The sequence below is a fragment of the Diadema setosum genome, chromosome 15 (genome assembly GCF_964275005.1).
Source record: "Diadema setosum chromosome 15, eeDiaSeto1, whole genome shotgun sequence".
Taxonomy (NCBI): domain Eukaryota; kingdom Metazoa; phylum Echinodermata; class Echinoidea; order Diadematoida; family Diadematidae; genus Diadema; species Diadema setosum.
The window spans coordinates 2,125,748-2,191,674 of NC_092699.1; the positions used below are offsets into that span (position 1 = coordinate 2,125,748).

The window sequence follows — 65,927 nt, forward strand, 5'->3', positions numbered from 1 at the left end:
TGATATATAGAAAATGCTTTTTTTTTTAGCTGGAAGAGAGATGGAAATCAAGAGGGCAAAGACATGTATTGGACAGATGGAACCAAAGTGACGCTGATATTCATGGGATTCACACTTTAAAGAGGAAATCCAGTCAAAATATGAGTTAGTCTGATAAAAAAGAGTAAAATCTTACGAGTTCAACAGTAAGAAATTGACTGAAATCAGATGAAAAATAAGAAAGTTATGAACATTTTTATGTTTTGCTACTTCTGCAAGTTATAACAGTTCTTGTCATGTCATACCCTCACAATTTTCCATTGATCGTGTAAAAAAAAATGACGAAAACTCAATGTTTGTGTCATTGAAGTATGAAACATGATGTTATTCCCAGTTATCCGTCATTCATACACAGAGATTGAATTCGGTATGATGACATTGTTCAAGTTACAGAGTTATAAACACACATCTTTTTATTAGAAGGTTGAAGCATTTGAGTATTGATTCGAGTTTTGAATATTAAATGGCTGATATCTTCGTGTGTATATATAATATTAATAGTAATTAATTAATTCAAAATCAGCAATTTGTTCTGACTGGAAGCCTTTTCGAGTTTGAGAAAATGCCAGAGGTGTTCCACTTGTGTATTGCAAGGTTCTGATTCTGTATTATAAATTACACTGGCCTACCTGATCCCTCATCGATCGCTATTTTAGCTTTTAGTAATCATTGTCAATTTAGTTTGTCCGGAATTAATCGATTCAGTTTATAAGTATTTGACATACGATGTTTACGTTTGAAACTCTGAGAAATTATATCACGAAGTATTCTGGAACATTTGTTTATTTATACTTTTGTGCAATGCTACCCTACCAGAGTTCAATTGTTAATTTTTGTTTCCTTGAAGTACTATGGAATATTGTATTCGCAAAGAATGTGATTCCATACCATCAAACCGTTGAAAGACACATGTATACCAGTTGTACATACCTTTTATGTTCCGTCAATAGGCCTATGTGATATGATGCGAACTATGGTTGATTTACAAGGAAGGTATGGCTGGTACGTCGCTGGTCTATAATATACAGTTTCACCGCTGCTGTCTCGCTGGCGCCAAACACATCTATACATGAAACTAACAGAAACAAAATGAAAATGTACCAAATTTCAGGTACATATATTGAAGTTAAAGACGACAATTTACTATTTCCGGGTGTATTGAATTGTGCTGTCACGATCAGGTTGCGGGAAAAATACAACGCGCATACCAGTACGTTATTATGTACATCGAACCACTGCTCTCAGATGATGAAACCCGGAACACCACGCGTTAGAGTTATGATTCATAGGTTTTGACGCGGTAAATTCAATATTTTGACTTCATTAAAACTCATTGATGGCGTGCTTTGGGGTTAGTCACACCGATCACACGGATCAAGTAAAACAAAAGTGTTTTTTTTTTTTTTCATTTTGTTGTCCAGCAGTAATAACCATTTTTTTTTTTCATGCCTCCGTCACGAAGACCAGTCTTCGGATGCATTCTGTTTTCGGGTTGTCCGTCCTTCCGTCCGTCCGGAATCAATTTTGTCGGCAGGGTAACTAAAAAACTGTTAGAGGTATCCTCATGAAACTTGGCATGTACATGTATGAGTACATGTACATGTATAAGTTATGCCTATCAACTTTTAGGAACACATGCTCAAGGTCAAAGGTCAAAAGGTCAAAGTCAAGGTCAAATGCTCAAAATGTCATAATTTCCCCCATATCCATGCAATGCCTGAAGGTTTTCTTAAAACTGTCTTGAAACTTATTGTATATATGAACTACCAAATAAAGATTCTCCAGAGAGAGTTTTGGTTCATTACGTCAAAGGTCAAGTCAAAAGGTTGACATTTTACGTTTATCTCCATATCTCGCAAATGGTTCAAGTTATCTTCCTGGAACTTAGTATATACGCATGTACTGACGAGCAGTGATTATCTAGGGAAGTTGAGGGTGATGGGTCAAAGGTCATGGGTCAAAGGTCAAGGACAACTCCTCAAAATGTCACTTCTTCTCTCATATTTATGGAATGCCTGCAGGATTTTTCTTGAAACTTGATATATGCATGTATTATCCAATAGATATTCTGTGGAAAGTTTCTTGCCAAAAGGTCAAAGGTCAAGTGAAAGTGCTAAATTTCACTTCTTCCTCCATATCTCAAAAGTAACTCAAGGTATCATCATGAAACCTATTACATATTTATGCCTGTTCTACCTTATAGTGATTCTCTTCAGAAACTTGAGGTCAAAGGTCAAGGGTCAAAGGCCAGGTTCAATTAATGCTAATATTTTACTATTTAATACTGACATTACACTTTTTCTCCATATCTTGAAAATTACTCAATGCATAAACTTATAAAAGGGTCAAAAGTCAAGTAAAAAACCTCAAATCCCAAAATACCTGCACTCTGACAATTTAGTCATTCATCCAATTGAACCTAGTTCAAGGAACGTGAACATTCAACACATTTGTGACAATCTGTCATTTTAATATTTTGCCAATTATGTGAAACTGTCATCACACATTGTCAAGACATTGTACTTATATAGACCTATTAGAAGAACAATGCATCATGGCGGAGGCATACCAGTCAACGTAATGACATTTCTAGTTTTAACACTGAAGTCGAACTGGAGGAAACAAAACAAAGGATTATTGATAAAACAAGCGAGAAAACAAGCGACTGAACAGTGGCGTATCTAGGGGGGGGGGGGGGGGCAAGGGGGGCACGTGCCCCGGGCGCCACTCCTTTGGGGGCGCAAAAAAACGGGGAAAAATGAAGAAAAAGAAGAAAAGAAAGGAAGAAGAAGAAAAAAAAAAGAAAAGAAGAAGAAGAAGGAAAAAAGAAAAAAAAAAAACTCGCCCGGAAGGGGGGGGGGGGGGGAGGGAGAATGGTGGGGGGGGGGGGCAGAAAACCAAATCAAACAAGATAAAAACTAAACATGATGATGACGCGGACAAAATGACAATGTTTATTGTGTTCACACAAAAATTCCATGTTCTGTGAGCTGAAATACAAAAATTTTCGGCTCGCTCGCTGAGCTCGCTCGCCAAAATTTATATAAAAAGGAAGGTAAGAACAAAACGTGATGATGACAAAATGACAGTGTCTATTGTTTTCACACATGTAATTTTATATTTAGCAGGCAAAATGTTTCACGGAGCAGCTGCTGCAATTTCTTTCGTTCTGAAGCGATCGCCAATTGGATCAAAAGAAGGCGCCAACGGTTTCGAACATACGGGGGAGGGGGGGGGGGGGGCGCAAAAAAACCCGAATCAAACAAGATAATAACAAAACGTAATGATGACGCGGAAATATACAAATTTCGGCTCACTCGCTCGTACTAATTTAGATTATTTTTTCAAGTCCTCGGTTTGTTGGTATAAATCGTTATCTATAAGGCCGTCACTATTATCTTGATTAGAATTGTAAGATTTAATAAGCAAAAAATGACACGGAGCAGCGTCTGCAATTTCATTCGTTCTGAAGCGATCGCCAATTTTATCAAAAGAGGACGCCAACGTTTTCGAACATAAGGGGGAGGGGGGCGCAAAAAAAGAAATCAAAAAAGATAAGAAAAAAAAAACCGTGATGATGACGCAGGAATATACAAATTTCGGCTCACTCGCTCGTACTAATTTAGAGTATTTTTTCAAGTCCTCACGTTGTTGGTATAAATCGTTATCTATAAGGTCGTCACTATAATTGTGAGATTAAGAGCAAAAAATGACAAGAATTCCATGTTTTATAAGCTGAAATACAAAAATTTTCGGCTCGCTCGCTGCGCTCGCTCGCCAAAATTTATATTAAAAAAGATAAGAACAATACGTGATGATGACGAGGACATATACAAATTTCAGCTCACTCGCGCGTACTAATGTAGAGTATTTTTTAGAGTCCTCAGTTTTTTGGTATAAATCGTTATCTATAAGGCCTTCACTATATCTTGTTTAGAATTGTAAGATTTGGTAAGCAAAAAAGGACAAGAATTCCATGTTTTGTAAGCTGAAATACAAAAATTTTCGGCTCGCTCGCTGCGCTCGCTCGCCAAAATCTATCAAAATTCATTACATTTAAATCACCCTCAAAAGATCCCTTTTAAGTGCTTGAAAAAGCATCATGTGGACCTTGTTTAAAGTCCCTACCGGGATGGGGTTGGGGTTTAACACTTTTCCAGAAATTAGGGGCGCAATTTTCTTGCTTGCCCCGGGCGCCGTTTTCCCTAGATACGCCACTGCGACTGAAGCAGCATTTTCAGTCACCGGTGGCTATTAGCAATCATACGGAGATGAAGTATGCATGAGCACCACAATTAAAAATGGGTTCGCCAAGTCGTGGGACCAGAAGTCGCCTTTTCATTTTTTTGCGTCATGGCATTATGAATAATTAAAGTATCATTGTGCTGCAGGATGGAGCTGTAAACATCTGCCAATGACTACAAGAATATTGTTTATTTGTTTAGTTTGTCATCGTCAATCGTTTGGTATCTCTAGCCAACGGAAAGTATGTATTTCCGTGTAGTGAAAATAGTATTAAAAAATATAACCACTCTGTCGACAACCAATCGGCGACCAAACCCCCAAATTTTTGAACAAAAATGATGATGAATTGGCGACTCCTCTCAGAAAGGTTTGCAAGTGTTCTTCAACTGGTCAACAAATGGTCGGTGACGTAGTGAAGACCACCAGAAACTGGCTGCTGATTGGTTGCTGATTTTCAAATGTGTAGGCACGTGGACGCAGACGCTCTAGAAAAAAGGTGGTCCGTAGTAATGTATGTTATACATGAAATCTGGTTGGCATCCACTTGGCAAATGGCCCGCGGTCAATCATTTTTTTTTTTTTTTAACCAACTAAAGATGAAAAAAAAAATACAGATCAGTTTTGTCGGTAAATTGGTTTTCAGTGCAATATCGATAACTCCTAGCTTACTAAAACCGGTCGCCGACAACAAATAACGAAAAACAACAACAACAACAACAACAACAACAACAACAACAAAACAAAAAAAAAAAAACAGACACACACCCACATACACACAAAATCAAACAAACAAAACAACAACAAAGCTTCTTGACGACCTGTGACATCCAAACAACGACCTGTGATTTCAGAGTTCGTAGAATGGTCGGCGAGTGGTTTAACCCATTACACTGTAAGGGGGGGGGGGTCAAATTGACCCCCCCCCGACATTTCGCGCCACAATTCCGCAACGCGCAAAGATTTTGCCGCGCCGTTTCATGACTTTTTCCATTGAAGTCTTCCGCATATTTTGAGACCAAATTTGCGACGTCTGGGTACACCGTTCTGAAGTTATAAGTATTTAACATACGATGTTTCCGTTTGAAACCCGAAAACAGCTCAAATTCATGATATCGTGTGCAAATTCAATGTAAATTGTTTTTTTTTTGGGTTAAATTGATATAAATTAGATTATTTCAACTTGTAATCATAGAAATTAATCACCTCTAATGGAGATAAGCTTGAAAAAGTCCCTGCAACAAATTTTGGCCAAAAGACAATAGAAAACAAAAGGTCGAAAAAAACTAAATTACCAAAACAATAACAAACAAAAGAAATTTATTTTGATTGTGCCATTTTTTTTTTTTTACAATCGGAAAATTGTTTGATGTGTCTTGAGGAATTCTGACACAAAACTTTAGCAATCCTTCGGCCTTTTTAATGGAGTTACAGGTGAAACTTCTCAAATGTTTTGCGTAAATAACAGCATCCATCATTATGATACTCGTAACAGTAATGTACTTCATGTGTTTAAGGTTACATTTTTGTTCAAAAATCTGTCCGTTTTAATCTCCCCGTTGTTTGGAATTCTTTGTCAAGTGATACACGCTGTCAAAAATATTTAAAGGTGTTTAAAAAATCTCTAAGAGAGTACTTTCTTGACAAATACTGAACCATATCTTGTGTCTGCGCATTTTCATATGATTGTTACACCTATGTTTTTTGTTTTTGTTGTTTTATTCATGTATCGAATTTGCAAAAAATCAGTGTGCCTCCATATTCTAGTACTCATACATACCTGAGAGAACTTATTTCATACAAGGCCTCAAGGCTTTTCTCTAGTTCTCTTTTTCATTTCCATGAACCGTTTGATATGGCAAATATGTAAATCTAATTTTGTCTGTGTGCATTATGTCACTTCAATTGTTTTTGTGAGTTTTGTAACCACTTATTTTTTATTGGAATGAATAAACGAAACGAAACGAAACGGAAACGAAACGGAAACTGTGATTTCATGCATAAATTTGCATAATTAATTTACAAAAAAACTAGAAAGTCAGTATTTTTCTATTGTATAACCATGTAATCTTGTAGATGACATCCGGCTCTATGTTCAGGCAAAATTTTGTGGCGATTGCACGGTCGGCGGCCGAGTAATTGACCCCCCCCCCCGTAAAAACTTGGTCTCAAATAGCCCAGTTAAAATAGGGTTAACCCTATTCCCACGGGGGGGGGGGGGGGGCATTTTGGCCCCCCCCCTCCCCCCTCGACCTTTCGCGTGATTATTCCTCAACGCGTGATGCTCTCGCCACGAGACCAAATTTTCGCTCCCGGGCATACCGTTTTGAAGCCACGCCCCTTTGAAAAAAATTCGTCGACCCCCAAATTCCTCAAAAACATGATTTTGTGTACAAATCCAATGTAAACTGTGTTTTTGCATTTAATTCATATAAAAATAAATATTTTTACTCTCGATGGCTTATGATTTATTTTAGCCTGATTATGCTTTAAAAAGTTTCTGCGACAAATTTTGAAGAAAAACAACAAAGAAATACATAGGAAATTCAGTAAACAATAAAATACATAAGAAATAATTATGAAGCTGAATTTTTGCTTCAATATTATTGTTGAGGATACTGAAAAGAATATGTTCACCAAAAATTAGAAGTCTTGGAGCTTTATTTTTTTTTTATTTATAGGCAAAAAATTATCTTGCATAAATTAATATTAAAAACATAAATTAAAATGTGAAAAATCTAACTATAGTCTTGGCCTCTACCTTAGTGCAAATTTTTGTGAGGATCACGCAATCCACGACCGAGATCTGAAGGCCCCCCCCCCCCCCCCCCCCCGTGGTTTCAAGTCCCTCAAAAAACCCGGTGGGATTAGGGTTAAAGAAGTACACGTACAGTCTATAAATGTGTGTATTGAGGAACAGACACACACACACACACACACACAAAAAAAAAAAATCACACACAACACACAAACAAAGGGATCCATGAAATAAGGTTAAGTAAACACACCCACCCACACACACACACTCCCTAACTCAACGACACAGACTTGCCTCCAGCTCTTAAACACGTTGCAGAAATCAACAAGTCTTAACCTTTTTTGATGTTCATATAAGAACGAGGTACAGTTTATTACACTGTATCTGACATTAGGTTTTCAGATGCATATCATAATTCACAATGCAATGATCACACATGGGCCACAAACACTGTGCACATCTTCAATACTCTATAGCTACTGGATTTCTATATACAATGCAATTTCAATGCAATCACGGTATCAGAACAGTACCTCCAATATAAAGTTGACTTTTGAGGTCATACAAGAACAAAGGGGGTTCTGCATGTTAATTTATTATAAATTCCCACCAAAAAAAACAAAACAAAAAAAAACCCAAAAAACAACTAAACACTCTTCTTAAATCCGACTATACACAGCCTCCACTAATATAGTGAATTGATATCACACATGAATTTGTGTTCATAAGCAATTGAAATTGTAATTTCAATCAACTTGGCTAATGATGGCTGATTAGTTTGGGAAGAAATTTCCCAATTTTAAAAAGGTACATGTATATCCCCTCAAAATCACCTGCATTTAAAAAATACTGCTTTTACACCTTGGTGGGCTCTGAGTGCTGATTGACACAAGAAATCTTATAGCATTGTACACACTGTCCAAAGTTTCCGGTGCAGAAAAGGTTGAGCAGATGCATTTGAATACTGACCTTTAGAGCTGCACACATGGTGAACATACAAGGTTTGGCACATATCTAATAAATATGCTGCTGGCATTGTGCTGTGTTACATCCAATTTGAGACATTCTATTTATTACTCACTTTTACTTCAAGTCATTACTGTAACTAGAGAACGCTACACAGAAAATGTAATCAACACAAGTTTTGTCAGTACTACCCTATTCAGAAATGCTCGTGATGCTGGTAATATGTTGAGAAGATGGCACCGAATAATACTGTTTTGACAATTCAAACTTCACAGAATGTTGCTGCTTTTTCTAGACTGAATGAGAGTTTCTTGTATTGGAGCACAGTATTGTGCCCCATAACTTGAAGTTTGCTGATCAGCCGGTTCTGGTCCTCAATAATACTATTACCTCTACATATGTCACTCTGGCATTCCCATGAGCACTTCTACATGAAAAAAAGCAAGGCTAAAGCTACATAGATTTCTCTTGTTTCCTTTGGTCATGAGTACTGGATATTCTCTTGCAGAAGACTAGGAGACTACTACATCTTGTATGATTAATAAAGGAAGGCGACGGTGATTCTGAAAATCACGAAAGAACAGAAATTTTAATCACCAGCAATTTCACCCACATGGCCATGATTTGAGACTGCAAGTTATAAAAAGAAGTAATAACAGTCAAAAGCTGGTGTCCTCTATAATGCTACTGAAATGTTTGAGTGAAAAGGAACATCTTCAATACTCAATCTTTGCTCCTTCTTCACAGTAGCAGCCATTGAGCACTGGATTTTTTTTTTCCGTCTTCTTCTTCAGTGCATTGATCAAGTTTTCAGTAGTGCAACTCAAGTCACTCGATGTGAACTGTGCACAGAACTATATTCACAACTAATTGATTCATTAAAAATGATGAATAACGCCTAATCTTACGTGTACAGAGCACATCAATTTCAGAGTCAAGTATCTCATCTCCTTCATATTCTAAGTATGTTAAAACATAAGCATATACATCTAATTTTTAACAGATTGAAATCATATTCATAGATTATTTAGGAGGCAGTATATAATTACCCCAAAATCATTCAATAAAAAAAGTAAAGGAAGTGAGTAGCATGGGGGTAATTCACATGTCCAATAACATGATCACAAAGACACATTCTACAAGGTCTCACAGCTATCATGTTTTATGAGTATGCATCAAAATGTCTCTTTCTTCAGCAGATATGGACACATAAGATCCTTCCTGGCATGCATAAAAAAAAAAAGAAATAAAGAAAAAGAAAAATACAGACAAACACCACTAAATAAATTCCTTTAAAATCCAAACTCATGATAGTGATGTTACAGCTATAATAGTATTGAGCAATAACTCTTTGAAATAGGAGAAAAACTCCCCTCTTCTGTGTGGCAATCTCATGAATGGCTTTCAAAGTAGAAAGAGAGAATACTTGGAGGGCTCCCTCTACTGGTCCTTCATGAAGTGATTCCTGTAATGCTTGTTGAACTGCTCTAGGAAGATGAATGTTAGGACGGTGTGTGGACCAAGACGAGTGTAGTATGGTGTAAAGCCTTTCCACAGACTGAAGAATCCTTCAGAGCGAATGGTCCTACCAAGAACATCCTGCAAGACAAACAAAGAGCAGCATGGTTTTAATATAACCATTTATTTCTGGATTTGTTTTGCTTATGCTTTTTTTTTGTTTTTTTTGTTCTTGCTTTTCTCAAATACTGAGTAACCTTCATTTTTCTTGAAACTAAATCCTTGTTTTGGCACATGATTATTATAATCTTATTCAAACTCACAGGGAAGAGTATTTTTAGATATGCAAAACACAAAACAATAGTCAAAGCTTAAATTTTTACAATAGCATATGGAATAACGTGACATGTCAATGCATTTTATTAGTTTTACCAACTTCTTTTGAGAATGCATGGACTTCCCTCACATCATATACTACATGTATAGACTAAGTCATCGATGTCATATGTCTAGACTAGATTTTGCAAAATTATATTCGATATAAGAATATCACACCTTCATTTTTGGCCTGAATTTTAAGGACACTTTCACTGCCTATTTATTTGACTGCTCTGTCCTCATTGGAGTGAATTAAAGAACATTAACCCTATTCTAACTGGGGGGGGGTCAAATTGACCCCCCCTCGACGTTTCGCGCCATGATTCCGCAACGCGCAAAGATTTTGCCGCGTCGTTTCGTGACTTTTTTCATTCGAGTCTCCCGCATATTTTGAGACCAAATTTGCGACGTCCGGGTACACCGTTCTGAAGTTATGCAATGTTTTGCATATGCATGTCAACCCGAAAAACGCTCGAATTCATGATTTCGTGTGCAAATCCAATGCAAACTGTGTTTTTTTGTTTAATTGATATAAATTAGATTATTTCAACTTTTAACCATTGAAATAAATCAATTCTAATGTAGATAAGCTTGAAAAAGTGCCTCCAACAAATTTTGGCAAAAAAACAATGGAAAACAAAAGATCGAAAAAACAATAAAATACATAAGAAATTAACAAAACAATAAAAAACAAAAGAAAATGATTTTGATTGCGCTATTTTTTTACTAGAAAATTGTTTGATGTGTCTTGAGGAACTCTGACACAAAAATTTAATAATCCTTCAGTCTTTTTGATGGAGTTATAGGTGAAAATATGATTTCATGCGTTAATTTGCATAATTAATTTATTAAAAAATATGAAATCAAAATTTTTCTATTGTATGACCATGTAATCTTGTAGTTGACATCCGGCTCTATGTTCAGGCAAAATTTTGCGGCGATTGCGCGATCGGCGGCCGAGATCTGAAGGGGGGGTCAAATTGACCCCCCCCCAGTAAAAACTTGGTCTCAAATAGCCCAGTTAGAATAGGGTTAAAGGGATGGTACAGTATTGGTGGAGACGAGAATTTGACTTAAAACTTTTTGCAAGATACCAAGAAAACACTTATGAAACAATACAGAGCATACAAGATAGCGAATTTTATATTTTTGCACGCTTTCATGGCACAATCAGTCAATCGCAGGTGAAATAAGCTTCTAATGTTCTTGCCTTCAGGTCTCCCCTATACAAGAATACAAATCTGTACCGTGTTAATTCTTCTGTTTTGACATGGATTTGAATAAGAGAAAATGTAGCCTTGAAATAGATTCTGCATCATTGGTGAACAGCAATGCTCGATGAAAACGAAGAAAGCTACAATATACTGATAGAGTTATATTTTATACCGAAATCTATAGATACTTTTCAATTTAAGTTAAAGGGATGGTGCAGTATTGGTGGAGATGAGAATTCGGTTTTTAACTTTTTGCGAGATACCATGAAAACACTTATATAGTACAGAGCATACCATTTCAAGAGGAATTCAAAGTTTATTTGATGAAAATTGGGTTTGGAATGACTGAAACATCCAAAAACAAAGTAAAACAAAGCAATCGTAATAAAGTGTCGGTCCCACACTTATTAGAATTGCTCTGTTTTGGATATCTCAGCCATTTCAAAACCAATTTTCATCAAACAATGTTGAATTCCTCATGGAATTACATGCTCTTTCATATTTCATAAGAGGTTTCTCATTATCTCACCAAAAATGTTAGAAACCTGAAATTAGGTCTCAACCAAAACTATACGATCCCTTTAAAGTGGAGTTCTCTTTGCATTGGATTTGCAAGGGGTATCTCAAAGGCACTGCTTCATACTACTACTACTACTACTACTACTACTACTACTACTACTACTACTACTACTACTACAAGGGTAGCCTCTTCAGTGTTGCCACTGCTCTTACCAGAGAGCCCTATCATTACTATTACCGTAGCGTTGCCAGGTACCCATTTTATACACCTGGGTCAAGAGGGACATGGTGGGTAAAAACATCTTGTCCAAGGACGTAAGCACCTTGCGGGATTTCAACTCGGGTTCTCTGTTTGGGAGTTGGGAGTCTTATCTGTCTTTATCTATCTTCATCTAATAGAATAATCAAATCAAATCAAATCAACAGTCAACTTACAAGAGCTCCCTTGTACTCAGGCTTGCCATCAATTATCCTCATGTTTTGAATTCTGTGAGAAATTAAAGAATAGGAAACAAACATTGAAAGATCATACATTTACATGTCAAGATTGATCAAATCACTGAACATGATGTATGAATACATGATTATTATCTCTGTGTTTTTGATTAACACAAAACATAATCTTATACATAATTGTCGGGTGAGAATGATAAGGGCGTTAAGTACCCATTAAACCAATAGGGTTGGAAACAACTTAACCCTAACTTACCTGGGGGGGGGGGAGAGCCATAATGGCCCCCCCCCTCGACACTTCGCGCGACATCTCTGCAACGCGAGAACGCATCCACATGGTGATTCATGACAATTTACCTTGAAGCCTTGCGCAACTTTTAAGACCAAATTTGCAACGTTCGGGTACGCGGTTTCAAAGTTACACAACATTATGTCAGTGCATGTCAGACTGAAAATTGCTCAAAAACATGATTTTGTGTACAAAACCAATGCAAATCAGGTTTCTATCTGAAATTTGTAATTGTATCATTATTTTTACTTTAGTGATTAAAAACAATTAATTTTATGTTTCTTATGATTGAAATAGTGTTGCCAATGATTCCCATTGAAAAAAAAAAATAAAAATCAAAAAGTAAAAAAAAACAACGAAGAAATACATGAGAAATTATAAAAACAATAATATACATATAGAAATTATAAAAACAATAAAATACATAAGAAACTATAAAAACAATAAAATACATAAGAAATAAAAATTGATACCAATTTTTTTTTTGACCTAGATTAAATCAGAATTCACCAAAGAGTCCTCAAGCAAAAAATTTTGAAGTTTGGGGGCTTTATCTAATGATTTCCAGCCAAATTCTAATTTTATGCATGAATTAACATAATTCATATAAAATAAAATAAAGCGATTTATTGAAATTTAACAAAGCAGCCCTATAGATTGCGTCATGAGTGACGTGTGTGCCAATTTTTGTAACGAACACGTGAATCACGGCTGAGATCATAAGGGGGGGGGGGCATCATGGCCATCACCAAGATTATGCATAGATGTACAACCTCCAAGTACTGATAATCTTTGTAAATGCCTATTTTTGATTTACCTATTTCACTTATGTTACAACTGTAATAAAATTGGCTTCGAATAAAATGACCCCTAAAATCCCTCAGTGAAAGTGTTGTTTCAATATACTTCTGAACACATAATGTCTTTTAAGTGCACACTAATAATGTAAGTATACAAGTCACTAACATCAGGCCAACTAATCCAAAGCCAAGGTATACTGTAACTGTAAAATGACTGCACAAATAAAGTTCTTACACATGGGACACTGAAATATATTGGACAATATGTTCACTCCCCCCCTTCAAAGTATCAGAAGATTATATTGGCACAACAATCTTTTTTTTTTTTCTTAATTATCAGTTTTGAGATTGATAGTACAAATTACAGTACACAATTTAATTTTGCTCATTTAACCCATTGAGAATGGTTTGATTTTGCTACGACACGCGTTTCCCATCTTGCCCCAGTATACTCGGGACTAGTTCTCAAGGGGTTAATGTGAGAAATTCATGAAATGGCAGTCCCATTATTCTTGCTTCATGAGGACAGCTCTCAGACCAAACAATATGAATGCTAGTAGTATGCCTAATTAATAGTTTGTTCTGGTCCTACAAAAGAATTGAAAAATATAACAAACAGGGTATATCTATTGATTGATTTATGTAAAGCATGTAACATGCATGTTTTAATCGGGTGCTGTTCGATATTCCGAAGGTTCGCTATTCCGAAGGTTCGTTATTCCGAAGGGTCGTTAATCCGAAACACACAAATTCCCTATACCTAGAGGTTCGTTAATCCGAAAATGAAAAAGGGTTCGTTAATCCGAACATTTGTGGCGTCATTCCAAAGGTTCGTTATTCCAAAGATTCGTCAATCTGAAAATGAAATTTGAAAAAACGATCCTTCGGAATAACAAATCTTCGGACTAAAGAGCCTTCGGAATAACGAACCTTCGTAAAAACAAGCTGTAACCGTTTTAATCACATACTGTAAAAGTGGAAATTTTCACACATCTCACACTACTAGAAGCTGGCACAAAAATAGCAAGCAAATATTTTTGCATGCCATATGTTCCAGAAGGTAATATATCAATTTTATGGAATTAAAGGGTGTGTACAATTCTGGTCGAGGTGAGGATTCAGCTTTTAACGTTTTGCGAGATATTCAGAAACCACTCTATGAGATGTCAAAGAGCATGCAGTTCTAAGGGGTATCAAAAGTTTATTCGATGAAAATCGGTTTTGAAATGGCTGAGATATCCAAAAACAAGGTGAAAAAAAGAGATCCTAATAAAGTTGTGGCATGTCGCCTTTTATTATTAGCACTTTTTTGGATATCTCAGCCATTTGAAAACAAATTTTCATCGAATAAACATTGAATCCTTCTTAAAATTACATGCTTTTTCATATTTCATAAGAGGCTTTTCATTATCTCACTCAGGAATGTTCAAAACATGAATCCCTACCTCAACCAGTACTGTACAGTCCCTTTAAGGATCAAAACTAATATCACTGTCAACAGAAGAAGGTATCTCAATATGAAAGCCAGGTTTCATAATTCCACAGTTATGTATTAAAGGTAAAAACACCAAATCAACCCCATTATACTGGCTAAATGAGATAGTTGCAAGGAAAACAACACCCCATATTAGCTTATAGTGAATACGGTATTCAACTATATAATTATGATAATAACAAGGATAAATTCTGCTAATACGGCTGACATGAACAATGGTCCAATCAAATGAAAAAGGAAGATTATTAAATGTTACAGAAATGGAAGCAGTGTTTGGTTCAAAGCTTGGCTGGAGTAATTATGTAAATGGTTGTCACTCTCAATGAAAAAGGGAAAATAGATGATCGGGGTGGGCGGGGGCACACAGCACGTGACATGGTAATTACATGGATCTTTCGGAGTGGTGAGTATTGGCAATGCATGTTAAGGACTGAAAGTTCTTGTGTGCATAGGACAAAAATTTGTTTGATTTTTTTTTTTTTTTAACTTTTACTACATTTCCCATTAACTTAAACCCTAACTAGGCCGGGCTATTCAGGTAGATGATAGAGCCGGGGGGGGGGGGGGGGGGGGGGGGGGGGGGGGGGGGGGCCTCCCAGGCCCCCCCTCCAGATCTCGGTTGTCGACCGTGCAATCGCGACGAAAATTGGCACACGCATTGCCTATGATGTAATCTAAAGTGCAATGAAGTTAATTTTTTCAAAAATTATCATTCACACTAAATTATGCTAATTTATGCATAATGATGCATGAAATCAGACAATTTGGTATAAATCACTAAATAAAGCTCAAAACAGGCACATTTTTTGTGTAAATATTCTTTTTAGTGTCCTTAGCAAATGTAAGAGAAAAAAATTGTGCAATCAGAAAAAATTTCCTAAGTATTTTATTGTTTTTTGAATTTCTTATGTATTTCTTTGTTTTTTCGACTTTATGTTTTTCATTGTTTTTTCGATGAAATTTGTCCGTGACATTGTTCCAAACAAGAAAATGCGTTATTAATTTATTTTAATCAATAAAACCCCAAAAATAATCATGCTTTTATGAAATTTGCCTGGAAACAGAGTTTGCATTGAAATTGTACACAAATTCACGTTTTTGAGCAATTTTTGGTCTGACATGCAAGTGCATATTTATGCGCAACTTCGGAACCGCACACCCGGGCATCGCAAATTTGGTGTCAAAAGATGCGGGAGACTCGAAAGAAAAAAGTCATGAAACGTCGCGGCGATAGCTTCTCACGATAGCGAAACGTCGAGGGGGGGGGGGGGCCTCGGAGGCCCCCCCCCCCCCCCCCCCCGGCCTAGTTAGGGTTAACACGGAGGGATGCTAACAATGGATGAGCCTACCCTCACACGGTTATTGTAAAACAAGGAATGTTTGCGTGTATTTTAATTTTGTGAATTTTGCGAGAGCCAAGATTCGTAAAATTAAAATGCACACGGAAGATCTTGCCTACACTATAATTATGTATTGAATGCCAGTGGCAATACTCTGAAATTTCATGATGCAGAAAAGGCCATCGACTCCAGTTTGCAAAACTTTCATGCGGCGAAGATGCATGTATCATGTTTTACATCACACATTTTGCCCTGTGTGTAATGTTTTTATTTGGGCTCTTAATTCTTTCTTTTTATATATATGTATAACAGTGCCCCTTTTATCTCTATCTTGTTGGATTTTGGTGGATCTGTCCTACACAGACAGATGTTATTCTCCTTTAATAGGGAACAATCTCATCTCTGAGCTTTCACAAACAATGGCCGACAAAGAGTACATGTACGTGCAAGGAGGGTGGTGGTATTAAAGTTGTAAGTCCAGGGCCCCATTTTATCAAAAGATGTAATCAATTTTAAATTTCCTTACCGCACAGGCTGCTAGAGACTTATGACAGAAATCAACTAAAAAATCAATTATAACTCTTCATAAAATAGAGCCCTGCTCCCTGCACTTCCACTCACTATGGTGATTGTGCCCTCTCTCCCTCATGCCTTCCAAACTTCACAACGGTCTACTAATACTCTCCATAATTCCACATTACTTGAATCGTTCAAATCCTGTCTGTAGGATTTTGATTATCATCACATTTTCTAAGTTATTTGCACTGATTAATTCTTAATTTCTTAAATCTTCAATTTATCTAATTTGACTAATACTGTAAATGGGAATTTTTTTAATGTGAAAATTTGTGCACATTTTGTGCAACCAAAACTAGTACAAAATAAAAGCAAGCATACGTTTGCTTGTGATATGTCTCATGCATCTTCTTTGATTATGCAAAATTGATCATACCTGGGGCATGAAAACTTAAGAGTGTGTAAAAAATCCACTTTTACCTACAGTATATTAAATACCTTTAATTGCAGTATTGCATAATTAAATTTATTGTAGTTCAGTACAAGCATACACTGAAAATATGCATCTACAACAGTTTGGACAGTCAAAAACATTTTGTTTTCAACACTATATGAATGTACACGTACTACTATTCTTTAAAGTGTATTCACATGACACTGTTCAACAAATGCCATGAGCATGTCACACCAACGATACGTTGCATGTGAAAGGGATCGGCAACAGACCATGGGACTTTCAATACTGTTTCCTGTTAACACAATCATAGTTTACCTAATAGTTTTGTAATATTTAGGACAATAATAGGCATTTAATACTGTCACTGGAATTCAGAACACATCTGAAGAAGCCAGAGCAGAGTTAGAATTACATCACACAATAACATTGCTGCATGGTCCTTCCCAGTACAGATTACTTTCCTAATTTTGCTTTATTTGGGTAAAAATTATGCACATGTAAAGCCACAGACCTGGGTCTCAAATTGTTGGCTTCACTTCAAAATGTATCAGTATGAAGAACCCAGTGTTGAGTTTTCCATGGTGTAGGCAGTCACATGTTTTTTCCTCACCTAGGCTCTCTCCATGAAGAGCACATTGTAATTACTATTAAGCACCTGACCTCAAATCATCACTCAACTGAGTTGAGGTCACCTTGTCTGCAGCTCTGTAATTATGTCCCAGTTTGGACAGTCTATATCCACCAAGGATTACCGCTGAACATGGACAAAATCAGAGCTACAATCTTTTGTGTAAGCCTTTAGAGTTTGATGGCTGAAAATCAGTAATTTGCACCTTTTTTGAGTGATAATCAATAATCCATCATTTTTATAGAATATATCACAGATGATGATTTCTAAAATCAGTAATTTGCTTGTAGCCTTCAGCATTCTTCTCCGATTTCAGTAGAAATTCTTGAAAATCTGTAATAGTCCGCTGCGCTGGAAGATGTTCCAATAGTTAATGGTACATTCTTGATGGTAAAAACTCATTCATCATTTCAGGGCAGTGAGGTGGCTCAGTGCCTCTGCCTTGCAATCGAAAAGCTTGGCTTCAAGTTTGAGTCCCTTTACTTTTACTGAGTGATGTCGCATGTATTCATGCCTTGCACTCTAGAAAAAGTGACAAAACACTCTGTCCCTCAGATATGACAGAAAATGGAGGATCCATGCATGAGAGAGTCACAATAAATGTATGTTTTATAGCCCGTTGAGGACAGACCAACATTGCTATAACATGTATTTCCCATAGACAACTGCCCGAGTATACTCGGGACTCATCCACGATGGGATAAAAATGCCCCTTCATTCATTCATTACAAATAAAAGGGTGCATAACCAATTGAAGTGGTCTGCCCAAAGTGAATAAAATTGGATCCCATGGAAAACCAGGTACTGCGGGTGAACATTGGCTATCCAGCAATATTGCACACGTGGAAAATGAAATAAATTCTTGATATTGACACAAGAACACTCCCAATAGAGAATGCCAGTGCATCTAAGCTGTGATGAGATGAACCTTACCTTGTTTTGGCAATATCAACAGGCATTGAGGCAATGGTGGTGACCAGACCGCTGATCATACTAGCCCCAAAGTGACACAACAGGTTATCCTGGAAATATCCTGGAGGTGACAGATCAAAACAGGAGAAAATACCAAAACAGAGGAAGGTAATATCACCTAATGTACCAATAAACAATATTACGCTGTGTATGATGGCCTTTGTACTGCAAAATACATTTTTCATCAAATTATATGTATGTACTGGTAAATCACACATTCCAACACTCTTGAGCATTCTTTTTTTTTCTTTTCTTTTTTTTTTGTCTCACAGGCAAATGTCAACTCAAATTTTAACTGAAAAATAGCTCATGATTTCACAAATTGGATCTCTTTACAGTTATATGGCAAAGAATGACAGCTATGCCACAGTCATGACTGTATCTACATACATGTATAGATATCAAGCAAATGCAACATACAGTTAACCTCAATTACATAACATTGCACAAGTCTACAAATTTTATGTTGATGGAAAAATTCTTCTTGAATGGATGTAGACATGAGATAATTCTATTGCATGATAAGTCAAGGCTCATGTCAGACCCCGTTTACAGTGCGAGGCTCGGCCGCGGCTCGGCCGCGGCCGAGTCCAGCCCCGCTTCAGTGTAAACGCGCAAAAGGCCAAATGCGAGGCCAAAATTGGCCTCGCATTTGGCCTCGCTCTGGAGGTGGTCTCGGCCACGGCCGAGCCGCGGCCTCTTCTTGGTGTAAACGCAAACTGGGCCAAATGCGCGGCCAATTGCGCGGCCAATTTTAGTCTGGCTTCCAAACCCTCTGCCTGTATCTTTCGCTATTCAGGATATTAACCCCCTCAACGTCGAAAACTAGTATAGTTTAAGGTGGTTTTGTCCTGCAAAGGATTTTTTCCTTCGGCAAAGGCCTTTGCCCGAACGGCGACACGGAATTCATTTGGCAAAGGGTCTGAAAACCAGACAATACCAAATTGCGTTTGTTTACAAGCAGAGCGCCACTACGACAAAATATTGAAAGGTTTGAATCAAAAGCGCGGCCGAGCCCAGCAGTGTAAACGGACAAAATTGCGAGGCTCGGCCGCGCAATTGAGGCCGGGCTCGGCCGCGGCCGAGCCGCGGCCGAGCCCGGCCCCGCACTGTAAACGGGGTCTCAGTTTAAGGAGTCCCACTGGTACCTTTGAAGTGGATTCTAATAGGCAAGATTGGCTGTATTCTGTGTTAATCAGCATGTTCTTGACAGTTTGATATAAATGCTCCTTACATTGTATTCTCATGTGAAACAGATCCAAACTCACCCTGCTCATTCCAATCTCTGACACAGATCTATATCTAAGAAAAAATGTCATCTTTTGAACAACAAAATCAATGGCAGCATCACACTTCCACTTTGAGGATGCAGTGGCCATCCATAATTGCGTAGCATAAATACACTAATCAGTGTAGCGCTATTGAAGGACAGTGAGGGTACGTGATAAACATGTATGATAAAGTAGTTCATTCTGACCTGTTCCAAGTAAGAACTGTTTGGCCTGCGAGTATGACGCAAGTTGAGCTGCATTGACTACCATCGCCCTGGCTACCGTTGGACCGCAGCCCTGTGGGAAGAAGAAAACAAATTCATAGGCTTTTGACTTCTAAATGTAGGAGAAAGAAAATTTCATTCCGTGCAATGATATAATTTAAAATACACCCTTCTTTCTATTTTTTTTTTCAATCTAGCTGAACATTCTTGATGTAATTTCATTGGTTAAAATTTATACAAGAGTTCATATTCCGCAGTTATCAAGTGAGAAATGCAAAAAAAAAGGGCAAAATAAAATCATCACATGCACTTGATGTATGGCATTTCATAGTAAGAAATATAAAATTTATAGGGGACCACAGATAATGAAAAAGAACATGACCAAGCTATGTCCTTTTATAAGAGCCTTTTATAGGCCTGTGTCAAAAAACACAAAAATCAATATGTGACCCTGCACCACAAAACACACAAAAAGTCGCCAGACATGGATTTTTAGTTAAGGACAGGTTCTGAAAGAGCAGACTCTAAGCCTTAAAATGATGTACAGTATAACTCAACTCAAATGGACTCTCCTAACCTATCTAAATACTGGAAAGAAAGCGCACACTCTGGAAAAGTGTGAACCAAGAAAAGAGGGTCTGAAGTACATGGTCTATCTCTCTATTGAAGCGCTTAATTTTGACCAAACCGTGCTGGCTGTGTGATGAATGGGACAAAAAAACAGTGTGTAAACCACTGGAGCAACAACAATGAAGGGATTATCAGCTTGAATCGAAATTGAGCATGCTCTATTAACACATTCTGTCCATGATTAATACCAACTTTCAAGCAGTAGTGCTATACCTTCAAAAGTTATCAGACTTGAAAGTGAAGAGTGTGCAAAGGGTCATCAAGAAATGAAAATGGGCCTCTAAGACATACCTGATCTCATCTACTCTACAAAAAAGGGTTGAAGAAAAACTACTGAAAATGTACTTTCCCATTCATTTTATGATCCCAAACTTAAGAACAAGGAAAAGTAGAAATTACGCGGTGCGTAATATATGTCCCCGCCGGAAGTAGCATTTTGTAAAAAATGTGCAATAGAGTAACTGCGTCAGTAAGCGGCCTTGCAGCCGTTCGCGGCAGGTACAACATACACGGTAATATACAGTTAAACACAGCATTGCACTGTTACGTATGCACACTACACATGTACTAACACACTAACAATCAACAAAAACCAACCGATAAAATGGTGCACAATCTCTAACGAAAGTGAAATTTTCTCACCTAAATGACAACATATCGCATCCAAAATAAAATTTTCGGTACTTCTTAACATAACAATTAAGAAATAATGGTCCAAAAAACTTGATTTTTTGTCGTTTTCCCGATGCTCATGGATTTTGAAAACATATCCTCACATAAAATAGAACTTTCGCGAGCCGATGGGGCCGCCATTTTTGTTCGGAAAGTGGATGTTACCATCGAAAAAATTCAGAAAAACACGAGAAAGACATCAACGACACCGCCAGAATTGCGATCTTGTTTGCGGCCAATGCATGTGCGCCCGCTATTTTCACGTGCTTTCGCAATGGGAACTGGCGCTTACGCAATGCTCGCGAGACATGTGAAGGCGTTCAGCTAAAGATCGCGGAGCACGCACGTATTGCATAGGGATTGTACATCGTGCCGCAAGCAGAAATACTACGTCGCATATCGCCCTTATCGGCGAAAATTGTGGCGGGTTTTGCCCTGGTAAATCATGAAAACTGCGTTAGTCAATGATAAATTTCTTTCATGAAAACGATTTCGTTAATGAATAATCTTGTCTATGATATATGAAATGGTTGAAAATAATTTGCCTGATTTGTTTACAAGTTGGAAAAACCCTTAACAATGCTTAAACTGCCGCAAACGGGATATTTTACTCTATAGGTCAAAAATCAAGGTCAAAGGGCAAAGAAGTCAAAGGTCAAAATTCTGTGTAGAAGTTTTGAAGCCCTCACCTAGTGCCATCACATAAAGCAAATGGAATCGAAATTGGGTTAGAAATGGCGAAGGAGTAGCATTTTGTAGCCAATGTACAATATAGGTCAAAAATCAAGGTCAAAGGTCAAAGAAGACAAAGGTCAAAATTCTGTGTAGAAGTTTTGAAGCCCTCACCTAGTGCTATCACATAAAGCAAACGGAATCGAAATCGGGTTAGAAATGGCGAAGGAGTAGCATTTTGTAGCAAAATGCAAAATATAGGTCAAAAATCAAGGTCAAAGGTCAAAGAAGTCAAAGGTCAAAATTCTGTGTAGAAGTTTTGAAGCCCTCAACTAGTGCCATCATATAAAGCAAATGGAATCAAAATCGGGTTAGAAATGGCGAAGGAGTAGCATTTTGTAGCAAAATGTACAATATAGGTCAAAAATCAAGGTCAAAGGTCAAAGAAGTCAAAGGTCAAAATTCTGTGTAAAAGTTTTGAAGCCCTCACCTAGTGCCATCACATAAAGCAAACGGAATCGAAATCGGGTTAGAAATGGCGAAGGAGTAGCATTTTGTAGCAAATTGTACAATATAGGTCAAAGGTCAAGGTCAAAGGTCACAACTGAAATTTTGTGTAGAAGTTTTAAAGCTCCCATGTAGTGCTATCATATAAAGCAAACAGAATCAAAATTGGCTCATAAATGACGGAGAAGTAGCAAATTGAACATTTTGATCACACACGGACGCACACACGGACGGACGCACAGACACACACACGTACGGAGCCCGTTTCATAGTCCCCTGCTCGAACTCGTTCGGCGGGGACAATTATGTAGAAGAAGGGTAGCTCTTTAAGAAGGCATGAAAAACTGAATATTGACTTGGTTGACCCATTTCACCTTTTTTGAGTCCTCACGTGAAATCAAGGGGTGCGACTTTTTGTTCTTTTTGTGATGCACGGTCACATATTGTTTCAAATGATTATTACAAATGATTTCTAAAATCAAGGATACTTCCAGTGCACTGGGACTCAAACACTGTGTTGATGTCATTCTCACCAAGCTTATGAGTATTACTACATGAAATACTAGATGACTCAAACATTATTATATCACATATACTTTTCCTGCATCACCCTGCATCACCCACTCATATATGTGACCCGCTACAACAAAAGGATCCTAAAGTCGGGGAGGACAAATTTCTGAAAATGGCATACTCTTGTACTTTAATTTCATATATAGAACAACCCATAAAAGTACTCTGTTGCGGAGATATCAATGATTTTATTAGCGCATGTCAAGTGGTTGTGGAAATCAGAGTTTCGAGAAAAACCCCTTCAAAGTTTTCCTTCCGACGCTATCATGATCAAAGGGAGGCGAGACGGTTTTCACCGCTTGACAATAGAAGGTATGCCCCTAGCGACCTCCGCGATGTTCATTCAAGCTTAGCACCAGCGGTCTACACACGACCAATCAGTAATCAGGATGCCACGCACTGACCAATAAGATCACTCCCTCATTGTTAGGGGCGGAGTCTAGCTACGGCGCTAAATCCAAATCTTCGGACATGTGTCTGTTACGTTGAAAGTCGGAAAATCATGGCCCAGAAAAACGCTGATTTCTTGCCTTTCCTTTGATCACTTACCTTTGAAATTTCGGCAGAAGATAGACAAAACATTAGACTACAACCTCATGCCAAAAACAGAAATCCGCTTGTTTGGACCGATTTTGATGATCTGACTTCAAACACGATATTCCCGACACAGCCGTCAGCGACTTTAGGATCCTTTTGTTGTAGCGGGTCACATATAAACCCTTATTGTCTTTCATATTCATGGGGGAGGGGGAGAGACTAGGGGTCTAGTCAAAACGTTGTACCACTTACCCTCCACAGTGTAAAGAGTCCCTCCTCCTGTGTGATTCTAGCCAGGGCATTGAAGACACTGGTGTAACCTCTCCTCTCAGCTGGTGGTAGCCTAGAATGAAAAATCACAAAGAGAATCCTCAGGCAAAGGAAGAGGTTGTTTTCCTGTTTCTGCTTTGAAAAAAAAGAGAAAAAAGAAAAAAAATGTCCATAAAATAATATTAACATTATGGCCATTTGCACTGTACATTAAAATAATAAATTTTCATACTACCATCAGGTGAATTTCCTGTACATGTACTCTCCAATACATCAATTGTACTTCTCTAAACAATCCCAGCATGCAAAAAAAAAAAAAGAAACAAAAAGAAACAAAAAAAAAGAAAAGTATCCTGTCATCAATAGTGATGAAATAGTGATTTTATGGACTTTTACAGATAGGACAAATGGATGGCAAGTTCACACGCTACAAGTACACCATGGAGATACCAATTTGTGTTTAATTGATCAAATCTGTTCCTCTAGTTTTTCTGCCCCTATTGACACAATCTAATTTTCAGGGTGGTCTTCCCTTTTAACCTGTGGTAAGACAAGTCCCGAGTATACTCGGACAGGTGTCTATGGGAAATGCATGTTATAGCAAAAAGAGCCCATCCTAAATGGGTTAAGAACGGCATTTAGCCACACCCACCTGCCATCAGAGGTCATCCTGATGAGGGAGATTTCAGCCGGCGTTCCTACAAAAGCACCTGTCGCACCTGCAGCCATGCCTAATTGAAGCAAAGCAAGGACAAAAAATCACTTTTCTAAATGCATCTTACTGATGGATATACACGTATTATCTTCCTTATTTTCACTTTGTTTTGATTCCAAATTAAAACCTGATTGACCTTAAACATCCTGATATCCTAATCTTTGTCCCATTCACAACACAACACACTGCTTGATGAGATTAAGCACATAAATAGATATTAGACTTCAAAGTCTCTTTTCTCAGTTTAACCCTCTTTCAGAGAATGTACTTTTTTTCCTCGATTATTTAGATGGCCTAGTACAGTCAATCACGTTGAGTTATCTGTCATCTCTTTCTAGATGTCAAAGCCTCTTTTCTCAGTAAACATTTTTTTTCTTTTCAGAGGGTGTGCATGTATATATTTTTTTTCAATTATTTGTACATAGGTTTGATAGCAAAGTCCTCTTGTACTGAGATACAGTTTGTACGACTCATTTGAAAGCTTAGAGTCTGTTCTTTCAAAATTTTCCCTCAGCTATAAAAAAAAAATGTATGTCTGGCAACTTTTGGGAGGTTTTGTGTTAGAGGGCCACTTATTTACACTTTCAGAGACTCCAACTCTCCCGTTTTCGACGGGAGATCTCCCGCCGAAAGTCCATTTTTGCAAAATCTCCCGTTCTCCCACTTGAGATTTGATTGGCTCTGTTTCTCCCGTTGGAAAGGATTTCTTACTTATTGCTATCGTATGTTGAAAAAATAAGCCTTAGATAGTACGAGAGAATATCTAGAACCCAAGGAACTTTGTGTTTTGCACATATCAACTTGGAGTCTCCCGTTTGCTAGGGGTTTCGGGCGGGAGAATCTCCAGATCAGAAGGTGATTGGGGTTGGAGTCTCTGCACTTTGACTATAATGATTATTATGTATTCCCATCCATCCCATGGACCAGTATATTACATCCTAGCAAACAAGTGGAGAATGAGGACTCCAAAGGCATAGCATGCTTTCCCATTAAATAATTTAGTATGAAGTATTTTAGTAGGTATAATATAATGGTAAAGAGCAGCACCCATGGGTACAGAACATAACAACATCACAATGAATGAAGACAACTGGACTACCAGGAAGGAGGGGGGGGGGGGGTGATTGATTCAGTGCTGATTGATTTATCACTACCTGCACTGCAAACATACACACACACAAAAAAAACAAGAAAATAACAACACATATCTTGTACACACACACACACACACACATGAAAACCAACATATAAGGACAGCCTGAGTTCTGATTTATAGTATACTATCAAACATATATACCACAAACAAATGTTTGTTTTGTTTTGTTTTTCGTTTCTTTTTTTTTTTGGGGGGGGGGGGGAAGAGATAGAGAGAGAGAACAAGAGAGTTTGTCAACTCACCGATTGCAGCTTTGAGTAAAAAGGGAGGGGGAGTCCCGTCAGCCCTGTAAACAAAGAAATAACTATTTGATGACATCCATCACAATACATCAATGTGATAAAGGATTACTAGCTACAATCTTTATTCCATGTCTGAATGATATGAGACTTTTTTTTGAAAGATTCTGATCAATAGTCAACTTACATAAGAATCATGACCACAGAAACCATAACCACTACCAGCAGTAAGACGTCATAAGTGATATTACACAAATACTACTGCTGTTGCTGCTCCAACAATTATAACTACTACAGAGTGTGCAAGCAATGATGATTATGAGACCAACAATAGCAATTTACACTTGGTCTAATGTTACAGGGCAATATTGATTTTCGTATCTAAGACAAATTGCTAAGAATTAAAGAGAAAAAAATATATATCGCAGTAGTCCGGGTTAACTTTGCAACAGTAACCCACCCAGATACCATGTCGAATAGCGTTGTGTAGATTCCCAGACGGGTTGTTGTGTAAGTTGCCTGTCGTAGTAAGCCTGCAGAGAGACTAAAATAGTAAGAGAATAAAAAAAAAAAAGATGTTTTGTGAAAAAAGAATGACAATGTACGCTTCTGACCATACAATTACTTTGTTTTAGATTGTACTAATGCTTTTGCAATAAACTTTTCAATCGTGGGGCTTTGATTGCAGAGTTGTGGAATGATCACAGTGATGTCTCTTCCTGCCTACCACAATCTGCAATCATTCCCTACAACAACTGTCTGTCACTTAATCCTGAGCAGAAGACAAGCTAATTTTGCTACAACATGCATTTCCCATAGACCCCAGACTACGTATACTTGAGACTTGTCTCCAATGGGTCAAACATGTAGCTCGACCAGACGCCACAGAAGCACGACTTCTGTTTAGTGGCAGGACTAGCTCCATTATGTATGCACATACACTCAGGTCCAAGAGCACAGTTTGACTGCATGAAAGCGGATGAAAGTTAGACTTCTTCATGTGGTAGAGGTCACAGCATTCAGATTACGAACACACATGACACAACAAGAACTCAGCAAAACTCAACTGGAAAACATCTGGCCATGAAAATTCAGATGTGATTTCAGATGAACTCCAGGGAATAATGATTACACTGTAAGTTTGATTTCAGACTTACAAGCGTAACATTCTACAGTTGCATGAAATGTGTTTCAGAAGACATTACTTACAAGTGAGTTGTCTTGTTAATCTGAAGAGCTCATAATCAGTTTGAGTGTCATTTATCAAAGAAGTCTTTATCATGCACAATGTAAGAGCTGAAAAGCTATTGAACAAAAGAAAGGCAGAAAAATAATACATTCATGCATCTCTTCCAAGCAGATATTGAACAACACGGCTACAAAATATGCGATGCCAATTTCTTCTCAATGACAAGATACAACAAGAAAAGAAAAGAAAAATCTAATATTCTGGTTGGTAGACAAACAGGAAACAAATTAGTATACAAATAGTGAATGGTCACGAGTGCAATGGTACCAGATTTCGCACGAGGTGAAAGATAGAGGCGCTCTATTCAACGAGGCGAAGCCGAGTTGAATAGTGCGCCTCATCTTTCACCGAGTGCGAAATCTGGTTCCATTGCACGAGTAAAGACCATACACTATTTGTTTTATACAACACATCGAACGTCAACAGATTTGGTACTCACAGATTCTTGCATTTAGCACAGAAATGGCAACCATTTTCCGTGAAAAATGAATGATTAGCCTCACGGTCGCAGTCACTGTATAACACTTCATGTGTATGTACCGTTAGTGCACCAGTTTTCAACAGGACCCAGATTTCGACACCCAGCAGATAATTCTTATAAAATTTTATACTCAATACAAACGTCTGACTTCAGCAATCAACCAAGTTATCAATCACATTTCTAGTCTTATATAAACACCGTTTGTCACTTGTCATCATAATCCGACGGTAGAATATTTAGGAGAAAAGCAACACGGTGTCGGCAGAAATGTTAATGTCAGCCATTTTTGGGGGTTTCAAAACAATATGACACATTTTGTATACATCGCCGTAAAATTAAATTCACCCGTGCCGGTTATCTTGCTTTAGTATCAGTTTGTTTGCCAAATCTTGATGTTTGATTTCATAATCGTCTTTAGTAATTTCATGGCTGAATTCGTGATAAATGAGCAAACTTGTAAAAAGAGTTGGCTATGAGAATGTGGCACCAGATTTCGACATTCCCATATCAAGACACGTTATAGAGGAAACAACAGGTTCATGCGCCGGTATGATTGCTAGTTTGCGTCCACAATGCAGTGTACGCGTACTGTACGCGCCATGTGATTTCTGTGTGATGCGCGCTGTGATTAAGTGTCGAAAAATGATGCTGGGTGTCGAAATCTGATGTCAGCGACGGCGTGGCGGAAATCGCTTAAAAATTGAACGCGAGTGCATTCAAATGGGAATTCGTTTACGGCATATTATTATTGGCCTTTGTAGCTCAACTTCATATCGAAATTCCGAGGTAAAACGGTGCAGTATTGATGGTAAACAAGGAAATGTGCTAAAGTGTCGAAAACCGGTACCCTTACTGTACGTACATACATGCGAAACGAAGTTGTTTACAAAAATGAGTGACAAAAGTACGCGCTTGTAAGCGCGCTTGTATTTGTTGAGTGCGCGCGGCACATGTTTGTTTATTGTGACATCAGAGCGCGTGCAATAGAACATTTTGGTCGAACCAAAATTGCACGGCTGAGACATGCAGAGCGTGCAATAGAACGTTTCCCTAAATGTCACGTGATGGGCAATCGACCAATCGGATAGCTACATTCTAAATAGGTGTTGTATAAAAAGAACACTATTTGTTCACGACATTGTGACACAAGTGTTTGAGTCTGTTAAATGTATTCCTTGTCTGAGCCTTATGTCTCCTCCTCGTTCCAGGGAACAGTCTGTTTGTTTGTTTGTATTTATTTCTGAATCATATCAAAAACACATACAAAAATATGTAAAATATCAAAATCATGTACCGTCCAAGTAAGATACAGACGATGGCCCAATTTCAGTGACATTAAATAGAATACCACTGTTCTTCCTTGGGTTCCTTCGATTAGTTCAATTCAACAACTAAAAAGCACATACTCACTTTTTTAAAGACAGAAAACAGAATCAAAAACAACAAATTAACCCGTTGTCTACGGGAACCGGGTGCCCCCTGTTTTGAAGCAATGGGAATTCGAGTAATTTCCGAAGCAACGGGTTAAAAAAAAAAACACTATTAAACAATTAGCCGGAGTGATGCTTGTTACATACTATCAACAAAGAATGTTGGACACATACTTGTGTTGTTAACAATTGAATTGTGACTGGCAGCTTGGCACTGAAATCATCACCAAAAAAAAAAAATAATAATAATTAATAAATAACAGAAATAAATAAGACAAATAAATGAATTAAAAACTAGAGAAGCACTCTGCCAGTGCAGACCTCTACCATTAACCAAGCATCAGCTCATTTCCACTACTGATCTTGTTCTTCCATAGAGATTTCAGTGATTTCTACTCATACACTGTATGTACTTATAGCATTGTGTGCTGAAAGTTGCCCGATTTCCAAATATAGAAGCCTTTGTTACGTCATAAACCCTCAGTTGCACAGCGCGCCTCGCCCTAGTAGAAACTAGAGCACACACTTTAGTGCGTGCATGCAAACCTCAAATATGCGCAGCCTTAACCCCAAGTTCATTGACCCTACCTGCCAAAATATTAAAAATCCTTCATAAATTCTCCCAAAATTCTCGGATCACTACCAAAATTTAATCATCTGTTACTTGTGTCATTCTAAATCTTTCCTGCAAGTTTCATCCAAATCCGTTCTATTTTTGAGTTATTTTGCACAAGGACAAACAAACCCACAAACACACAAACCAACGGTAACAAAAGCATAACCTCCTCCCTTGGCGGAGGTCAAAATAAACAACCTAGGTAGGAACAAATTGTATGTTACATGAAAATACATACAACGTGCGTACTGTAGGAATGATGTTCTGAACTATGACTGATGCACAGTGATTTTGCTATCATAAATGTATGATACTATTACACAGGTCCTCCAAACACTCTCACCCATTGTAGAGACCTAAGACACCTTCCTCCTTCATGATGGTTTGTATGGCATGAAGACTGGTCTTGTGTGCTCTGGCCCCTCCTCCCTCACCTGGGAGTATCATGTGGTGGAATAAAAACAAAATTATCATTTTCAGGTTGTCTCTGCTTTACACATTTTACATTCTCATGTATAACAGATAATATTTTTGTAACAGCACATTCAAGATTTGTAAGTCTTGCATGAAAACATCTGAACTCGTGAAAACTCATCAATACAACACACAACTTCTGAAGAGGTACTGCATGAAGGTTTGGTTTACGGCAGCAAATGATCACCCTCATTTATTCCAGGCTTCCAGTTTGTACTCATAAAAACCACAGGGAGATTCCATGAAGCAATCAGTGAGATACTCATATGTGTTACATGCATCTCAATTGGCAAATGTAATTCTCTAATCAGGGAGACTGTTACATTTTCTTATCTAAGCAAAACAAGATTAAATATTCAAATTTTCAGGGACAGGCAAATATTATCCACTAGACCATTGGGATTCCTGCCAACAGCTGTGCTGGTTCTAATCCTTATAGCATGCAGTGGCGGGTACTTCATATTCTTCAGTTGATGGGTAAGATGCCTGCTCAGTGCTCAAGTGGTTGTCAGCTCAAATCCTGCTGGAGTATACATGCCCATGATTTCATGTGGCATGTCTATTACCAAAACACTAATAAATTCAGTGCTTATTTACGTCAATATGTAATGTAGCACAATTCTTGAATGAATTCTCATTAAAATGACTCGATTTTATCAACTGAGAAACAAGCTAATATTTCAAAAGGGCATTTGACAAGATAGATTGGTTAGTGCAAATAATTACCAGTGATCTCATTACTTTTTTTTTTTCAAATCTGTTATCTGTGTGTGATCATAATGTTCAGCATATCAAATACAACTTACAGATGAACTGAGGTTATTTTGAATTTCCTGAATCGATATTCAGACTTATGATTAAATATGAACTGACATACATCACACATTTTTCATGAGTAAGGAAGAAATTATTTCCTGACAGAATTTATGTTCCAAGCATTCACTTTCTTTCTCTTTTTCTACATTTGGGAGATTTATTCTTTATTTCTATTTCTTTTTTTTTTCAGGTATGCCAAGGATTCCCAGGTACAGCCATTGATGAGTTGGCCTCATTTGCATACATACCACTCATCTGCATACGGTTCTTCACAAGATCCAGAGGTTGGACAAACACTGTGGCTGCCATCCTGTCAAAAAGTGAGTTAAAGTAGAATGTCAGATGGTATTAAAGTTTACTCAATGCAATATAGAATTAACTTTTAACCCATCGAGAAGAAGCTAATTTTACCAGAACACCCATTACCCTTAGACACCTGTCCACATATATAATACTCAGTAGGCCTATAGTACTGGTCATAGGAAGAAGATGAACCCTCATTGGTCTACCAATACGAATGAGAAATTATGATAATTTGGAAGCAATGAATTTCTGACAACTGAGTTGATCCCTCAGAGTTCACCATTATTCATAGTATACTGCAATGATGTCATAATTAACCTACACACAACATCTCCAATTGGCCTCCACAAATCTTCACAAATGTTTAATTGTTTTTTCAATTCATCCAGCCAGTAATCAGTAAAATTTACCGGTAGGCCTATTTGAGTTTTGTGCGTAGTAAAATAACAGGAAAATTCTATTATTCTTGGACTTGGATTCAACAACAATTCTAAATAATCAATCAGGTAAGGGCAGGATGTGAACTGCATTGGGATTGGGTTTTACTCGACATGGTTGTAAATTGGATGCCCGACATATCCAAAAAATGGGAGGCAAAGCATGTTTATACTTTAATACTTAAGCAGAGGCAAGTGCAAGTCTTGCAATAATGGTATTATCATGGAACTTAGTAGCTCTATAGCTCCTAGCCCGACCAGACGCTGTTAGTACGCTGTGTGAATACTTACAGCGCAGCTGCGACTGGCTGGGCTGTTAAAGTAGCTCCATGGTAGTATAGGACCTACTCAACATTACATCTAACATAATTTGTAAGGAGTGGGACTGTACCAGTCACTGCATACGCATCCTTTTTTAGGCATCCATTAATAAGAGCTTACATCTTTAAAATGTCACTGATCTCAAGAAAAAAAAAAACACTCTGTCCTCATAGCTTATACGTACCCAGCTAATCCTCCAAAGAGGAACTTTATCCCCTTTGGTAAGGGTTTTTGATTTCCGGTGGATGTCATCTTTGAGAATGCGTGTGGCAGCAGTTAGTGTACGTGAGCGACATACGCGTAGCGTGATGGCATCTGGGGGCCAGGGGCTAGGCCGTTAAGGGTGGTCGTGGGATGGATTGGCGCAGAAGTGACCGGGGAACAACCGTGGATCTTCCGGCGTTTGAGCGATCTTCATGCGATCCCTCTGCTCGCTCTGGGAACGTATTTTTTATCAGCTGGGGCGATAGCTGGCGCTGGTGATGTTGGGCTCGTTGCACCAGCTGCAGCTGCAGCTGAACGTCAGCACGATCTTCATACGTGATCGTACATGCTCTGAATGCGTGGACACAATGATGGCAGCCAGTTACTGCGCAGCAGCCGACGGATCGAGATCCTTTCTCGTGAGCAGCTGGTTATGTAGAGAAAAGGCACGTGGAAAAGAGAGAAAAAGAAGAATGTAGGACATACTCTGTCAAAGTTGAGGCTCCCAGAATAATTTACATGGGTTATTCATCGCATCACCTTTCAAACAGTTATGATAAAAATATGCTTGCAATCTCTATCAATCGCAGTAATACTATTAGTATCGAACGCTTTCTACATACTATTTTATGGGCCTAAAAAGTATAAGATTAATAATACTTTTGGCACCTGAAATTCTATTTCAACACTTTATTAAGCTTTTTTCTTTAACTGCTTTCATTTCCGGCTGGAAAAGCCTCACACACGATGTCACGCGAGAGAGCATTATTGCGTTTAAGCAAAAGTATGTATAAAAAATATAATTTTATCATAAAGACAATTCAATGACAAAAAACGTTTTCTGAACGTTTCCTCAACGTTCTTTTTTTTTCCTTTTTTTTTTTTGGTACTGGTATATAATAGGCCCTATTAGGTTCCTAATATCAAAGTTTGGACTGCCGGTTTTCCGAATTCTTCAGCTGGTAAGCGAGCAAAAAAAAAAAAAAAAACACCAAAAAACAAACAAACAAACAAACAAACAAACCAAAAAAAAAAAAAACCCGCACAAACCGCACAAACACACAAACAGTACAAAAAAAAACACAAACAAAACAAAACAAAACACCCCTCAAACAATAACAACAACAACAACAACAAAACGATAAACCACAGGTTTCATCGGCTTGATGGCATGTACAAAACAACAAACTAGCACACAAAAACCCTCAAATACATGTTTGTTTGTGTATTTTATTTTATTTGTTTTTTTGTATTTTGTTTTAAGAGGGGGAAAAGCAGGGAGCCCAAAGTGATTAGACCCTATTTATACTCTCTAAAAAAATCGAGTGAAAACATCCACTCTTGAAGGAATAAATACAAAGAAGAGTGAATTTAGAGTGAAATTGGAGTTAATTTTTAGTGAAAATGTTTCATTTTCACTCATTTTGGCGTGACTTCAGGGATCACTCGAAGATTTTGGAGTGATCCCTGAGGTCACTTTAAAATGAGTGAAAATGAACATTATTTTTCACTAAAAATTCACTCTAATTTCACTCTAAATTCGCTCTTTTTTGTATTTACTCCTTCAAGAGTGAACATTTTCAGTCGATTTTTTTTAGAGAGTAAATAAAAAAAAAGTGGGGACGCATCCCCGCTCTTCCTCCCCCTCCCCCCCCCCCCGCCTCCGCCCCATAAGAAATTTGAGGAGGGAGATTAATCTATCTGTACCTGTGCCTATACAACAATCGTAATAGATTGTATGGCAATCAATGCTGCTGGTATGTACTATTAGAGATGAAGAAAACATGAATTCCCCCCACAAGTACTTTGACTATAAGTTTCGAAACAGTCAAACAGCTGACCACACAACGCATGAGAGTATGAGACACACGTCACAAACACAATTACGCACACACACACAGACAACACACATTTTTTGTTCTATGATATTCTTTATTTGAGTTTCATTCAATATCAGGTCCATGTTGAGAATGAAGTTAATATGAACAACAACAACAACAACAACAACAGCAACAACAAAGCAGCTGTATTCTTCCTTCTTTTGCCGCTAAATAATTTTACCAACATACAGTACAAATAATACATTTTTGTTAAATCATACCCTGTTTATATAAGAGAAATGACATGAAACTCTCAGAAAAAGCTATCTTGATTAACCTAATCAAGCCAATCCATATCTGCCGTATTATACACATACACACACATACACACACACACACACACACACACTTGTGCTGCTAAATCACTATCTTTTTAACATGTATAGCTTATTCTTTTTTCCTTTTTTTTTTGGTAGAGCACGCGCTATATAATCAACATTAAGCATAACTCTTTAAAGAAAAAAAATATCTTGATCAACTTGATCAAAATATGCATTAATCAATATCCGCTTTATTACAAACAGTCTCTTCACTCCCTTGAGAATAACATTTCCCAAAACTTGCCATAAACTGAAAGAAAAAAACAAATCTTGCTTGAATTAACCAAACAAAACTCATCATTTTTATTCAAAGGGGATGGCTATCTTCCAACAGATCAGTGGGAATGTTGGGGGATCATTGTTCCAATTCTCATAGTGGGATTCATTCAAGAGTACATTACATATCTATTGTTGTGTGAAAATTATTTTGCTTCAGAATGGTCTCGTATTCAAATAGTGTGCAGTCTAGTGTTTCCAGGCTAGCATGCCTGTACAGTGACGGGGCATTAAAGTACACATTACTTGAATATGAGACCGTTCTGAAGCAAATAATTTTCACACAACAATAGATATGAAATGTACTCTTAAATGAATTCCACTAGAATTGGAACAATCATCCCCCCATACAGCTTTCTCACTGATTCCCACTGATCAGTTACTAGCACGATTCCCCTTTAACCTATCAACCTTCCCCCTGTACAATACAATATAGCCATAATGATGTGCATTTTTATTATTATCAGAACAACCAACATGATCGTGTTTGCACGCACACACCCGCACATACCTTCGACACGATCACTTCAATGACGCTATATTGGCCTTATCTATGACTCTATGACAAAGGTGATTGTGTCAATATGATTTATCTAAAGTAGTCCACTAGTTTCCTCAATGTAGAGCAGGTCATGGTAAGTTCACATTGACATGTTGAAGAAAGAGCAAAGTATATAACCAGACATCTAAACACATGAACAAAACTGTAAAATCAAACGCACACACGCACATAGGACGTAATTCTTATGAATATAGTTATGTATCAGCGAGATTATCTCTTTGTGGATATGAAGAGTTTGTTCGCAAAAAACCGATAAGTCCATTTTTGAAGATTTTGAGGTACGGTCTCTGTCATAAAGTATAAATTGATACCTTCTATTGGTAACTAAAGTACATTTTGAAATTATGGTCAAAAGAAGCAGAAATTTTCTTATTCTCTTTATTTTCTTGACCTTTAATCGCAAATATCTCCATGTGACAATGGTCTTATCGGTTTTTGCAAACAAGCTCTTCATATGATAATAATAATAATAATAATGATAACTATACATTATACAGATATTAGGCCTACATAATGTTTATGTACATAACAAATGATTTTTTTTTTTTTAAATTGAAGTGTCAGAATGTAGTCAGGAAAGAAAGGCAACCGCAATAGCCAATTTTATTTTCTTATTTATCTATCCATATTTTTATCTAATTTCTGTATTCCGTTAACTGCCGTTGAAATGACTATTGAAAATTAGTTCATCGGAGCGATTATATATATTCTTACTGGATAATGATATACAGGAAATTTCATGTGTTCATGCATATTATGTTGACATAGCATAAGTTGACCTCTTATCTCATTCTTGCGTGCACAAGTCGCCGATAATGTCCCGGGCTTTTTTTTCTTCACCAATTTATTCCAGTGATTTGATCGAATGCCTCCGGGCCAATCCCAGCCAGGCTTGCAGGGAGTCAGCGGATTTTCCACAGCGCCCATGACGTATGAAGCATGCGGCATGTACTGCACTGCGCACATCGCGGTAGATCAAGAGACCAAGGCAAGGAATGGAAGGGTGTCTAAAGTCATCCCACAAGATAGACATCCATGAGTCATAAATCCCACTAGTTCGACACTGAAAAAAAAAGTGTATGAGTCATACACCCCACGAGTCATGAAGACCATGAGTTCGTAACTAGGCAGATAAGGCGCACATGAGTTTGACATTGGGTATTCAAAGGCAGACAAGAACTTCGACATTAAATCGCGAGATAATGTTCCTGTCTCATTATGACGTTGTTTACCTTAACCCGTTAAATACCGAATTCTGTAATCCCCATAGACTTAGTACACAGGCCACCAAGTTCCCGTATGGAACGGGTATAGTGTCGAACTCATGAGACGTATAATTTACGGACTAATGACTCATGGGCTAAATGACTCTTTGGCAAGATGGTTTAATAGTGGGAGTCGAACTCGTGACATGCACCCGGCAAAATGATGCACAGGTTTGTCGCGACACTGCTGAACTCACACTATAGATATACTCAAACGAGCAAAATTCTTTTGGAGCTGTCATTCTTTATAAGGCGCCATCACCTTTACCAATTGTTTACTTTTCATTTCAATATTTATAATGCTTTCGAAATCATCGATGTCCCGATGACAATCGAGCTTATCAGTCGCGTTTTAGCAGATGTTAGATTTCTTATAAGGGTAAAATCATAATGCAGTGTAAGTACCGTTTGGTAACAGGCCACAATAAATATTCAGATATTATGCATGCTTTGTTCATAAAAAAAGTTATCCTTAATTAAAAACCACAAAGATACCGGTGGACTTCTGTATAACCTAGCAACAGCAAGCATTGTACGAGTATGCGTGTATGTATTTACTATTGTTTGTATGTTTTCTTCTTCAACATCATTTTGTTGGGCATACATGGCTCAGCATGATAGTGCTTGCATCAGGTCGTAATATTGTAACCATGTAACCATTGTAACTTTTCCCATCCTTTCTGTCTATCTTCCAAAGTATGCAATGATATTCGTAGTTTGTCTGCTTTGTTGTACTTATCATTATTTTATCATAAACATTACGATTATAATACGTATTGAATATTCTTTTTTACTCTTTCTTGAATTTCAACAGAAGTAGCCTAATCAATACAAATGTAGGATTTTTTTTTCAGAATAGTGTTCACGTTTTTTTTTTTGTTCCTGTTTTGTTTTGTTTTATCTAGTGTATATATACATTCATGTTTATGTTTCAACCGGCTGTAGTAGAGAGTGGCACACTTAGGTGTGGTGGACTTTTTTTTTGCTTGTTTTGCGTCGTTTTGTTTTTGTTTTTGTTTTTGCTTGTCAGTGCATTTTGGTATACACGTTTCAGCAAAATCCCCCACCCTAAAAACGAAAGGACGTCCTTGTTACCAAAAGTCGACCCTGCAGCGCTGCTACTGATATCTGAACAAATACTTAATAAGTTGTTATTGTTGTTGTTTTAATTGCGTTAGACTTGGCTGAACAGACGCATTTTGCTGTATGTTTAGGCTCTTTCATTCTTATTCAATGTGTAATAAGTGCAAGTAATTGATCACCATCTGCAATTGATTTTATTAAGACATGCAAGACGGAGAATTGCTGTAAATACCTAGTCAATTCAGATTTGAATTTGGTTTTAATCGCAAGTTTTATTTTTGATTTCATTTCATTTCAATTTATTTTCATATTTCTCACGTATATCACAGTAAAGTATATAAATACGAAAATAATACAAACCACAAATTGTACATGAGACTTCATCGGAATGTACAATAGTTTGATTTGGTATAAACACAAGGTCTGTATACGTACGAATTGAACTGTGGTCATGATGCAAAAAAAAATATGATGGGGCCTGCGTAACTTGCATTAGCTTGTACAGCCGCAGGTCCCTTGATAAATCAGATTAGGAGAAGTTTAAAATGCAGATGTTTTTAAGACCAACTATAACTGGGAGAATCGATTAAAACGAGCAAAACAAAAAATCCAATGAAATAGATATTACCAAATAAAATACAGAAAGGTCACATGTTGCAGCAACATTTGATGACCTATAATGACACAAGGTCCAGATTAATGATATGTTTGTTTGTTGGTTTGTTTGTTTTAATCAACAACAAACGAAATAAACATTTTGGTTAGTAGTGAACGCCCCTATACTGTAATTAAGATGTTTATTTGTTTGCATGTTGAATCACGTAATGGAATACGGTCATCTTATATGGCTGAGTACGGGAAATGAAAGTCAGTCTTTACAACTTGAGTGAAAAAAATAGCACACAGAAAATTAATGGATAATTATCATTCCCTGTATAAATTAGGAATTACGATGATTGTTATTATCTAACACGTACACAAAGGATCACAAGTGGACAAGTAACAAAGCATAGAGTCACTATAATCATGGATATCAATGGATATCGTTGCTTTGATATTCATGCTGACGCGATTTTGTGTACGTTGTCCTTCATAATGACAAAAAACTTTTTTTTTAAGGTGAATTTCCCTTCTCACATATTAAAATTATCAATATCATTAGAAACCATGCCCTCCAGAAAGTTGCCCTGGGCCTCTCATGTTTTAGGCTTGTTCACGAGATATGGTGACAAAAGAAAATGAATGTGCTGTACTCCTGGGACGGGGTGGGGCGAAACAACGTTTAAAAAGGTAACACAGCAAGAAAAAAAAAAGAGATATCGATGAATACAATAAAAATGTGTAAATAAATGATTTGAATAACACTACAGGACATGCTGACCCTACCTATAGGAGTCATGATAAAGCTGTATTGAGTACAGTCCATGTAAAATGTTTGCCAAGTACAAAGGTCTGTTCATCCAGGTTAATTGTTATATTGCATGTGATGGCAAGACTTATGTCAAAAGATTATGAACATATTCTCTAATAGATAACAACGATTGGCGAGTATCAATTCTTTGACAGTCATTTTTCTCACGTGATGCCGTATATGAGGAACAAAAATCCTTTTGACTTTATGCTAATGCGCTGGAATTAAATGATTAGAATAATGGCAGTTCTTTCAACGACATTACTTGTTGGATTGTGCACTTTCATGTTAACTGTGTGGTTTGTTCGTCATAGGAGAAATATGCCTCCGGGTCCGTGGTCTTTACCGCTCATAGGCTACCGCTTTGGCGGACGACCGAGCCACGAGATCTACCAGGAACTATCTAGACGATACGGTCCCATATTCAGCGTGCGGAGGGGACCATACTTGACCGTTGTATTAAATGACAAACTCTCCATTAGGCAGGCTTTGGTAAAGAATGGCGATGCATTCTCTGATCGCTTTGTTCCAAAATACATACTTGAAGGCATTCCTGACAAGAACAAGAGCGGTAAGTGTAGACAAACACAGTACTTATTTTCCTCATTTCGAAATAAGGACTTCAAAATGTATCCTTTGGCACATTTTGCTGGATGATATTATTGTGAAAGTTAAGGAATGTTCTTTTCCTTTTCACCCTATCAATAAATTGTATACCCATAGATTTCATTTGTTATATCTTGCAGTGTTAACACTATTATTCTAATGCGAAGAAATAAAAAAAAATGTATCTACAAGTTTTGCTGGAGATGAAAAAAATGAATGAATGAATGAATGAATGAATGAATGAATGATTGAATGAATTGAATGAATGAATGAATGCATGGATTCACTCAATTCCACTCATACAGTGCACTCCTGTTATAACGAAGTCCTGATCAAGATCGGCATTGTTTTTTCTTATAATACAAACATAAAAAAATCCAGACATACAGAAAGAAAAACCCCACAAAAACAATCATAGAGTAGATTATGTTGCGGCCTGAATTTTTGCTCCGATGTAAGCGGAATTTCGTCCTAACCGCATTCTTATAAAGAAAGTGCACTGCATTATCAATTATTCACGACCAATGTAGGGCCTAATCCCAATTCCGAGTTTGCACAAACCAAAGGAACAGTTGTGGGGTCATGAAGAACTTACTAACTGTGAGCAGTGGTTAGGAAAAAGCTTCTTGTTAACTCCAAAATACGTCATTAGCTGGATTTCAGATTGTGATTAGGTCTTGGGTTGAATAGTACTGTCCAATTTCTCATACAAAAGCTCAATGCAAATATAAAAGATTTAGCATTTTTGGACATTGACGGGGGGATATTGGGAGGAAAGATGCCTTATTTTTTTTTTCGCTACGAGTTGTCTTTATATTTTCTATCACATTATATTTCTTTTTTTTTTTTTGTCGATTCGTACCAGCTGATAAACAGCTATTGGCTGAAGCAGGTCCATGCTAAAATGGAATAAAATGAACTGACAGACTGAATCGAATAAGACATTGTGAGTACTAGTACTTGTTATTATTGTTTGCACTGGCAAGCATCTAAGCGCCTGGTCGATGAAACCGACCTAAATAGAAATCTTTCATTTTATTCTTATCTGAAGTTGTTATGCCTCCGCCACTAAGTGGTGCCGAAAGCATTATGTTTTAAGGTTGTCCGTCCGTCCGTCCGTAATGAATTTTGTGGACAGGGTAACTATCAAAATCTTTTGAGGTATCCTAATGAAACTTGGCATGTATGTGTATTAGGGGTGAAGTTGTGCCTATCAACTTTTGGGTGCACATGATGCCTGAAGATATTTTTCTTGAAACTTAGTGTATACTTGTATTACCCCATTAAGATTCTCTGGTGAAAAGGTTGGGTCATGAGGTGAAAGGTCAAAGTCCAAAAGGTCAAGCAATTATATTAAAACTTCACCTTTTTTCTCTGTACCTTGGAATTGTTCAAGGTATCTTCATGGTACATACTATGTGTGACCCTGCATCACAAAACCAACAAAAAGTCGCCAGACATGGATTTTTAGTAAGGACAGATTCTGTAAGAGCAGACTCTAAGCTTTCAATGATGCATAACTCAATTCAAATGGACTTTCCTATCAACCTATCCAAATACTTGAAAGAAAGCACACACTCTGGAAAAGTGTGAACTGAGAAAAGAGGCTCTGAAGTACCGTATGTCCCCCCCAAAAAAAAATCACAACGGGGCCCTACGCAATGATATCTTTAAAAATATTGCATCAATCTAAATACAAATTCAGGGTGTGAAACTCATTGCCCACATCTTACAGAAAACACCATTCGATTTGCTTCAGTGGTCAAGAGAAATGAGGAATTTTGTAGAGGACGATGTCGGGAATCTGTTTGTCCAAGTTCTGTCTATTGTTCACGTACACAATCACTGAAGTGCTAAATTTGGAAGAATCAGACTCATGACATGCTTTACTACAGTCCCTATTTCTTTGTGACCGCTTAACCAAATCGAATGGGGATTTCTGCAAAATAGAGCTAAAATGTTATAGTAGCAGCATGCAGTAGCATTGAAAAAAATAATCACATTGGATGTTATCAATGCAAGAATGATTGTAAGTTTTGAGGGACATACTGCAGTGTGTCCTTCAAAAATTACAATCAAATTTTCGAATTGATAACATCCAAAATGATCGACCTGTCTAAGTGCTACTTCGGGGACTTAAAATATAACGTCTTAGCTCTAATTTGCAGAAAACCTCATTCAATTTGGTTAAGCGATCACAGAGAAATGTAGATTGTTGTAAAGCATGTCATGAGTCTAATCTTTCCAATTTTAGCAATTCCATGCTCTAGCAGTCTAGTGCGTGAATAATAGACAGAACTTGGACAAAAGAGATTCCCAACATTCTCTACAAAATTCGTCATTTGTCTTTGCCCACTGAAGCAAATCGAATGGGGTTTTTTGTAAGATGTGGGCAATGAGTTATAGTTTCATACCCTGAATTTGTATTTAGATTGAGTCACTATTTTTGAAGATATCATTGTGGGGGGTCCCGTTGTATTTTTTTTTGGGACATACTGTACAGGGTCTATTCAAGTGCTTAATCTTTACCAAGCCGTGCTTGCTGTGTGATGAGAGGGACAAAACACAGGATGTAAACAACCTTAGCAACAAAAATGAAGGGATTATCAGATTTCGCTGAAATTCTTGATTAACATAATATTCTGTTCATAGATGTCAATTTTCAAAGCAGTAGCATCATCTTTTTAAAAGTTATTAGAGTTGAAAGTGAAGAGTGTGCAAAGGATTTCAAGAAATGAAATTAAGGGGGCCTCTAAGACCTAGCTGATCATTCTTCTCTCTCCCCAAACAAGGGCTGCAGAAAAACCGCTCAAAACACACTTTCCCATTCATGTTATGATTCCAAACTTAGAAATAACGTAGAAGAAGGAGAGCTCTTTCAGAAAATATGAAAAACTCAAGATTGACTCGATTGAACTATTTCACCTTTTTTGAGTCCTCGTGTAAAATCAAGAGGTGCGACTTTTTGTTCATTCTATGATGCACGGTCACATATATACATGTTCTGACTGGCAGTGATTATCTAGAGAATTTGGGGTTCATGGGTTCAAAGGTCAAGGGTCAAAGGTCAAGGGCAACACTTTCAAATTTTACTATTTCCCTCATGTTTATGCAATGCCAGCAGGTGTTTTTTTTTACACTTGGCGTATGCATGTATCACCTAACAGAGATTCTCTGAAAAGTTTATTTTTTTCTTATTCTTTTTTTTTGCCTCAAAGGTCAAAAGGTGAAAGATCAAGTGAAAGTGCTGAACCAACTTTTTCCTTCATATCTCGGAAGTTATATTGAAACTTATTACATATTTATGCACGTTCTGCCTGACAGTGATTATCTTATGAATTTAAGGGTCACAGGCCAGACGAAAATGGTAACAATTTATTATTCAATACAGAAATTGCACTTTTCTCCATACCTTGAAAATTATTTAATGCATAAATGTATGAATGGGTCAAAGTCAAGTTCAAGTCCCCAAATCCCCAAATACATGCTCTCCTTTTCATCCAGTTAAACCTAGGTTAAGGAAGGTGAACATTCAACACATTTGTGACAAACTTGTCATTTTAACATTTTGCCAATTTTGTGAAAATGTAATCACACATTGTCCACATGTACTATCTAGACCTATTAGGAGAATCATGCATTATGGCGGAGGCATACCAGTCGCCATAGCGATATTTCTATTTTTTTTTTAATTGAACGTCCATCACTTAATTGAAATACATGTTCATAACTTTTAAATTAAACATTTTTAATCTTTCTATGACACTATAGACATGTAAAAAAAAAAACATTAAAAAATGGAAACACAACCTTTTAGGATTATATAATGCATGGAAATGGTGATTAGTACGTACGCTTAGAAATTCTTATGACATTAGTCGTTTGGTTTGTGATTATTATTTCGCAGCTTCCATAGTATTGAGCAGTGGAAAGTCTTGGAGTGATCTCCGAAAATTTGGCCTCGTTACTCTACGGGCTTTCGGCATGGGTAAGAAAAGCCTCGAACCTCAAATTAACCTTGAAGCAAAGTACCTTGGTGATGAAATCGAGGCTACCCAAGGCAAACCCATCGAGATTCTGCAGTACCTCAACAAGGCGACTTCGAATATCATCTGTCAACTTGTATTTGGTAAGAGATTCGATTACGATGACGTGGAATACCAGAAGGTAGTAGACTCAATAACCAGGTTCTTCACCAGCGTATCGGATTCTATCGAGCTTAGGACTGACTTTCAGAAAGCAAAGAAATTCATTTTTTTCGGAAATGCATCGCCACCGCGACACGTTTCAGAAAAGCGACATTCGCAGCATGGTGGACGCATTCATCGCACATGACGTCATATCTCAGGTGTTCAGTTTTGAAGAGTTCTGGCGGGTGTTACTAGATTTCTTTGCTGCAGGTTTGGAGACGACCTCGGTAACGTTGTCGTGGATTATTCTCTACATGATAACGAACCAAGACATACAACGAAAGGTACTATCATTGGTATGAAGTTCTTTTGTGAACTACTTCTAATATGAAACGGAAATTACAATGGAAATATCTTCGTGTTACGTCTCCTCTGCACGAATAGAACAATGCAAAAAGTTAATTTTGTATTGCGGAGAAATTATCATGCTTGTTTTCATTCATAACTGATATTGAAACTTCTCATTATGTGCAGTACAAGGAAAAACTGGCAGCAGCATTTATAATTATTATTTTTTTATGAATTATTATTCCAACTAAATTGGCAATCGACAAGTAGTCTAATACGGTATAGAGTGTAAGTACGACTACTTAAAAAGAATGATTGTAATTTGTGATTTGGGAGCACTCTATGAGAAGCCAGGGATAGATGTCACTTTTGTTATGGGGAAGGTGGTTTTATGACGTTAGAGATCAAGGAGACAGCACGCCGTGCAGAAGACGGTGAGCTGGCTTTCATGCTGCGTTCCTACAATACATGTATTACGATCCGTTATAAAGAGCGTCGATCATGATGCAATGGGCCATCATACTGCGCGATTGTAGAATTGTTGTGAATGTCTATCACAAGTGCCACTTTCCGGGTCATTGTTATCGTCTTAGATCTTATCAGATCTCATGGCAATCATCGGTAAGCACCTAGAATCACCATATTCCTTATTTCACATCATGTTATATGATTTCTGCTTGTGTTTTTAACGTACTATTTATCGGGCTATGTAAAGCACTTGAATGAATTGTCCTAAAACCGGGTCCAACAATTGCTATTATATATAGCAATTGTTTTGTGTGTGTGTGTGTGTGGGGGGGGGGGGGGTCATTGATAGCTTTATGTGTAAGATTTCATCACCTTGAATATTTCTCTTTGAGGTATGTTTATCGCTTCTATAAAAAAAAAAAAAAAAAAAAAAAAAAACTGTTCTAACAATACTGCCTGTGGCATGCAACGATGAGTTTGCTTTGCTCCTAACCCACAGGTACAGACCGAGTTGGACAATGTTGTTGGGCGGGGCCGACAGCCAACACTGAGCGACAGGGAGAATCTGCCTTTCTGCGAGGCTACCATACTTGAAGTGATGCGCCTCAGCCCAATTTTACCAAACTTGGTGCCTCACAAAACTACATGCGATGTTTCGCTGTCCGGTTGCACCATTCCAAAGGGGACCATTGTGATCCCCAACATCTGGGCTGTTCACCATGACAGTAAAGAGTGGATATATCCCGAAGAATTTAAACCGCAACGATTCCTGTCTGATGACGGGAAAACTGTCGTGAAAAGTGACGGATGGATGCCTTTTGGCGTTGGTAGGTGTCGTGCTTCCTATATCGGTAACATAGTTATCATTTGTGTAGTGAATGTAGTCGAATCTTCAATTATGCCACAAAACACTCTTTCTGCTATATTTTATTTTTCTCTCTCCTTCTCTTTAACAAGAGAGATCATTGGTGTTTTTTCTGTCCGTCTGTGTGTTTGTTTGCATAAGTAGGCCATATATATAAGTGTACACGTGTGTTTTTTTTTTGTTATCAAAGTGACATGTTTCTTTGATATCATTAGATACATTGAGCATTTATTTTATTGTCCAATGTGCAAGCTACGTTGTCAACCACGTCAGCTTCATTTTGGATGGAACGATTTACATTCAAAGTCATCTAAAAGGGACGCGTATTATTGTCATTTTGTATTTCTTGTCCCTGTAAAATGTACTGATATATTTTTTTATTTCGTTTTTGTAAATATTTCGCATTGCTAGAAATGAAATAAAATTATTGAAATGAACTGAAATGAAATGAAAGACACATAAAAGATTGTGTCATCTTTGTTTGTACAAGAAATCTAACACTCCCACATACAAAAAGCAAGTTCAGTTTTTGTGTCTGCACGAAAGAAAAATCCTTAGGAAGAAAATGGATGAAATTCTACTTAATGAAGAATACACAGGTTGATAAGTCCCTAAGAACGATACAGAAAAGTGCATGCCATGTGATCATTATTATTATACAGAGACAGGACTGGATACAGAGACAAGACTATGAGGGTAGATTATAATCATTGCAGCAACGAAATGCAAAAAATACAAATAATCTTTTTATTTTCAACAAACACTCTATCAACTTAATAATTACAATGCAGTTGTCCCTTTCCACTATCTTTATGATATAACATATATCTCTATTTCCTAGCCTACCTCCCTCGCCTGTGATGCTATACCTCTCGCGCTATTTTTCTTAATGTATGCATTTTTAATGAATTTATTTATTGATTAATCAAATATGACCCATCAGTTCACTAATAAGTCAATTTGAATTGTTCGATCAGTTGTTTCCCTCTATTTTTGACATTCATTTAATTAGAATTTTCATTTATTGCTGATGTATGATAAACTTAGGACTATTGATCGACATAATAAGTATTCTTGTATCAGATAATGATAATGATAAAGATTCATGAGTGTGACAAATAAAGGACTTTGAACCCTTATCCTGTCCTTTCATCTGACTCCTGCATGAATTAGGTCGTCGCGAGTGTCTGGGGTTTCAACTGGCCAAAATGGAGCTCTTCCTTTTTTTCACAAATGTATTCCAGCGATTTGTGTTTCGAATTCCTCCTGGCCAAACACAAACAAGCTCTCAGGGTGTCGGCGGATTTACCACAGCCCCCACGACGTATCAAACATGCGCCACACAGCGTTGAATCTCAGTAGAACATGTATATCAATAAGAGTGTGAAGCAAGGGAATTGTGGAGTGTTTGATTAATACATTATGATATTGTGGTGCCACTGCCAATATATGCTGAGCACCACTCTACAAAATGTCAGCAAAGATGCTTTGGTACTGACCTTCTTTATAAGATGACATCTATTAGCAGATGCTTACGGATCCATTGATGACGTAATGAAACTGAGGAGTGGTGTGAGAAATATACACTCCATCTCAGTAATATTTCAGCAGATGACATAAGGGTAAATATATCTAAGAGTAAAATAATGCATACAATACCGTATTGCCTACGTGAAAAGTATACTGTAGATGAAATTGGCAAAGTATAGGTCGACATGTTTAGAAGAACCATAGGATATCTCAGTTTTGTGTGACATTTTAGCACGATAACAAAAATTTAATGTATTAAGCAAAGACATAAAGTCGTCTTTAAAGATAATGATTATTACAAAGTTTTGGTACCTCAAACGTTTCCCTGAATTTCCTTGTCTTAGTTTGTGTTCCAGGTTAAAGTACCTTTCATAAAACTAACACTGTGAGACTTACTCGCCCGAAAGTTCTCTCATGTCTTAGTAATCATGCAATTAACTGCGACCAGCAGCACCATACGCATAGCGTAATGGGGCTGCGCATTGTAGCATTCGGGATCATGGCAGCCTAGTATCGCGGGTAAATATCAACTTAAAATCCAAAAATTTCTTCAATGTGAAGACTTACCAGTTAAAAGGATGGTACAGTATTGGTGGAGATGAGAATTGGGCTTTTAACTTTTTGCGAGTTACCAAGAAAACACTTATGATATAGTAAAGAGCATACCATTTTAAGAGGAATTCAAAGTTTATTTGATGAAAATCGGGTTTGGAATGACTGAAACATCCAGAAACAAAGTAAAACAAAGCGATCGTAATAAAGTGTGGGTCCCACACTTCATTAGAATCGCTCTTTTTTGGATATCTCAGCCATTTCAAAACCAATTTTCATCAAATAAACATGGAATTCCTCATAGAATTACATGCTCTTTCATATTTCATAAAAGGTTTCTCATTATCTCACCAAATAATGTTAGAAACCTGAAATTAGGTCTCAACCACAACTATACGATCCCTTTAAGTTGAATTATTGAAAACAGGCTTCGGGCAACGTTTGGTTCTGCCAATAGTCCCTTTCTGTTCGAATTGATGACTGAATGTGACTCGGTCGAGAGGACCTTGGGAGAGCTACACTGAATTGACGGCCAGCGCATGCGCACAGAGACATCTTATCTGTTCATGGATTTGAAATTTGTGCGCATGCATAATAGACATTGAGATCTCAAGACGTCACTGATAATGCTAATCGTGTGTGATCTGATTCAAATTGAAGACCTGAATATAAGAACGACCTAAGTCCAATTTTTGGCCAAATTCAGTTTGACATGGGTAATTGTAGTTTATGCATGGACTCATCTTGTGTATAAATGATAAATCCCAATTACCCCCGGAAGTGCCTCAAATAAATGAGTTAAATCTTTTTAGAATGTAAGAATGAATAACTTGGGCCATTCTTACATTCATATCATAGCACCCTTTCTCGTCCTTCTCTCATTTCTATGGCAAAATATCATGTATATGAATCAAAGAACGACCCAAGTCCATCACACAAAATGGCCTCTCCACAATCAATGTAAATGGTAATTGTCATAATAATATATGTTCTAATTTGTATATACAATGTTGCCTTCCCATCACAGTTTAATAGAATATTGTTGGACAAATAAAAAAGATATGAAGTTTAAAAAATGAAAAAAAAAAACAACAAGAGAAATCATACAGAATCATAGCAAGATTAAGGGAGCAGCTTATTATAAACATACTTTGTTACAAAACACCTCAAAACAAAACAAAACAAAAAAACCCAACAGAGTTGCGATTGATCACAAGTTTCAAACAGCGATTCTGATTGGTTGGCAGTGGCTATGTTAAACAAAATGTGCATGCTACGATGATCTTGATTGGCTATATTACCATTTTGAGATTGATTGCAATTCTTTGGCCCCGTCTTACAAAGAATTGCAATCAATCTCAAAATGGCAATAGCCAATCAAGATCATCGTAGCATGCACATATGTTTAACATAGCCACAAGTCACAAGTCTTGGAGTCATAAGATCAAAGGTCAAGGTCAAATATGTAATGTTGATTATGAAAATAGAAATAATCATCAGGAATAGGCCGTACATTTCCGGTCTGGCAATGGCGGAGGCATACGTTTCGACCGCACGCGGTTGAAGATCCATCTTTTTTTTTTCTTTTTGTTTACTAGTACAATGTGAATCTGGCTCTTGTACACAATTAGATATTTTTGTTATTTATATAGAGGAAGTTCTAATTGTGACCGTGCACCTCAAAACGAACATAAAGTCGCACACACTGATTTTGCGTTAGGACTGAAAATAAGTGAAATGGATCAACCTAGCCGAACTTGACTTTTTCATATTTTCTGAAAGAGCGGGTCTTCTTTTATATTATGCTAAAATTTGGTATCATAAAACGGGCAGGAAAGTGTGTTTTTGTAGCAGTTTATCTCAAACATTTTTGGTAGAATAGTGTGATTAGGTGTGTCATTAGAATCCTTTTTTCATTTCTGAAAAACCTTGTCCACACTCTTCACTTTCAACTCTAATAACTTTTGAAAGGATAGTGCTACTGCTTTGAAAGTTGGCATTGATTATGGACAGAATGTGTTAATGAGGCATGCTCAATTTCAGTTTAATTTGATAATCCCTTCATTGTTGTTACTCTGGTGGTTTACTTCCTGTTTTTTGTCCCATTCATCGTACAGCCAGCACGATTTGGTAAAGATTAAGCGCTTGAATAGACACTGTACTTCAGAGCCTCTTTTCTCAGTTCACACTTTTCCTGAGTTTGTGCTTTCTTTCCAATATTTAGATAGATTAGGAGAGTCCATTTGATTTGAGTTATACATCATTTTAAAGCTTAAAGTCTGCTCTTTCAGAATATTGTCTTAACTAAAAATTCATGTCTGCCGACTTTTTGTTTGTTTTGAGGTGCAGGGTCACAATTAAATGAGCTGCTCTTACATAAAATCTATGTCTGCTTTCATTTGTTTGTGTGTTTGTGTTTGTCACTGTTTTTGTGGTATCAAATTTTGCAGTTCTGAATATGTGACGTGTACAATGAAGCAAGGCAAGTATATGTAGTTGAAAGTGAGGGGAAAGAGATGGGAGTTTGTGGGAGTGATTTGGTGAGTAAATTTATGACAATTAACTACACGTATAATATAGTGAAATCCCGCTTTCCACTGCAGTGAATATCCATACCAACAAATACACAAACAACACATGTCAACAATTTTTTTTTGAAAAAAAAATTTATTCAGTGCTACAAAACTTTTCTCCAGTAATAATCTTCATTCTACACATCATATATCATCCCCAAAATATGATAACAGACCATATACGTATAATTATATGCAAACAACTGCGTCATTATTCATCCATTGTTTCATGTTCCATAAAAGTACTTTGCAAGATTATGGTAGCGGTACCATATGCCAGTCAAACAAGTACCATAAGGTACCATGAAAGTACCATAGAGAACTGTGAAAGTACCACAAAGTGCAATGAAAATGTCCAAGAGAACCATGAAAGTACCATGGAGTACCATGAAAGTATCACAGAGAACCATGAAAGTACTATGGAGAACCATGAAAGTATCACGTGTGAGGATGGCACTCTGTTCAGTATAACATCAACCATATAATAAATATTGTAATTTCATTGTAATACCGTAACATCTATGGTACATTCATGGTAGTACTATGGTACATTATGGTACTTCTATATTTTCAAATAGTACTTTCCTATTCCGTACGGTACTTCTGTGGTAGTACTATGGTAGTACTATGGTACAAATGAATTTACCATGGTTACTATGGTAATACTATGGTAATACCAAAGTAATACCATGGTACTTAATGGTACTTTTTTACAAGGGTTGGTACACTGTACCACACGTAGTTCCTAGTTTGTTTTGGCGTGATCGTCGTCTCCTATAGCTAGTTCGAAGCGAAATGAAAATGAAAGTAGAAATATAGTATTTCGGAATTTCAGACAAAATATAAAGCGTTAAAGATGAAAATTATTTTCCTCAGTTCAGTTTCAAAATTGTAGGCAGCGTTCGCAAAGCGCGAAGAGAGCTATTGTTTTGAGCGACGACATGCAAATAGTACAAATACTAATCAACTTACGAAAGTGGCTGGAAATAAACCTATCTAGTATTCTCTGTGATTTTGGGGCAAACTGGCTGTATTGGTTCTACTCCATGGATATGAAAGCACATCATAGCGCCTGAATCTCTGTATGTGACGATGTGCACGTGAAAAGCGGTCAAACTATGTTGTTTTCCATGTGCTACTATTTGTTTTTGTGCTTGCGTCCACCGTTGCATTTTTTTTTAGAGTTTATCTTCAGTTGGTCTTCATACTGTACCTCTTTCGGTGTGCCTTCTCTCTTATTACGTCGCTTCTTCTTTTCCCTATACATTTTGAAGAAAATTAGTTTTCACGCATTGTGCATGTCTCCGTATCCGTATAATTTGTCATTTTGCTGCCGTATTTTGAAGGATGTTTTGATTCTTGTAGCTTTCCGGCTATAAATAGCGTGTAAATAACTTTGGCTATGGGAACAGCAAATGTCTCTAACTACGTGCTCTCGAATTAGCGACCAGAATCGTAGCGAACGTCAAGAAAATATTTTTTTATTTCTTTTGGCCAAAAAACAAAAAACAAAACAAAACAAAAAGAAACAAAAAAGAACCATCGACAGGCGATTGGTGTATCATAGTAATTGTTTACTCAACCACGCAAAATGTCGGATCAATTTATCATTCCATTATGACAAAAATCGAAGCAGTATCATTTATCGCCAAGCGATGATGCAGACACAAATAAATGTTGGAGAGAGTAGCGTGCCTACAGCACAGACTCGATAAAGTAGAACAGAATTCGATCGGTAATTCGTAGACAGCCGATATCAAATTCGCAAACGGGTTTTCTTGTGTGATTTTGATTGTGCAACAACTGTTTAGGAAGCTCGAAACCTAAAATTTGATAGGTTTCCAAACATTCATCGCTCAGTGAGACACAGAATTAAAGTATATTTACGTATTCATGTTATTTGTTGAGCTTTGCTTATCGTTTTATTCCTACCTCTTGTAGAAACATGCTCTCAGTTTCCCCGAGTCGCAGGTGAAGAGGAAAATTTTCAAACTGAAGCAAATCCTTCAAGATTATTATTACGTAGAACTTTAGATGAGAGATAGAGAGAGCATGACCAATGCAAAGTAACGTCAAACTATTTGTTAGCATGCAGATCTTGAAAACTTCAAACTCAAATCCCGCTGTTCAGTTCTTGGAGTAAATTAGTGTTGGAAATCACACAAAAAAGAAGAAAGAAATGTCGGATGATGCTGCTTCGCGAAAACTGTGTCACAGGGCAATGAAGGTAAATGATATGTTTGAATTCAAGTACAGAACTAACATCCATCGGCTATTATAAACCAATGAAGGAAATTCAGCATTAGAGTGAAGTTATTATTTCCATGAAAGATCAAAATGATTCTGATGATTACAGATCGCTCGATATGAAACCAATATTGACAGGCGCTAGAGATTTCCGACGCCATGTGAAAGTAAGGAATGTGCCGCTGAATAATGTCATGTTCAGATAATCAAATGTAATTAGCGAATGAGACTAAACACAATCAAAGACAGCAAACATCGAAAAAGCATACCAGCAATGTAAAACTTGATTTCGTATTTGTCGTTTACGCACGTGTAGGCTCAATATATCACCACCTAGTTTTGTCTTCTTGTTACCAATTTTGCTATACAAATCAGGCCTACTGTCAGGGGGCTTGTGATTATTCTTTACCGTAATAATTTTGTTGAATGTAATTGCATTGTTTGCCCCTTCATCATGATATGCGCAAGCTGCCTTTCCTTTCACTGTTTATGTGTGTCATGTTACAGTGTCTTGTCACAATACGTTTTTATTTTCGCTCTTCTGTTCTGATCTGACTTTTTAAAATTTCAAATCTGACCGAATTTATTCGTTTGCAAGATTCAAGTTACTTCACAACTCTAGCCGCACAGTTCACAAGTACAGTGATATTGAAGTTTACTATTTCAAAGTAAGGTGATCGTTTCGAGAATGAGAGGGCTCCGCCCTACGTAGTGCTATTTTACCCAATCATGAAATGAATGGTAAGCTTTTTCAATTGCACGCGCGTGGCTTCAAACACCAGCGCTGGGCTTGCAAGCACGTGGTTTGCTACTCTGAGCGACTGACCTCGTGGTGCTAAGATTGAACTGGTTTTCTAGCCAAACCCACTTTATTTTGATTTCCCTGGATTGGCAATAAATATGTAAGTTGTATACTATCGAGAATTAACTTTGTTATAATATTTTAGTAATGTTGTGATCGGAAGGACAGTGGCTGGGGATAGGTTGATCGGATCAACATTCTTGATTGGATACGGCGTTAGAAAAAAAAAAAATCCGGATGGCGTGTACACTTTTATCAGCCAGGTCACGGCAGCATCTTCGCTTTCAGGAGTTATGTTCGTCCTCCAAGCTGCCCCTAGCAACCACTAGTGTGTATTGTACTCAATCAGTACTCGGATTATCTCCGCCGTTACCACGGAATTGCGCGCCCACAAATCCCTCGCTGACAAAGGCCTGCCGATTTCAATAGAGTACGCCCACCCGCAGTCCGCATAGACAAAAGAAGGATTAGTAGGTGCTTCCTTCTCAAGCGGACAAAAGACACTCTTCCAGGGCCCGGGACAATTACTTTAGTTTCAAATACAGGTTCTGGGACTAAAGGACTCAGATTTGGGAATGAATAACTGAGGCAGAAAGAGAAATTGCTAAGAAAAAATAAACTGCTTGTATCTTTGGAATCATACAATCCTAGAAGACAATTTTGCTATCATTTGAAAGGGGATATGTAGCTCTAAAACTTTCTCACAGAGCAAAGAGAGCGTTCTATTGAAGAAAAACCACGACTTTTTCTTTTCATACTACACAAAACATTCTAATAATTTTTTGATGATATTTATTATGTCTGCAATATTTCAGATTCAGGTAGATATTACGTCAAACTGAATACATGACACGAAAGACCAATCATTTCTTGATATTTGTTGTGTAGAACTCAATTCAAAACAGTCGATAGTTTCAAAGATATGGCAGTTTTAAATTACTTTGTCAGTCCAGTTTCGAAACATTCTGGCGTTAAGTAAAAACCTCTGGAACGTTAGGGGTTTTGGGCCTGGCACGTTAAGAGTTAACATCTAGTCTAATATTATTCTTAATCCAAATGCAATGCTTCATAAGATCGGCAATAACCCAAGCAGCAGCCAGGCTTTTGATGTAGCGGTACTTCTTGTGCCGCTAAATAACACTGAAACATGAACACAGACTGACAACATTTGGGGGGAGCAAGTTATTTTCCACATACGAATGAATGGATAAAATGAAATTGAATGTGAATCAATAATGATGACTTTATACAATACAAATATTTCAAAAAATTGTACTCGATCTAAAATATTCATTGTTTTGACACTGCATCCGCTGAATAGTAAGGGGGGGGGGGGGGTGGATGGTAAAATCCGATAGACAACCCGCAGAAAATAGACCGAGATACGCAGTTCTGGCTGATAAGCACGTGGTTGACGACGAAAAGAGATACGTAGTAATATAACTGTTCTGCCTGCATGAAACACGTGCTTATCAGGCAGAACTGCGTATCTCCTAGAGATACGCAGTTCTGCCGGAACCCCCCGCATGGCCAAAGACTTAAGCAGTTCTGGCTGATCAACCCGGGCACGTGACCAAAGATACGCAGTTCTGCCAGATTACGATCACAAACATTTGGCGACGATTAATCTGGCAGAACTGCGTAAGTTTTTTAAATTGGTAATTATTACTACTTAAAAAGGTCAAATTGTCATTTTTTTTTTTTTTGCTGGAAATAAGTTCTTTAGACCAATTATGACCTAGAAAAGAGGAAAAATGCAACTCATCGTATCCAAGTTTAGAAAGGTGTAACATTGAATCTTTAAACCCGATTTCTGGCGTAATGTGTTAAAGGAGATACGCAGATTACGGCCGAGCATTCATATGCCTTAGAGTAAGAGCTCAGAAGCCTAGTTAGCAGAGCTTTGAAAAGTTGGTATTCGTGGTATTCATGCTTATTTTTCAGAGCCTTTGTAGCTTGCACACACATAGACATCATTGGTTCTTGTGTAAAGTTCAATTTTGTACAGAGGGCTCAAATTTGACCAAAATTTGGAACTTAACTTTAAAGGTTGGGATCCCATTTGCATGCCTTAAATGAAGAGTTGTATATATAAACACAGTGGTATGTTGAAGAGAGTATCATTTTAGAAACTCCCATAAAGTATTGAAAGTGGAAGGTAACATTTTGTACATTTTTATTGACCGTTAGATTTTGAATTAAATTTTTTTCGGGGCTCACCGTAAATTCCAGTACATTACTAGGCTACCTTTGCAGACCAATGCACTGCATGTGTGTCCATCATGTATATTTTGTGAAGAAAGTTCATCAAAACTTACAAACATTTCTATATACATTTTTGCCACACACTCTATATGTTATTACATCAGCTCTTATACCTTTAGATTTGTGTTTATAGATTAAAAAAAATACAGAAGACTGCAACAAAAAGGCTTAAGTGTGGCTGACACACAGAACTACTGAGTAGTTGAGTTTTGTGCATTATTCAAATTGTAGATAACTGTTGACTTCCAAATTTATAAGCAGTGGCCTAAACAAGTCCCCTGAGGTTCATAGTTAATGTTTTGCTGCATTTTGGGAGTTCTGTAAAAGGTATCCCCTACCTTTACAGTCAATCATGAATTTAACGAGACTGATTCATGCTCTCATATTCAAATCAACTCGAACTAAATTGTACACTATTCAGCTATTACTCATATCAATGACAGTGTTTTCTTATGTATAGTTTTCGAACTACTAAGGATCAAAAGAGGGAAGTGTTTTTGTAACATCTAGTATACATCTGGCCAACTTGGCTTTACGTTCCAAGATTACAGAGTCAAATCACAGAAACATAATTATGATTTTTTGCCCTCTTAGAACTGAAGCTGCTGTTCGCTCAAATTAAACACGCGCAGTTGTACCTACACTGTAATTGCTTTTTAACAAAAGATCTGGTTGGAAAGAAACATTATCTTTGCAAGGGAGAAAGCATCATGCGTGAAAACAGTTGATACTGTTAATGTTACAAGAAATAAGTACAGACTATAGCTGACACTGTGAATTCTCAATGTCAGGATTGTTTGTTTTGTTTTCGCTTTGATTTGAACTACATGTTTGCATTCTTCTGTAAGTGAAATATATGTACATCCTATAAGCTTTGTAAACAGCATCATTCAGTGAAAGAAATACTCTGTAATAATCTCCCATAGAGATGTTACTCACAAATACAGTTGCAGCTGTCTCATATCAAGCAATGAACATAATTGACTAGTGAAAAACGTAAGGAAAAAAATATTTAAGTATCTATCTGAACCTATACACTTAAGAGATAACGCAGGTAATCAAATTCAAATTGTTTTACTAGCAAACATTACAACACTATCATGCAGCGTCTCTGTCGATTCTAATCATCATGAAGGTTTTTAGTTAATATGAACTAAATTAGAATCCGATCATTATCATTTTGTCTGTTATCTCTGTTCTATCAATAGAAACGTTATATCTATTTACATATGACATAACAATAATATACCTTATTATATCATATTACCATGCACAAATACGATTACGTTAAAATGCCAGAAAAGTTATTTTTACACAGTATATCTACTGCTGTAAATCCGTCAACATTCCAGTATAGTAACATCTAAATGATACTCTACTTAATGACCACAACAGCTAAAACGAGGAATTCCTGCAAAACAAAATAACTTTCACAATATCTCCTTAAGTCGGCCTAACGTTTTAAAATTACGGATTCGAATCACAGAAACATGAATGATTTTCTGTTTTTTTTAACTCAAGGTCATGAGCTCCGGTTCTTTCAAATCAAACACGCACAGTTGTACTAGCTATTAAGCAGCAAGCAGGGTCTGAAAGTAATTAAAACATTCACTTTGTAAGATGCGATAACAAGAAGCTTAAAAACCAGTTATTACTTTATTCTTAGGTTACTACAGAGCATGGACCACTTTACGTTAATTCTCAATGTCAGAATTTTGCAGTCTTTTGTGAACAAAATACACACTTATTTAGATACATAACTTCAAAGTCCAAATATGAAAATAACAAGTACAATGTATGAATTCCATAAACTATAACATAGATAACATATTTGGAAAATGTGTCGATATGTCAAAATCCTAAATCCCCACACAAAAATGACACAAAAAGCTGATATTATACAGACAAAAGATGCACTTGATGATTACGTATATAAAAAAAGTGTGGTTATATTTTGACTGAGCTATGGTCATGATTGTACGGTATTGTCTTCACATTTGACTTCTGCTACTAATACCACTACTACTTATTAGTACTTACTCCTACAAACTACTACTTGACAGATACACCGAGATCGATTATCTCCGTTCATCATCAATATCTGCATGTCGGCTATATCATGCCCAATATTTCAGGCAATATAATTACAATGTACTCAGCCGGTGGTCGATATTTTGAAAGCTTAAAGATTGGAAGATTGTTGGAAAATGTGAGGCAAATAGCGTGAAAAAGTAACAGTGATCGAGTGTAGTGACATCAACACAAGGCAGGATGAACTATGCTTCGTCATGATGTTTCCTTTTGGTATAGGCACATTGCATCCGCCGTCCAAAATGTGACAAATATTGTCTTTCACACCCATGCAGATTAAAAAAAAATTGACATGAAGAATCGATTCGAAGTGTAATTCCTTATCATGCTGTACATTAATACAAAGGTAGGTTAGCATTCTGCAGTCCTATAAGTTGTCATATCGTTTTACTAATAGGAAACTCATCTAGAAAGCAGCATGTTATTCGTTTCCACGCGCATAGTTCTCAACTCCATAACTTAATCAGCCCGTCCTCTTCGACACGATCCGCCCAATCCATTCGCCTAGAATCATAGAGTCCCTGGAAGAGCGCGGTGATCCGTGTCTCCCTGTCAGGACAGGACGCCCCCAGTCACCAGCTCACTGCACTATTCATCACCTGCAGTTGCTGTAAGCAAATGGGATTGCTGACAGTTACTCAGAAGGCCAACATCAATAATTTTCTTTCGAATACTCTTTTTTTGTCGACTTTGATTTTTTAGTTTTGATTGAAAAGCTTCATAGCTATAAAAACAAAACAAAAAAAAAACGTACGTACCCATGGGGGAATTCAGTTTCTAAAACTATACAAAAGTTCCCGCATGTGCAATGTGGGATGGGATATACCCCTTCTCAAACCCTCCCCTCCCATTAGTCCACCTCTTTAATGAACAGTGTACAAGCACAACTTGAAATGACAGATACTGTGATCTTGCCACCCACATTGTCCCTGAGTTCAATTTTATGCTTTTTTAGAGTACTTCTTGACAAGTTGAGACGACGGATTGACATAATTGGCGAAAAAATGATATGAAATGACAATATTTTTCGCAAATGTGCGTAGTGTTTATTTTGCTCGAACTAGGTTTCATTTTTCTTTTTTGAATGGCTATTTTTTAAGAGAGCAAGTATTCGGAAATTTGAGCAGTTTCGTTTCACATTTGTTCCTTGTCTTTTGACCCCCTGACCCACAATTCTTTAAATAATCACTAACTGGTACCATCCATTTTCATGACAAAACATTGAGGTTTCTTTTTTTTTCTTCAAAATATGGGTAAAATTTTAGAATCTTCAACTACAATTTTCACTGGACTGTTAACCCATGGCCAAAATCTGTCTTTACAGAACCATAGTGCAGTAATGCATACCTGATTTGAATAAGTTTATGAATTGGGGAATCTCCAAGATGTGGGGAAAAGGTGTAATGTCAGTATCAAATAATATAATGCTATCATTTTAACCTGGCCTTAGACCCCATGAATGGACAATTCCCAAGGGAATCATTGTCAGGCAGTACATCATGCATATGTACAAAGTTTTTATTTAGATAAGTTGAGCCATTTCCGAGGCAATGGGAAAAAAGTAAATTTTAGCATTTCAGTTGACCTTTGACCGTTGACCATAATGATATGGCGCAAACTTTCCGTGGAGAATCTTTGGGCCAAATGCTTAAAACTAGCATTTGATTGTAAGCAAGTACAAGCAAGTACGAGCACAAGCTCGTTTAGTAAAAGGTATAGATCAAGCAATAAATTGCTTAAATCCATATGCATAACCTTTTGCCTGTGCTTGTATCTTTTGTTTCATTCCTGCACAAGCAATTGCTTGCGTTTTCAACGAAAGGGATGTCACCCCTGTGCGAACAAAAGAACAAAGGCGGGTGTGACAGCATAAATCTGAAAGGACGTGTGTGTGCGGAAAAAATTCCTGACATAGTAGAAGAGCTATGAAATGACACTAATAATGAATACACACAGACGCTCACACACATATACACACACAAATGTACTGGCTGATTCCCATCACTGCTTTTGGTACCCCGGATCTGCCAGGTCGCACGTGGAGAGAGGTTTCATTGCTCTCCACAAATGTCAGACATCCTACTTGTTTTTCATGACATTTTTGCTTCCTAACCACTGGACATTCTCATTGTAAAAACGAAAAAGCTTCTTAGACAAGTTAACCGAATTTCTTATAGAATTATAAAACTCTTGCACAGGTTTGGTCTTTCATTTATGAATATAAAAATGATACTTTAAAGCGAACGTCTCAGTTTTCAAAGCAAAATCTTAAGCTCACTTAACAGCGCTTGAAAATCCAGCTGTCAACACCTGCCAGCAGAACGAGTATGACACTATCTGCACTGAACAAATACTTCTCGCAAACTCCGAACATTGCATTTGAGCATTCCGGCAAACAGTTCAACACTCTGACGAATGTGTAGACAAGTTTTGCACCAGGCTGAGTGTTATAGCTGCATGATGTGCTTTATTCTCAGATCAAAGAGACGAGCACACTCGAGACCGATTTGAGGACGAGTATTCATTATCGGAACTCCCCCAACATCTTTGTGAACCGAACTTAACATTTTGATTGACAACGCTCCCTATATGGCAAATCAAGCAGCAGACCAACAAGTTGCCATCATGGAAGGGCGTGGTTCATTACCTCTTGCCCGACCTTCCGACTAGCCCCACAGTAACAATAACCATTGTCGTGATCAGCCTCTCCACGAGGCAACTAGCTTGAGATTCGACGCCGACGCAACAACAAGCAGTATGGACAAAATTATTTGTCCAGTTGGACTACTAAATGATGCAGTTTAGGTTTGTACGAGCTGTCATTTCGAGGGTCACAAGCCTGGGGATCCTAACTGCCCTGCCCATGCACACACTTGTCAGAAATGCAAAAAGATTTGACACTCGGTCGAGTATGCAGCAGTCCACGACGAAATCAGCCACATCTGAATCCTGTTCGGGCTCTCGACGACCATGATCAAGATGCCAACCCCCATCGTGCATTTTCAGACGAGGAAACTACCCGAGAGTCTTTGACAGAGTCGGCAGATTGAAGGACTTCAAAATGACGGTCCACGTGAGACCTGACGTCGTACCTGTTGCGCAGCCTCTGCATTGAGAGGTGCACTGGACGAAAAACTAAATACAGTAGCTTCACCAATCATGGACATCATCGAGCCCGTTAGTGATGCGATGACGTGGGCAAGCCCCCTGGTTGTGGTCCCGAAGTCAAATAGTGATTTTCGCGTCTGCATAGACGTGGGAGAGAAAATGAGGTGATTGTGCGAGAGCGTCATCCAATACCAACATTGGAAGATATTACCCTTGAGTCCCTAAATGGTGCCGCCATCTTCTCAAAATTAGACATGAAATGAGGGTATTATCAGGTCAAACTTGAGAAACAGTCTGGAAACATCATAACGTTTGTGACACATTGGCATCATGTACGTGGTATGTACAAGAGATCGATTTTGGGAATATCGTCCGGTAGCGAGATATACCATTTTATTTCATAAACGTTCGATCTAATGTGAGATCCCGTTCGCGCAGGCGCAGTCAGTTCGTTCCAAGATGGCGCATTGTTGAAACGTTTTCTCGCGTGAGCGCGACACAAAAGATCAGTTTTAATCAAATTGAGTCACGGTATTCGTTTTTCGTGATTTGTCGGAGCTGTTTTCCAAAATTCGTTTTGGAATGGAAAAAGGTTTTTCGACCAAAAGCCCTGCCGGGCCAGGAGGTGATATGAAAAAAAGGTTACGATTGAGAGGACGCCTGTGCGTGTGGAGAAATCTGTGCAGTCTTGTATTGCCGTAACGTTAACCAGCGGCAGCCCTGCGTGGCAGTTGCAAGCGGGGATAACCGGTCAACCTAGTAGTACGCACGGTAAGTATCGCCTGCTTCAACAGGCTGCGAAGGATAGTGTGCAGTCACAGTCGGCCACTGTGCAACGTGTGGTGAAGGCTAGTTCTACAGGTAATCAAGCTGCTCCGATCACAAAAAAGGCGAAATCTAAACGCTCTGCGGAGAAACCTGCCACCTCAAAAGGGTGCTTAACTATTACTAGTAATACTTGATGTGCTCTAGCATCACTCACATTGGAAAATAGACTCTCGAAGCTAGAGACAATGATCGAGACACTGTGTACCCAGTCTCAGAAACAACAACACACAATGTTGCCCTGCCCAAACCAAATTACCGATCCAGACGTAGATTTTATGGATTGGGATTATGAGCTGGACCCCTTCCAACCCGCGAGGTCGGACCGCATGGGATTTGCTGGTACAATCTCACGGTGTCAAGCACAGTCTCTTAAACAGAACTTTTTGTGTGATGATGATGATGCGTCATCTGTGGTACGGGCTGCACAACCTGGTCAAACAGCAAGGAACATGTCTAGTCTGGGTGAACAGATTGGCAGGCTACTGACGGAGAAGCTGCTAAAGAACAGTTGACAAAAGATGTGCCAGCCCAGCATGTGACGAGGCAAACAAAGGAAGACATTGGGTTTGCCTCCCGTTTTGCGACGCAGACGGACATTGGGGACCCTCTCTCAGATAAGCTCAATAGCAGTGTCAATTTTCTCATGACCCATGCCTTGAAAGAAAATCACATTGTTGAGACGCGTGACAAGTATCCCAACCAGAGAACTCTCAATTGGTTCTACCTAGGGTAAACCCAATAATCTGGGACAATTTGTCTGGCAATGTTAGAGCACTGGACCTACGCTTACAGAAGTGTCTCAAGCCTCTTGTGAAAGGAATGACAGCCATGCCTCGCAAAGCGAATACCTCCTGCGGTGAGGCGGAAGAGCTAACAGACACCCAGCAGGATGCCATAGCCCTTATTGCCAATGCCAGCTATGAACTGAATACACTCAGAAAGTCTCTCCTCAAGCCAGACATAAATACAAGGTACAAACACCTTTGCAAACCTTCAGTCAAGACCAAGCAGTGGCTCTTTGGGGATGACCTCCACAAAACTGTCAAAGAGATGGATGAGTAGCAAAAAAAACAGTTGGAGCCATCAGAGGTCGTACCTGTTCCCGCCATCAACGGTACAAGCCACACCAGCAGGGTCCACGCGCTGGGTCTCAAACGGTTCCTTACCAGCAACAGAGGTACACTAATGCAGGGTGGTTGTGAGGGCGAGGTCCATGCAGCCTAGAGCCAGGGGTTTATTAGGCAACAGAGCCCTGTCTGCACAAGCACACAGCCAGGCAGCTGCTGCAGGCAGGCCATCAGGGAATCCGAATCAGAGGACTCCACGATACAGACAGCGCCCACACACACGTACAGCCCTGGCGCCGGACAGACGACCGGCTCTGAACCAGCAGTAGACTGCACTACACCAGATCCAACCACCAATGACTCAGCTTAGGTCAGTGATTGTTCACATTTTCCTTACATTACTACCAAGGAAACACGTATCGTTGGTCGATTGACAAGCCATAAACATGCCTGGGAAAGAATCACCTCAGATCCATATATTCTTCATGTAGTGAATGGATTAGAGGTGGAATTGGAGGAAGGGGTTCCCCCTGTACAGAATAGGGTACCAATACCTTACAAATTGAATAGTTTTCACTTCAGAGCTAATGCCTTTCTCGCCTACAAGAGAAAGGCGTTATTGAACATGCATTGCCAGAAGAAGGGTAATTTCAAATTCATGAAATTCTTCCGTCGAGATGTTTTCATTACAACTGATTTATTTACGTCGATGTAGGGCAATTTGTCAATCAGTTGCAATGAAAACATCTCGACGGAAGAATTTCATGAATTTGAATAACAAAGCAGTACCCGCTGCATGCTATAAGGATTAGAACCAACACTTGCTGTCGGGCGAAAGCTCGGTGGTCTAGTGGAGATGACGCCTGTCCGGTGATCAGGAGGTCGTAGGTTCGAATGCTGCTCGAGTATGTGCGCCCATGATTTTTTATCATGGCTACTACTAAAACACTGATTAATTCAGTGCTTATTTATTTACGTCGATGTAGGGCAATTTGTCAATCAGTTGCAAGGGTAATTTATCTTGACCATCTTTGTAAGGGAGAAGAAAGATGGTGCTCAGCGAATTATTTTGGAGCTCACCGAATTATTTTGGAGCTCTCGAAACTGAATGAGCATATTGCCTATCACCATTTAAAAATGAATACTTTTGATACAGCAGTGCAACTAATTACCCCAGGCTGCTATATGGCATCCATCGACCTTCGTGACGCATACTATACAGTCCCAATAGCTGAAAGACATAGGAGGTATCTCAGATTCATATGGAAAGGCTCGCTGTGGCAGTTTAAGGCGATGCCAAATGGACTGGTATCAGCACCACGTATTTTCACTAAGCTACTCAATCCTGTGTTTGCTGCCATGAGAGCTAAGGGACATACGATTGTTGCGACACGGATTGTCGCCCCGACAAGGATTGTCGCCCCCGGTTCGGGGCGACAATCCTTGACGGAGTTGGCGTCACGGATTGTTGCCCCCGTCAAAGATTGTCGTCTGGCGACAATCCGTGACGCTTTAGTTGATTTTAGCACAAACGAACTGCCATATGCACACCGCTAATACATACGTCATACAAACAAACACCAACAAACACTCAAACAAATCCTCTCATAATGCAAATACACCAACTCAACACTTTTTTTTTGTTTTTCTTTGATATTTACTGATTTCATTCAAATCATTCATAAATCGACCCATTCTGGGTGTGTAACATGAACAAAAAAATAACAAATGACAATTCGAAACATAAACAAATCCATTTGTCAATTTATACTACAAATAATCTCACTTCAACATAGATAACTCGATTATAGACCAACCCTACTAACAATTTCTTCACGAGAAAGTTTTGACATGTAGGGCCCTACCAAACCTATATTCCTTGAATATGTTGGTTTGGATCATGTAACACCTTCTAACTTACAAGGGCATATACATAAAAAACACAAATACATTATACAAATCTAGAATGAAATCAGTCATAAAAAACCCGACCAACCCCCCCCCCCCCTCCCCAACCGAAACAAATCTAGGGCCTACATCCTAAATATTAAATCCTACCAAAATCTGTCATACCATTATAACTATCCTTCTTCAAATCCAATCCCCAACCCACCAACCCCTGATTTACCAGAACCTAAATCATCCCACACCCACATTCACCAACCCACATGCATACACACACACGCACACACACACACACACACATACACACACACACACACACACACACACACACAAACGAAGGTTCGTTATTCCGAAGGTTCGGTTTTTTTTTTCCGAAGGTTTATTTATCCGAAACACACAATTCCCTATACCTATAGGTTCGTTAATCCGAAAATGGAAAAGGGTTCGTTAATCCGAACGTTTGTGGCGTTATTCCGAAGGTTCTTTGACATGAAATTCGGAACAACGAACCTTCGGAATAAAGAACCTTCGGACTAAAGAGCCTTCAGAATAACGAACTTTTGCAATAACGAAATGTAACCCCCTCCCCACATACACACACACACCGGAACCAATACCACCTTCCTTCCTGATGAAACGACTTCCCAATGTTGATACATAAGACATAATGGACCGTATGCAGAAAAGCAGCATCCGCCCGCACGCAAGCACTACTCCGAATTCATATACAAATCCATCAAACAAACTCATCAAAGTCAAAGCTGCTGATAAAATCAATATCAACGTTTATGCCAGCAACAGCTTACTAGGTATCCCTCCCCACGCGCAGCTAAAGAACACATAGGCAAAAAGCTGACATAATAAACACATTCTTCCATCATACACACACACACACACACGCACAAACGGACACTTAATCATCATGTGCGCGCGCACATACACACTTCCTTGAAACCTCACCATGACTATTTACATGGCATGTTTGCATGGATGTAGCCATGTAAATTATGTGTTAGTATTTTAATGACTATGTCCAGAACGATATTACCCAGCAATATGTGCTTCGAGGGCGGGCGACAATCCTTGCCGCCAGCCCTCGTCACGGATTGTCGCCAGACGACAATCTTTGACGGGGCGACAATCCTTGACGCCAACTCCGTCAAGGATTGTCGCCCCGAGCCGGGGGCGACAATCCGTGTCGCAACATACGATAGTTGCCTACATTGATGATACTCAAATTGTAGCAAAATCAAAGGAACTAACTGAGAAGGCAGTGATTAAAACTGTACAATTGTTGAGTGAGATCGGCTTTGTCGTTTACCCCAAGAAATCAGTGTTAATGCCACTGCAAAGTATCCAGTTCCTTGGGTTGGTACTTGACTCCATGCTATGACTATTTCGTTGGCAGAAGGGAAGGCTATTCA

At 38.0% G+C, this 65,927-nt stretch overlaps 1 protein-coding gene and 1 pseudogene across 1 annotated transcript; one reads left to right on the forward strand and one right to left on the reverse strand.

Annotated features, from left to right (window-relative positions):
- Positions 1–7,385: 7,385 nt before the first annotated feature.
- On the reverse strand, positions 7,386–32,403 carry LOC140239070 (mitochondrial 2-oxoglutarate/malate carrier protein-like). The gene is made up of 11 exons (XM_072318966.1): positions 32,302–32,403; positions 31,305–31,366; positions 30,110–30,200; positions 26,451–26,534; positions 25,994–26,037; positions 24,533–24,611; positions 23,863–23,953; positions 20,002–20,092; positions 18,486–18,585; positions 12,010–12,061; positions 7,386–9,604 (listed from the first exon to the last, which is right to left on the reverse strand). Exons 1-11 carry the CDS (start codon positions 32,367–32,369, stop codon positions 9,446–9,448), a joined length of 921 nt encoding a protein of 306 aa, XP_072175067.1. The 5' UTR covers positions 32,370–32,403; the 3' UTR covers positions 7,386–9,445.
- Positions 32,404–39,358: 6,955 nt separating this feature from the next.
- On the forward strand, positions 39,359–46,887 carry LOC140239156 (cytochrome P450 2J2-like; annotated as a pseudogene).
- The last annotated feature ends 19,040 nt before the right edge of the window (positions 46,888–65,927 follow it).

What these genes read in the sequence shown, in the direction of transcription:
- LOC140239070 (XM_072318966.1), bottom strand. Translation starts at nt 32,369, where the DNA reads ATGACATCCACCGGAAATCAAAAACCCTTACCAAAGGGGATAAAGTTC. An exon ending in ACAGTTCTTACTTGGAACAG is followed by an intron (nt 18,586 to 20,001) that starts GTCAGAATGAAC and finishes TGTCACCTCCAG; the next exon opens with GATATTTCCAGGATAACCTG. An exon ending in GTTGATATTGCCAAAACAAG is followed by an intron (nt 12,062 to 18,485) that starts GTAAGGTTCATC and finishes AATTTCTCACAG; the next exon opens with AATTCAAAACATGAGGATAA.